We start from the raw sequence: 71,740 nt of genomic DNA on the forward strand, positions 1-71,740 counted from the left end.
ATGTGAGAGTCTCAGGCTGAAGGCATGCTGCCAATCATTGGGCCTGTAGGTTGTACACAGGCCTGTACAGCATTTCTAGCCCTCCCTCTAAGAGGAACATCACTCATTACCATTTCTTTTTTTCTTTTTCCCAAACTTTAAACTTTGTATTTTGTATTGGAGTATAGTTGATAAACAGTGTTGTGATAGTTTCAGGTGAACAGTGAAGGGACTCAGCCATACATGTACATGTATCTGTTCTTCCCCAAACCCCTCTCCCACCCAGGCTGGCACAGAAGCTTGAGTAGAGTTGCATGTGCTACACAATAGGTTCTTATTGGTTATCCATTTTGAATATAGCAATGTGTGCATGTCCTTCCCAAACTCCCTGACTATCTCTTTAGCTGTCAACAACCATAAGTTCGTTTCCTAAGTCGGATTCATCACCATTTCTTTGGTTAGGATCATCACCAAAGAAAAAAATGTTTATCATCTCTTATGGTTGTCACCCTGCTTATTTAACTTATATGCAGAGTACATCATGAGAAACGCTGGGCTGGAAGAAGCACAAGCTGGAATCAAGATTGCAGGGAGAAATATCAATAACCTCAGATATGCAGATGACACCACCCTTATGGCAGAAAGTGAAGAGGAACTAAAGAGCTTCTTGGTGAAAGTGAAAGAGGAGAGTGAAAAAGTTGGCTTAAAGCTCAACATTCAGAAAACTAAGGTCATGGCATCCAGTCCCATCACTTCATGGCAAATAGATAGGGAAACAGTGGAAACAGTGTCAGACGTTATTTTTCGGGGCTCCAAAATCACTGCAGATGGGGACTGCAGCCATGAAATTAAAAGACGCTTACTCCTTGGAAGGAAAGTTATGACCAACCTAGATAGCATATTGAAAAGCAGAGACATTACTTTGCCAACAAAGGTCCGTCTAGTCAAGGCTATGGTTTTTCCAGTGGTCATGTATGGATGTGAGAGTTGGACTGTGAAGAAAGCTGCGTGCCAAAGAATTGATGCTTTTGAACTGTGGTGTTGGAGAAGACTCTTGAGAATCCCTTAGAGTGCAAGGAGATCCAACCAGTCCATCCTAAAGGAGATCAGTCCTGGGTGTTCATTGAAAGGACTGATGTTGAAGCTGAAACTCCAATACTTCGGCCACCTGATGCGAAGAGTTGACTCATTGGAAAATACCCTGATGCTGGGAGGGATTAGGGGCAGGAGGAGAAGGGGATGACAGAGGATGAGATGGCTGGATGTCATTACTGACTCGATGGACACGAGTTTGGGTAAACTCTTAGAGTTGGTGATGGACAGGGAGGCCTGGTGTGCTGTGATTCATGGGGTTGCAAAGAGTCAAACACGACTGAGTGACTGAACTGAACTGAGGGTTAGTTCTCTGGTAGTCTAGGGTCTTGGAGTCAGTACTCCCACTCCAAAGTCTCAGGGCTGGATCTTGGTCAGGAATGATGTTCCACAAGTGGTTTGTTATGGCATTAAGTGAGATTAAAACAAATATTCAAAAACGAGAAACCAAAGGTGAACCCCAGACAAATGGCAGTTACAAAATCAGACAAGTAATAATTAAAATAATGGAATATACACATATACATATACGCCCATGAGCAAGGTCAAAACAGTCCAACAAAAAAAGAAGTAGAGTAGATTGACCTGGCAAACAAAGGAAATCAAAAATCATATTTACCAGTTAGTAATAAAAACTAACTGAAGCACAACCTGGAAAACAAAATTAAAGCAAGGTGCCACGTGGGGAAAAAAACAATGAAGACAAAATTAACAAATATGTTGAGAGGAAAAGAAAGAAAGAAAATAAAGAAAGAATAGATATGCAAAATTAAATAGAGGCAGATGAAGATTTATATACATTAAAGATTAACTGCAAGGGGAAAAGAACTGTAGGAAAGGCAAACAAAGAATAAATGTAGAAAAAGTTTAATAGGTTTAAAAAATTATAAATTAAAATTATAAAAAATGAAATAAAAAAACAGGAAGAAGAAAGAAAAGGGAAAAAAAAAAGGAAAACTTCACAGAAGTGCAAAAGCCCAACGTAGAGGCAGAAGTTTATAGCAACAATAAAAAGTGTGACTGAATATACATATATACATATACACCCATAAGCAAAATCAAATAAGTCCAACAAAAGTAAAGTACAATAGATTGACCTGGATAACAAAGGAAACCAAAAAGTATATCTATCAGAACAAAACTAACTAAAGCACAAACTGGAAAATCAAAGTAAAGCAAGATGCCAATTGGGGAATAAAGCAATGAAAATAAAACTAATAAATATGTGAGAAGACAGGAAAGAAAGAAAGAATGGATATACAATGTCAAATAGAGGTAGATAAAGAAGATTTACATACATTAAAGATTAACTGCAAGGGGAAAAGAACAGGAGGAAAAGTAAACAAAGGAATAACTGTAGAAAAAATAATAGGTTTGAAAACTTAAAATTAAAAAAAAGAGAGAGAAAAAAAGGAAAACTCCACAGATCTGCAAAAGCCCAATGTAGAGAGAGCAGTTTATAACAATGATAAAAAATGTGACTGAGGAAAAAAAAAGCTAAAATCTTAATTAGATTTCATAATGCCAATAAAACCAACAACTACAACAGAGGGGGAAAAAGAAGGGGGAAAAAATCCGGAAGAATCTACAGAACAAGTCAAAACACAAGAATAATAAATGTTTTTCTTGAGTGACTGCTGTCAGAGCCGTTTCCCTCTCTGGGAGTCACAGTCCACCTCGCCTCCCTAGGATGCCCTCCAGCACTGTGCGGATCTCTGGACCTGCTGTGAGGGCGGCTCATATTGTAATCTGGTCCTACTCCTGTATTCTTCTGGTCCTACTCCTCAATTCTTGCCTCCAATGTCCACAGTTATCAGAACTAGCGCTATCAGAACTTCTTTTGTGGGAGCTTTCAATGACCTTTTATATATTCCATAGATACAGAGTCTGCCTAGTTGATCGTGTGGATTTAATCCGCAGCTTGTACAGCTGGTGAGAAGGTTTTGGGTCTTCTTCCTTAGCCACACTGCTCCTGAGTTTCAATTGTGGTTTTATTTCTACCTCTACATGTGGGTCGTCCATTGGAGTTTCCTCCTGAGGCTGCCCTGGAGGGCTTGGGTTTGCCCCTGTGAGGGCCAAGTGAGGAGGTGGTGCAGCTGCTTGGGTCACAGGGGTTCTCGCATCACCAGGTACTCCAGGGGGTTGGTGGCTAGGGCAGCAGGGAATACAGTGCTCTGGAAGGGTATGGCAACAAGTAATGTCCAATACCCTCCAGTATTCTTGCCTGGACAACATTTCTCCCTGACAGAGAAGCCTGGCGGGCCACAGTCCACAGGGTCACAGAGCTGGACATGACCCAAGCAATCCTGTGTGCATAGAAGCAAGACGTTTTTTTGCCTGTGGCAGCTCTGCCCCAGTGAGAGTTGAGCATGAAGGTGGCGCAGCTGCTTGGCTTGCAGGGACCCTGGCAGCGCCAAGTGTGCAGGGACATGGACTGCCTCTGCCGCAAGAGTTATGGCCCTATCATAGTCTTTTTTCGAGCCTTTTGTAGCTGGCGATCTTTCTCCATAGCTCTGCCTGTTCAGGCACTTAGAAGGCTCCCTTGCCTGGGGTCCCTCTCTGTTGTTTGGTGCATCAGGCACATAGAGGCACCCCCCTCCCCCAATCTGCGGTCTTACTCTGTAGATCGGTACATCAGTCACTTAAAGGAGTACCCTGGGTGGTGTCCTACTCTGTGGTTCTGTGCATCAGGCATTTGATGGGCCAGCCTCTCTACTGTTCAGCTGCTGATGGCAGGTGTGGGGAGAGAGAGGCTATGGTGATGGCCCCACCCTCTATGCATGACTTGGCAGTATTGTTTCAGGAAGGCGGACCCCTTCCAGGGCCCGAAACTGGGCTCTTGACTAACACTCGGAAATGAATTGTCCGAGGAGACACATGTGCTGACAAAGCAAGAGATTTTATTGGGAAAGGGCAACCGAGTGGAGAGCAGTAGGGTAAGGGAACCCAGGAGAACTGCTCTGCCACGTGGCTTGCAGTCTCCTGTTTTATGGTGATGGGATTAGTTTCTGGGTGGTCTTTGGCCAATCATTCCAATTCAGAGTCTTTCCTGGTGGCGCATGCATCGCTCAGCTAAGATGGATGCTAGTGAGAGGGATTCCGGGAAGTGGACTGACATGCGGTGTCTCCTTTCGACCTTTCCCGAACTCTTCCACTTGGTAGTGGCTTATTAGTTCCGTATTCCTTATCAGGATTTCCTGTCATAAAACAACTCATGCAAATGGTTACTATGGTGCCTGGCCAGGGTGGGTGGTCTCAATCAGTCTGCTTCCCCTAACAACTCCCCTCTGAGAGACTTCGTACTCAAGATACTTCTTGGGAATTGGGGCGGAGGTCTCTTTCTTCTGTAACTTCTTCCTGCTGTGCATGGGCATAGGCCTGCCTAGCAGAGCAGAAGTCTCTCTCCCTATATCCAACACTTGAGTTTTCTGAGTCGTGTCAGGCTTGGATGCCACCATTCTCAAAACAATGTCTGCTGGAAGCTAGTAACTGGCAACCTGACTTTTTATAAAACTAGGCAACTGGCTACCTGGCTACAAGTCTCCTCGAAGTTCCAGGTCCAGACTGGGTTTCAGGCCTATTCTTCTAAAAAGAAATGAGATTTATTTTGTCTACTAAATTCCAGTTATCACTCCTCCAACTACTTCTAATTGGGTCTGTTACACCAAAACAGCAGACCAAGGGATTGAGATTTTAATCATACAAGACTCAGATCTAGAACTTGGAACTCAGAAATACTTCCAATTTAGTGTCTACACTCCAAGCTGAGGCAGTCCTATGCCCCATTTTGACAGGAAGTTATCACAGTCATAGTTGCCTAGTTCCCTAAATTAAAACTGAGTAGAACTCTGTGGGGCTCTGGAGTAGAGATCAGTTCTGTATTCTCCATTTCTTGTCTGTAGCATATAGGCTTCATTTCAGCCTCCTTGACCTTCCCTGAGTTCCAAAGGGTGGATTCAAACAATTGCTAATCAGGGAAGGTAGGGGATACAGAAACAGGAGAAACAATCAAAGGTTGGTAGAGCCTCCAGACAGAGTCCTGGTTCCTACTCAAAGAAATATGCATAACAGTGTCTTTGAGCCCCCACCCAGGTGGAGGATGGTAACTTCAGACTGAACACAAGATTCCTGGAGCACAGCTCTGTTGCCTCACCACCAACCAATCAAAAAGGGTCACAAACACTGCAACCCTCACCCCAAATGTTGCCTTCTGTTTCCGGGACCAGAGATGACCATCCTTTTAGGTCTCCTGCTTGGCCCTTGTCTATTTCATCTCTGAGAGGGGCCAACAGTTTCAAACTAAATTGCTGTTACTACAAGGGTGGAAGCTGATTTCAGATGTGGAACACCCCAACTTAGATCAGGCAGAGAGAGAGACTTCTGCTCTGCTAGGCAGGCCTACACCCATGCACAGCAGGAAGAAGTTACAGAAGAAAGAGACCTCCGCCCCAATTCCCAAGAAGTATCTTGAGTACGAAGTCTCTCAGAGGGGAGTTGTTAGGGGAAGCAGACTGATTGAGACCACCCACCCTGGCCAGGCACCATAGTAACTATTTGCATGAGTTGTTTTATGACAGGAAATCCTGATAAGGAATACGGAACTAATAAAGCCACCACCAACTGGAAGAGTTTGGGAAAGGTCAAAAGGAGACACCGCGTGTCCGTCCACTTCCCGGAATCCCTCTCGCTAGCATCCATCTTGGCTGAGCGATGCATGCGTCACCAGGAAAGACCCTGAATTAGAATGATTGGCCAAAGACCACCCAGAAACTAATCTCATCACCATAAAACCTGAGACTGTGAGCCACGCGGCAGAGCAGTTCTCCTGGGTTCCTTAACCCTACTGCTTTCCACCTGGGTGCCCTTTCCCAATAAAATCTCTTGCTTTGTCAGCACATGTGTCTCCTTGGACAATTCATTTCTGAGTGTTAGACAAGAGCCCAGTTTCGGGCCCTGGAAGGGGTCCCCCTTCCTGCAACAATTTGATAATAATATACTGAGATTTTACCCAGACCAAGTCATGTGATAAATTCCAGAAGAAAGCAGGTAGATTTGAAAACAGAGGGGAATAACACTAATGCTTTATTCTTGTCAAGATCAGGGGTTTACAAACCATTGCCCATGACCTGTTTTTTATGGCCAGTGAGCTGAGCATGGGTTTACATATTTAAAGGTTGGGAATTCTCTGTGGTCCAGTGGTTAGGACTTCAAGTTTTCACTGTCAAGGGCCCGGGTTGGAGAACTAAGATCCTGCAAGCCATGTGGCATGGCCAGGGAGGCAGAAGTGATTACCATTATTTCTAAATTATTTTCTAAGTTTAGTAAAACTAAGATCAATATTCCACAAAATCACCATTGTTCAACTTCATTAATAATCAAAGAAATGTAGATGACAACTTTGCATGTTTAAAAAAATTGAAATTGACAAAAACATGATAAATCATAGTTTCTAGTAGTGAACTCAGCGCATCATTCCAATCCCAGTTTTCCCCCTTTCTTCTTCTTTTTTTTTTTTTTTTAAGATTATGTCTTTATTTTAATCAACATAGAGAATTAATTCCTTGGCTGTAATACATCATCTGGATTCAGTTGTATTCTATTTTCTTCTTTTTTTTTTTTTAATTTTATTTTATTTTTAAACTTTACATAACTGTATTAGTTTTGCCAAATATCAAAATGAATCCGCCACAGGTATACATGTGTTCCCCATCCCAAACCCCCCTCCCTCCTCCCTCCCCATTCCATCCCTCTGGGTCATCCCAGTGCACCAGCCCCAAGCATCCAGTATCGTGCATCGAACATGGACTGGCAACTCGTTTCATACATGATATTTTACATGTTTCAATGCCATTCTCCCAAATCTTCCCACCCTCTCCCTCTCTCACAGAGTCCATAAGACTGTTCTATACATCAGTGTCTCTTTTGCTGTCTCATACACAGGGTTATTGTTACCATCTTTCTAAATTCCATATATATGTGTTAGTATACTGTATTGGTGTTTTTCTTTCTGGCTTACTTCACTCTGTATAATAGGCTCCAGTCCCCCTTTCTTCTAATGTCAGTACAAAATATTAAAATTCTCAGACTCCTTAGTATCTAGAGTTGCCATGATACAAGTGCTAGTGAGTAGAAGTCTAAATGTTCTTTGTTTATCTTTTATTCTTCTTTATCCCTGGAAACAGATAGGATGATTGGAGAGACAGTAGCCATTCTGTGATCAGGAGGCTGAAAAAAAAATTATGTGCAATAGAAGGTGAAGTAGGACTATCAAAGAAGTCAAGTACCCTCTTAAAGTAGTTGAGTCTCACACTAGTCCTTCGTTGCATACCCCTAGAATTTTTATTTTGTGATAAATAAATCCACTGAATTATTTAAGCTGCTGTGATAGGTTTTTCTATTATTTGCAGCCAAATATAATCCTTGACAAGAGGTTCACGAAATGAACTCTTAGGAATGCCCTGGTGGTCTAGTGGTTAGGACATCATGCTTCCACTGCAGGGGGCATGGGTTCTATCCCTGGGGTTCTATCCCTGGTTAAGGAACTAGGATCCCTCAAGCCACACGGTGAAGTAAAAAAGAAAACAAACAAACAATGGACTCTTTTAGGACAGATTGGTAGTTGCCAGAGGAGGAGTGGGGTGGGAGAGTGAAACAGATGAAGGGGATTAAGATGTACATTTTTAATTTTTACAGTTATAAAAAAGTAGCAGTTCCTCAGCCGGGTCTCTCACCACCGCCATGAGGACAGCATGGCAGGAGCTGAGTTGCAGATGGTGCTGGAGCAGCGGCTTACCTCGAATAGCCAAAGCAATCTTGAGAAAGAAGAATGGAACTAGAGGAATCAACCTGCCTGACTTCAGGCTCTACTACAAAGCCACAGTCATCAAGACAGTATGGTACTGGCACAAAGACAGAAATATAGATCAATGGAACAAAATAGAAAGCCTAGAGATAAATCCACGCACCTATGGACACCTTATCTTTGACAAAGGAGTCAAGAATATACAATGGAGAAAAGACAATCTCTTTAACAAGTGATGCTGGGAAAACTGGTCAACCACTTGTAAAAGAATGAAACTAGAACACTTTCTAACACCATACACAAAAACAAACTCAAAATGGATTAAAGATCTAAACATAAGACCAGAAACTATAAAACTCTTATAGGAGAACATAGGCAAAACACTCTCCAACATACATCACAGTAGGATCCTCTATGATCCACCTCCCAGAATATTGGAAATAAAAGCAAAAATAAACAAATGGGATCTAATTAAAATTAAAAGCTGCACAACAAAAGAAACTATAAGCAAGGTGAAAAGGCAGCCTTCAGAATGGGAGAAAATAATAGCAAATGAAGCAACTGACAAAGAACTAATCTCAAGAATATACAAGCAACTCCTGCAGCTCAATTCCAGAAAAATAAATGACCCAATCAAAAAATGGGCCAAAGAACTAAACAGACATTTCTCCAAAGAAGATATACAGATGGCTAACAAACACATGAAAAGATGCTCAACATCACTCATTATTAGAGAAATGCAAATCAAAACCACAATGAGGTACCATTTCATGCCAGTCAGAATGGCTGTGATCCAAAAGTCTACAAGCAACAAATGCTGGAGAGGATGTGGAGAAAAGGGAACCCTCTTCCACTGTTGGTGGGAATGCAAACTAGTACAGCCACTATGGAGAACAGTGTAGAGGTTCCTTAAAAAACTGGAAATAGAACTGCCATACGACCCAGCAATCCCACTCCTGGGCATACACACTGAGGAAACCAGAATTGAAAGAGATCCATGTACCCCAATGTTCATCACAGCACTGTTTATAATAGCCAGGACATGGAAGCAACCTAGATGTTCATCAGCAGACGAATGGACAAGAAAGCTGTGGTACATATACACAATGTAGTATTACTCAGCCATTAAAAAGAATGCATTTGAATCAGTTCTAATGAGGTGGATGAAACTGGAGCCTATTATACAGAGTGAAGTAAGCCAGAAAAAACAACACCAATACAGTATACTAACGCATATATATGGAATTTAGAAAGATGGTAATGACAACCCTGTATGCGAGACAGCAAAAGAGACACAGATGTATAGAACAGTATTTTGGACTCTGTGTGTGTGTGTGTGGGGATGATTTGGGAGAATGGCATTAAAACATGTATAATATCATATAAGAAACAAATCGCCAGTCCAGGTTCGATGCAGGATACAGGAGGCTTGGGGCTGGTGCACTGGGATGACCCGGAGCGATGGTATGGGGAGGGAGGTGGGAGGGGGGTTCAGGATGGGAACACATGTACACCCGTGGTGGATGCATGTTGGTGTATGGCAAAACCAATATAATATTGTAAAGTAAAAAAAAAAAAAAAAAAAAAAAAAAAATTACAGAATTTTCAACACTCTCTACAATAAAAAGCAAATGCCACATAAAAACCAATGTGGAAGAGAGAAAAAAAAAAAAGTAAGTAATGGGAATATAATGTATTTAGTCATTAATTAATGTAGGGTATTAAGAAGAGATGGCAAGAATACACAGAAGAGTTGTACAAAAAAGATCTTCACAACCCAGATAATCACAATGGTGTGATCACTGACCTAGAGCCAGACATCCTGGAATGTGAAGTCAAGTGGGCCCTAGAAAGCATCACTACGAACAAAGCTAGTGGAGGTGATGGAATTCCATTTGAGCTATTCCAAATCCTGAAAGATGATGCTGTGAAAGTGCTGCACTCAATATGACAGCAAATTTGGAAAACTCAGCAGTGGCCACAGGAGTGGAAAAGGCCAGTTTTCATTCCAATCCCAAAGAAAGGCAATGCCAAAGAATGTTCAAACTACTGCACAATTGCACTCATCCCACACGCTAGTAAAGTAATGCTCAAAATTCTCCAATCCAGGCTTCAGCAATATGTGAACCGTGAACTTCCTGATGTTCAAACTGGTTTTAGAAAGGGCAGAGGAACCAGAGATCCAATTGCCAACATTCACTGGATCATGGAAAAAGCAACAGAGTTCCAGAAAAACATCTATTTCTGCTTTATTGACTGTGCCAAAGCCTTTGACTGTGTGGATCACAATCAACTGTGGAAAATTCTGAAAGAGATGGGAATACCAGACCACCTGATCTGCCTCTTGAGAAATTTGTATGCAGGTCAGGAAGCAACAGTTAGAACTGGACATGGAACAACAGACTGGTTCCAAATAGGAAAAGGAGTTCGTCAAGGCTGTATATTGTCACCCTGTTTATTTAACTTCTATGCAGAGTACATCATGAGAAACGCTGGGCTGGAAGAAGCACAAGGTGGAATCAAGACTGCCAGGAGAAATATCAATAACCTCAGATATGCAGATGACACCACCCTTATGGCAGAAAGTGAAGAGGAACTAAAAAGCCTCTTGATGAAAGTCAAAGTGGAGAGTGAAAAAGTTAGCTTAACGCTCAACATTCAGAAAACGAAGATCATGGCATCCGGTCCCACCACTTCATGGGAAATAGATGGGGAAACAGTGGAAACAGCGTCAGACTTTATTTTGGGGGGCTCCAAAATCACTGCAGATGGTGACTGCAGCCATGAAATTAAAAGACGCTTACTCCTTGGAAGGAAAGTTATGAGCAACCTAGATAGCATATGCAAAAGCAGAGACATTACTTTGCCAACAAAGGTTCGTCTATTCAAGGCTATGGTTTTTCCTGTGGTCATGTATGGATGTGAGAGTTGGACTGTGAAGAAGGCTGAGTGCTGAAGAATCGATGCTTTTGAACTGTGGTGTTGGAGAAGACTCTTGAGAGTCCCTTGGACTGCAAGGAGATCTAACCAGTCCATTCTGAAGCAGACCAGCCCTGGGATTTCTTTGGAAGGAATGATGCTAAAGCTGAAACTCCAGTACTTTGGCCACCTCATGGGAAGAGTTGACTCATTGGAAAAGCCTCTGATGCTGGGAGGGACTGGGGGCAGGAGGAGAAGGGGACGAGAGAGGATGAGATGGCTGGATAGCATCACTGACTCAATGGACGTGAGTCTGAGTGAACTCCGGGAGTTGGTGATGGACAGGGAGGCCTGGCGTGCTGGGATTCATGGGGTCGCAAAGAGTCAGACACTACTGAGCGACGGAACTGAACTGAACTGAACTGAAGAGTTTTGAAAAATCTACTTCAATTCTGTTTTACTCAATTATTAAAAAGAGATTTTGGGACACTTTTGCTGAATAATCACTATACTATGCTGCTGCTAAGTCACTTCAGTCTTGTCCGACTCTCTGCAACCCCATAGACGGCAGCCCACCAGGCTCCCCTGTCCCTGGGATTCTCCAGGCAAGAACACTGGAGTGGGTTGCCATTCCCTTCTCCAATGCATGAAAGTGAAAATTGAAAGTGAAATTGCTCAGTCATGTCCGACTCTTAGCGACCCCATGGACTTCGGCCTACCAGGCTCCTCCGTCCATGGGATTTTCTAGGCAAGAGTACTGGAGTGGGGTGCCACTCCCACTATACTGTGAATTGTGGTAAACTCTGAAACAGGTGAAAACAATATGTTCATTGACTGGTAGAGTACAGTGGGATGGAGGGTGAAGTCAAGGGAATGGCAGGGAGATACATACCTGTAAGCAAATTATTCAAACACTATGAGTACACTTTTTCTACACAATCTAAGAGATTAATGCATTAAAAACATTATTAGTTTAAGTTTTAGGACACACCATGTATAAAGATGTAATTTTTTGACATCAGCAAAAGAAAGGGGTGGGGGCAGAGCTATAAAGAAAGAGTTGTATAATACTGAAGTTAAGCTGTTAAAAATCAAATATGGCATTATAACTTTAGCAGGTTACATGTAATCTTCATGTTGAGCACAAATTAAATAGTATAGAATATACACAAAAGAAAATGAGAAAAGGATTTAAATGTTTCCCTACAAAAAAATTACCAACTGAACACAAAAGAAGATAGTAATGCAGGTGATGGGAAAGGAAAATCTTTTTTTTTTTTTTTTTAGTTGGAGGAGAGTTGCTTTACAATGTTGTGTTGGTTTCTGCTGTACAACAATGGAGAAATGAAAGCCTGTAAGGTATATAGAAAACAGAAAAAAATGAAAGAAGTAAATCCCCTCTTGTCAGCAATTACTTTAAATATTAATGAATTAAATTTTTGAATAAAAAGACAGAGATGGCAGAATGAATTAAAAAATCATGATCAGGACTTCCCTGGTGGTCTAGTGGTTAAGAATCTGCCTGCCAATGCAGGGGACATAGGTTCAATCCCTGGTACAGGAAGATACTACATTCCATGGAGCAACTAAGCCTGTGTGCCACATCCGCTGAAGCCCACACACCTAGAGCCTGTGCTCCACAAGAGAAGCCACCACAATGAGAAGCCCGTACACCACACGTAGAAAGTAGCCCTTGCTTGCCGCAACTAGAGAAAGCCTGTGCGCAGCAGAAAAGACCCAGCACAGCTGAATGTTAAAAAAAAGTCATGATCCAACTCTATGATATCTCCAAGAGACTCATTTTAGATCTGAAGATGCAAAAAGATTGAAAGTGAATAAAAGTGAAAGGCAGGAAAAAGATATTCCATGCAAATATTAATACTAATATCAGACAAAATAGATTAAAAAAAGTAGCAAGAGACAAAGGACATTATACATTTATAAAGTTCAGTACAGAAAAGTGATACAGCAATTATAAACATTTATACAACTAATAACATACCATTATAATATATAAAGCAAAGATGGACATAACTGAGAGAAAGTTCTACAATAGGCATGCAGCCCCAAAGGGAAAGAGGTGGGAAACTTAAAAACAACCAAAACAGCCCCTGAATTCTCCTTCCAAAGAGCATAGGAACTTTCCCTTATCTCTCCCTATTCCCTGTTAAGCTGGGATCCTTTCCTTGTTTTATAAGGTCCCTGGGGATTGCTGCTGGGTCTTTTAGGAGGAAAACCCAGCGGTGCCTCTGACCACATATTTTGCCCCATGGAGATGAAGACAGGTTTTCTCAGGACTAGACCAGGCTCAACACAGAATCATAACTTAGGACTTGTCATAAAGTTAATTTACTTCTATGGGAAACAAGAAAAAGTTGTTACAAAATATTAAAAAAATTTCCCATTAAAAATTAAAAAGCAAAAATAGAACATATGTTATCAGTGTTATTTTACATGAAAGGTATTTTAACAACACCAAAATAGAAAGGCCACAGTCACAGAGTAAATGTAGTTTTTTAGCTTGAATATATCTAGTTCCATAGAAAACCTATATTTTTGTTCTTATATTTTTTATGTTGTATGCCTAACACTGTCATGACCTGTCCCAATCTTCAGATGGCGATTTGTGAATCTTTGGTTTAGTACAAACGCCTCTCATGATCAAAAAGTGTGACATTATTCATACTCTGGAGACAGCGAGCTCTTTAAGAACAAATTTTTATCTCCCTTTTCCAGTGACAAACTCAATTACTTCCTTGTATATAATTTCATGATAAGCTTTTATTATGTACTTGATTTCATTGCATTTCAAATATTTATTTATCTTGTATGCAATTCTTAAGAAAAAGTTGGTTGTTTCCCTTGTTTGCTAAGCTAACATTTTCTGTTTTGAGGACATGAAGGAAATGAATAACTAAACAAGTCCGGGTGAACTAACATAAAAAAAGAGTTCTCAGATGTATAGGAGTAAGAATTAAAAGAGTTGCAAGGATAGACCGTAACTAGGCCTAAAACCTGGGTCTGCCACCAGAATGTAGTAACTAAAAAACAAGCTTTCAGTACCCCCAGCACACTGTTGTATTCCATAAGACTGAAATGCTACTGTAGGGTAAAACCAAGATGGGGTTTTAAGTGAGCAGTGGGTATGGTGACAATTTTTTAAAGGAGTGTAGTTTTAATTTGAAATTTTAATGCAAGTTGTTTCTTTGGATATATAAATTAAGATGTAAAAAATCAGATTTCCTATTCTTGAAAAACACTAAAATATGTTATTATACCCCAAATATTGGTATTTTGGAACTTGAGAGAACAGTAATTCAGAAACATACTCATCTAAATGCAATTAAAAAGGTATTGCTTTATTCTCCCAAATTTTACTAGTAAAATTTTAGAAGTTTGATATGTAGTGCAGGAATAATATTGCTCAGCTCCCTGAGTTGCTAGGTTGTGTTTTTGCCACTACTTACTATATTGTGCATGAGATACTAAATAGTATATACTTGTTCTTGACTAAAGCGGACAGAGACAAAGATTTGGGGAGTGGTATGTATCTATCTGGAGGAAGACATGGCAACCAACTCCAGTATTCTTACCTGGAAAATTCGGTGGACAGAGGAGCCCCCAGGCTATAGTCTATGAGTCACAAAGGGTCGGACACGACTGGTCGGACACACATATAGGGCTTGTGTGTGTGTGTCCTGATAGAAGATGATTTATCAAGGAAATTTTCCCACACCATTTGCCTGTTGAAGACCCAGAATTAGTTATTCCTTTCACTCCTGCTTGCAAAATGGCCACCTTTCCTCCCAGACCCTCCCCTTTGTGATACACAACCAAGGCAGCCGACTCTCGCAGTGCTGACGTTGTTTCCCTGAGGTCTTCCTTTAACGCCCCAGTGCAGTCTGTACATCTCACACCTCCTGAGATACCACAGGCAACACATTTAGAATTTTCCCTAAAACAGAACACAGAACACCATCCTTCCAACCTCGAAGATTAGTTTCCTCATCAGACATAAAAATACCACCAAGCCAGGGCCCCATATTTGCGTTATTTCCTGAGGCTGGAAAAAGGATGATGTGGACGTGTGCCCTGCCTGGTAAAGGCTTCAGGGTAAAAGTGACCCTATGTGCTTACATTATTTGGCTAGAACAAGTCCCATGGCCCACTTAACTTCACAGAGAAGAGGTGCAGTCTTTCCTGGGCCTCCAGAAAGAAGAGACTTAATCACAGTGAACAACCCAAGTGACTACCTGAGAAATTGCCTGATTAAGTGGTATTAGTGGTCATTTCCCTATGGCTGTAGCAAACAGCAGAGATGTATGGGAGACAGGTCAGTCCTCTCTCCATCTCTCTCTCCCACCCTGTCCTCTCTGAAAACAAATTCAGATGGTTGTGATGTAGTAGCGTGCACGGGTAAGTGTAAGTTATTAATAACATTCCAGGCCTTGGATTAGATAGTGGTTTGTATGTGTGTAAGGCATTTGCCTTCCTCTGCACTGAACAAGCATGATGGCTCCTGTACCTTGGACAGCAAAGAGATATGCTGCTGGAGGCCCAGGAAGGACAGGAAGTAATGTCCTGAGCACCAGCAACTGATTCCCCAGAGCAGCCCCAGCAGCAGAGGTGGCGGAAATGAGGTATCACGGGGTCAGTGGTCAGCCAGAGTCTGGGCAGTGGACAGTGCTGAGAGGAGTTGGGCTGGCATGGGTGTGGAATGGAGATGTAGAACATTGTAAGCAGGTGTACCCTGGGGATTATGGGCTTCAAATGTGGGCAAGAAATCTCCTAATAATGGGAGGGAATGAAAGCCAGAGAAATTTCAGTTTACTATGGATGCTAGTTGAGCTGAGTGGATCTCCCAGGCTGGTGGACCCTAGAAAGTTACACTGCTACACTGAAAAGAGTTAATGAGAACTGCACTGTGGTTATATATGAGATATCTCTATTAATAAAACACAAACTTATCTGTGGGAAAGAGCCTTCATGTATGTGAAGTGAAGTCGCTCCGTCGTGTCTGACTCTTTGCAACCCCATGGACTGTAGCCTACCAGGCTCTTCAGTCCATGGAATTTTCCAGGCAAGAGTCCTGGAGTGGGTTGCCATTTCCTTCTCCAGGGGATCTTCCCAACCCTGGGATGGAACCTGGGTCTCCTGCACTGCAGGCAGACGCTTTACCATCTGAGGCACCACAGGATAGCGGCTCATGTATGCAACTTACCCTCAATTTGCCCAGAAAAAGTGTTGTGTAAGTTTGTGTGTGAATATAGAGAGAGGGTACACATGATAAAGGAAATAGGGTGAAACACAAACAGCAGGTGCATCTAGGTAAAGGCTATATTTGTGTTTATGAACTGTTTTTACTTTTACAATATTCTGTACATTTTCAATTATTTATAACCCGAAATAAATAAAAGAATGACATGACAGTGTGACATCACATAATTCAGTTCAGTTCAGTCGCTCAGTCGTGTCCGACTCTTGGTGACCCCTTGAATCGCAGCACGCCAGGCCTCCCTGTCCATCACCAACTCCCGGAGTTCACTCAGACTCATGTCCATCGAGTCAGTGATGCCATCCACCAACTCATCCTCTCTCGTCCCCTTCTCCTCCTGCCCCTAATCCCTCCCAGCATCAGAGTCTTTTCCAGTGAGTCAATTCTTCGCATGAGGTGGCCAAAGTACTGGAGTTTCAGCTTTAGCATCATTCCTTCCAAAGAAATCTCAGGGCTGGTCTCTTTCAGAATGGACTGGTTGGATCTCCTTGCAGTCCAAGGGACTCTCAAGGGTCTTCTCCAACACCACAGTTCAAAAGCATCAATTCTTCGGCGCTCAGCCTTCTTCACAGTCCAACTCTCACATTCATACATGACCACAGGAAGAACCATAGCCTTGACTAGACAGACCTTACTTGGCAAAGTAATGTCTCTGCTTTTGAATATGCTATCTAGGTTGCTAATAACTTTTCTTCCAAGGAGTAAGCGTCTTTTAATTTCATGGCTGCAGTCACCATCTGCAGTGATTTTGGAGCCCAGAAAAATAAAGTCTGACACTGTTTCCACTGTTTCCCCATCTATTTCCCATGAAGTGATGGGACCAGATGCCACAATCTTCATTTTCTGAATGTTGAGCAACTTTTGTTAAGCCAACTTTTTCACTCTCCACTTTGACTTTCATCAAGAGGCTTTTGAGTTCCTCTTCACTTTCTGCCATAAGGGTGGTGTCATCTGCATATTTGAGGTTACTGATATTTCTCCCGGCAATCTTGATCCCAGCTTGTGCTTCTTCCAGCCCAGCGTTTCTCATGATGTACTCTGCATAGAAGTTAAATAAGCAGGGTGACAATATACAGCCTTGACGAACTCCTTTTCCTATTTGGAACCAGTCTGTTGTTCCATGTCCAGTTCTAACTGTTGCTTCCTGACCTGCATACAAATTTCTCAAGAGGCAGGTCAGGTGGCCTGGTATTCCCATCTCTTTCAGAATTTTCCACAGTTGATTGTGATCCACACAGTCAAAGGCTTTGGCATAGTCAATAAAGCAGAAATAGATGCTTTTCTGGAACTCTCTTGCTTTTTCCATGATCCAGTGGATGTTGGCAATTGGATCTCTTGTTCCTCTGCCTTTTCTAAAACCAGCTTGAACATCAGGAAGTTCACAGTTCACATATTGCTGAAGCCTGGCTTGGAGAATTTTGAGTATTACTTTACTAGTGTGTGAGATGAGTGCAATTGTGTGGTAGTTTGAGCATTCTTTGGCATTGCCTTTCTTTGGGATTGGAATGAAAACTGACCTCTTCCAGTCCTGTGGCCACTGCTGAGTTTTCCAAATTTGCTGGCATATTGAGTGCAGCAGTTTCACAGCATCATCTTTCAGGATTTGGAATAGCTCCGCTGGAATTCCATCACCTCCACTAGCTTTGTTCATAGAGATGCTTTCCAAGGCCCACTTGACTTCACATTCCAGGACGTCTGGCTGTAGGTCAGTTATCACACCATCGTGATTATCTGGGTTGTGAAGATCTTTTTTGTACAGTTCTTTTGTGTATTCTTGTCATCTGTTCTTAATATCTTCTGCTTCTGTTAGGTCCATACCATTTCTGTCCTTTAGTGAGTCCATCTTTGCATGAAATGTTCCCTTGGTATCTCTAATTTTCCTGAGGAGATCTCTAGTCTTTCCTATTCTGTTGTTTTCCTCTGTTTCTTTGCATTGATTGCTGAGGAAGGCTTTCTTATTTCTTCTTGCTATTCTTTGGAACTCTGCATTCAGATGCTTATCTTTCTTTTTCTCCTTTGCTTTTCGCTTCTCTTGTTTTCACAGCTATTTGTAAGGCCTCCCCAGACAGCCATTTTGCTTTTTTGCATTTGTTTTCCATGGGGATGGTCTTGATCCCTGTCTCCTCTACAATGTCACGAACCTCAGTCCATAGTTCATCAGGCACTCTATCTATCACATCTAGGCCCTTAAATCTATTTCTCACTTCCACTGTATAGTCATAAGGGATTTGATTTAGGTCATACCTGAATGGTCTAGTGGTTTTCCCTACTTTCTTCAATTTAAGTCTGAATTTGGCAATAAGGAGTTCATGATCTGAGCCACAGTCAGCTCCTGGTCTTGTTTTTGTTGACTGTATAGAGCTTCTCCATCTTTGGCTGCAAGGAATATAATCAATCTGATTTCGGTGTTGACCATCTGGTGATGTCCATGTGTAGAGTTTTCTCTTGTATTGTTGGAAGAGGGTGTTTGCTATGACCAGTGCATTTTCTTGGCAAAACTCTATTAGTCTTTGCCCTGCTTCATTCTGTATTCCGAGGCCAAATTTGCCTGTTACTTCAGGTGTTTCTTGACTTCCTACTTTTGCATTCCAGTCCCCTATAATGAAAAGGACATCTTTTTTGGGTGTTAGTTCTAAAAGGTCTTGTAGGTCTTCATAGAACGGTTCAACTTCAGCTTCTTCAGCGTTACTGGTTGGGGCATAGACTTGAATTACTGTGATATTGAATGGTTTGCCTTGGAAATGAACAGAGAACATTCTGTTCTTTCCTGAAAGTAATCAACCCTGAATGTTCATTGGAAGGACTGATGCTGAAGCCGAAGCTCCAATACTTTGGCCTCGTGATGCAAACTCCTTGGAAAAGACTCTGATGCTGGGAAGGATTGATGGTTGGAGGAGAAGGGGACAACAGAGGATGAGATGGTTGGATGGCATCACTAACTTGATGGACTTGAGTTTGAGTAAACCTGGGAGTTGGTGATGGACAAGGAGGCATGGCATGCTGCAGTCCATGGAGTTGCAAAGAGACGGGCACGATTGAGAGAGTGAACTGAACTGAACTAATGATGGTAGCTGTAGGTTTGTCATGCTGCTGCTGCTGCTAAGTCGCCTCAGTCGTGTCCGACTCTGTGCGAGCCCATAGATGGCAGCCCACCAGGCTCCCCCGTCCCTGGGATTCTCCAGGCAAGAACACTGGAGTGGGTTGCCATTTCCTTCTCCAGTGCGTGAAAGCAAAAAGTGAAAGTGAAGTCGCTCAGTCGTGTCCAACTCTTAGCGACCCCATGTACTGGCAGCCCACCAGGCTCCTCCATCAATGGGATTTTCCAGGCAAGCGTGCTTGAGTGGGGTGCCAGGTTTGTCATATATGGCCTTTATTATGTTGAGCTATGTACCCTCTAGGCCCACTTTCTGGAGAGTTTTTTTTTTTTTTTTTATCATAAATGGGTGCTTAGTTTTGTTGACAACCTTTTCTGCATCTATTGAGATGATCATGTGGTATTATTCAAATTGTTGATATGGTGTATCACATTGACTGGTTTGTGGTTGTTGAAAGTTCCTTGCATTCCTGGGATGAATCCCACTTGATCATGGTGTATGATCTTTTTAATGTATTGTTGGATACAGATTGCTAGTATTTTGTTGAGTATTTTTACATCTATCTTCATCAGTGATATTAGCCTGTAATTTTATTTATTTGTGGTATCTTTGTCTGGTTTTGGTATCAGGGTGATGGTGGAGTCATGAAATGAATTGGGAAGTTTTCCTTTCTCTGCAACTTTTTGGATCAGTTTTAGAGGGATAAAGGTTTGATAACTCTTCCCTAAATGTTCGATAAAATTCACCCATGAAGCTGTCAGGTCGTAGACTTTTGTTTGTTGGGAAGTTTTCAATCACGATTTCAATTTCAGTGCTTGGTCTGTTCATATATTTTCTGTTTCTTACTGGTTCAGTCTTGGGAGACTGTACCCTTTTAAGAACTTGTCCATTTCTTCCAGATTGTCCATTTTATTGGCATACAGTTGTTCACAGTAGTCTGTTATTCTTGGTATTTCTATGGAGTCAGTTGTAACTTAACCATTTTCATTTCTAATTTAACTGATCTGAGTCCTCTCCCTTTTTTTCTTGATGAGTCTGGCTAAAGGTTTATCAGTCTTGTTTATCTTTTCAGAGAAGCGGCTTTGAGTTTCATCAATCTTTGCAATTGTTTTCTTTGTCTCTATTTCATTTATTTCTACTTTGTTATTTATGATTTCCTTCCTTCTACTAATTTTAGGTTTTGTTTGTTCTTCTTTCTCTAGTTGTTTTAGGTGTGAGGTTAAGTTGTTTATTTCAAATTTTTCTTGAGGTAAGATTGTATTGCTATTAACTTCCTTGTTCGAACTGCTTTTGCTGCATCCTATAAGTTTTGGACCATTTAGCTTTTGTTTTAATTTGTCTCTAGGCATATTTTTATTCCTTCAGTGACCCAGTGGTTGTTTAGTAGCATGCTGTTTAGCCACCACAAGTTCATATTTCTCAGGGTTTTTTCTTGTGTTTTATTTCTAATCTCATAGTGCTGTCATCAGAAAAGATGCTTGAGACGATTTTGATTCTCTTAAATTTACCAAGGCTCACCTTGTGGCTCTATAAATATCAATTAAGCTCAACTTAGGAACCAGAGATTAAATAGCTAACATCTGCTGGGTCATAGAAAAAGCAAGAGAATTACAGAAAACATGTACTTCTGCTTTGTTGACTGTGCTAAAGCCTTTGCTGTGTGGATGAAAACAAACTGTGGAAAATTCTTAAAGAGATGGAAATACCAGACCACCTTACCTGCCTCCTGAGAAATCTGTTTGCAGGTTAAGATGCAACTGTTAGAACCAGACATGGAACAATGGACTTGTTCAAAATTGGGAAAGGTGTGCATCATGGCTGTATATTGTTACCCTGCTTATTTAACTTATATGCAGAGTACCTCATGTGAAATGCCGGGCTGGATGAAGTGCAAGCTGGTATCAAGACTGCTGGAAGACATATCAATAACCTCAGATATGCAGATGACATCATTCTTAAGGCAGAAAGCAAAGAGAAACTAAAGAGCTTCTGGATGAAAGTAAAAGAGGAGAGTTAAAAAGCTGGCTTTAAACTCAACATTCTAAAAACAAAGGTCATGGCATCCAATCCATCTCTTCTTGGCAAATAGATAGGGAAGCAAAATAAACCATGACAGACTTTATTTTCTTGGGCTCCAAAGTCACTGCAGATGGTGACTGCAGCCATGAAATTAAAAGAGTCTTGCACCTTAGAAAAAAAGCTATAACCAACATAGACAGCATATTAGTAAGCAGAGACATTACTTTGCAGATGAAGGTCCATCTAGTCAAGGCTATGGTTTTTCCAGTAGTCATGTGAGAGTTGGACCACAAAGAAAGCTGAGTACTTAAGAACTGATGCTTTTGAACTGAGTGTTGGAGAAGAAGACTTTTGGGAGTCCCTTGGACTGCAAGGGGATCCAACCAGTCAATCCTAAAGGAAATCAATCCTGAATATTCATTGAAAGGACTGATGCTGAAGCTGAAGTTCCTATACTTTGGCCACTTGATGCAAAGAACTGAATCATTGGAAAAGACCCCGATTCTGGGAAAGATTGAAGGCAGGAGGAGAAGGGGACGACAGAGGATGAGATGTTTGCATGTCATCACTGACTCAATGGATGTGAGTTTGAGCAATCTCTGGGAAATGGTGAAGGACAGGGAAGCCTGGCTTGCTGCAGTCCATGGGGTCTTAAAGAGTTGGACAGGACTGAGTGACTGAAGAACAACAATGAACATGACAATAAAAAGAGAGCAGGGATGGTATAGTATTATCAGATAAATTAGACTTAAAAATTTGTAAGAGGCAAAGTATATTATATATTAACAATGGTTCAATATGGCAAGAAGATACAGCAATTATAAACATTTATGCAACTAATAACAGACCTTCAAAATATATAAAGCAAAGATGGACATCGCTGAAAGAAGAGATAGTGTATAATAAGCATGTAACCCCAAGGGGAAAGGGGTGGGAGACTCTTCACAAAACTGTAACAGCCCCTGAATTCTTCTTCTAAGGAGTGAAGGAGCTTTCCCTTATCTTTCTCTCCTTCCATGAGCTTCTTGGAATGAAGTGTTCCCTGCCATGTTGAGAACTTTGGCTTGTTTTGTAAATTCCCTAGGGTTGCTTCTGTGTCTTTTAGGAGGACAGCTTAGTTGTGCTCCTGCTCAAATACTTGCTCAATAGAGATGAAGACTTTGGCTTTCTTAGGGCTAGATTAGGCTCAGCACAGAATCATAAACTTACCACTTACATAAAATTAATTGACTTCATGGGAAACAATATAAATTTACCGAATTTGTCAGTTAAAGACTAAGAAGCTAAAATTGAACATCTATGATCCATATCATTTTACATGAAAGACATTAAAAAATTATATTGGAGTATAGTTGATCTACATTGTTGTGTTAGTTTAGGGGTACAGCAAAGTGGAAAGAATTTTAACACTAACAAAATAGAAAGGCCATAACCACAGAATAAATATACCTCTTTAGCTTCAATATATCTAGTTCTTGGGAAAAGAATTTTGTATGTTGTATGTCAACCAGTTGAAGTATCACTACCTGCCACAATCTTTAGATGACATTTTGTGAATATTTGATTCAATTTAAATTCCCCTTATAATCTAAATATTTGATATTGTTCATACACTGGAGTCAGTGATTTCTTTGAGAAAAAAGATTTACCTCCCTTTCCCCGTGACAGAATCTACCACTTCCTCCAATATATTTTCATAATTTTGAAGCAAGCCTTTATTATATAATTGATAACATTGCAATCAAATATTTATTTTTCTCTTATAGCAATTCCCAGGAAAGGGTTGATGGCTTCCCATGTCTATAGGAGAAGGCAATGGCACCCCACTCCAGTTCTCTTGTCTTGAAAATCCCATGGACAGAAGAGCCTGGTAGGCTGCAGTCCATGAGGTCACTAAAAGTCGGACAGGACTGAGCAACTTCACTTTTACTTTTCACTTTATGCATTGGAGAAGGAAATGGCAACCCACTCCAGTATTCTTGCCTGGAGAATCCGAGGGATGGGGGAGCCTGGTGGGCTGCCATCTATGGGGTCGCACAGAGTCGGACACGAGTGAAGCGACTTAGCAGAAGCAGCAGCATGTCTATAAGCTAATATTTTATATTTTGAGAATGTCAAGGAAATGAATTACTCAATAGATCTAGATTAATTCCAAAAGAAAAAGACTGAGGCATCTGGGAGTAAGAGTATTTAGCAACTGCAAGAATAGACTCCATGTAGGTCTAAAACCTGGGTCTGCCACCAGGATGTTGTGACTACAAAACAAGATTTCAGTACCCCACTGTGGCTGTTGTTCAGTCACTAAGTCGTGTCTGACTCTTTGCAACCCCGTGGACAACAGCAAGCCATGCTTCCCTGTCCCTCACTATCTCCCAGAATTTGGTCAAACTCATGTCCATCGGGTTGGTGATGCTATCCAGCCATCTCATCCTCTGCTGCCCTCTTCTGCCTTTAATCTTTCCCAGCATCAGGGTCTTTTCCAATGAGTCCATTGTTTCCATCAAGTGGCCAAGGTACTGGACCTGCACGTTCAGCATCAGCCCTTCCAATGAACATTCAGGGTTGATTTCCTTCAGGATTGACTGGTGATCTCTGTGCTGTCCTAGGGACTCTCAAAAGTCTTTTCTAGCACCACAATTCAAAAGCGTCAATTCTTTGGCTCTCAGCCTTCTTTACAAAAGAAGCTTTCAGTATCCCAGTAGACTGTGATATTCTGTAAGGTTGAAATGCTAATGTACTTCCTGGGATAAAATCAGGATGGGCTTTTAAGTGAGAATAGATATGGTGACATTTTTTTAAAGGAGTGTAGAATTATTCATTTGAAAATTTAATGCAAAGTGATCCTCAAGATATATACTGTTACATAAATTCAGATTTCATAGTTTTTAAAAAGACAGTAACACATGTTATTACTGTACACATGTATACATGTTATTACCCCAAATATTAGGATTTTGGATATCAGGCACACTTTATTTCAGAATGTCAGTTACAGACACAATCCTTCCTTCTCTGGCTGAGGTTTTCGAACTTTCTAAGGTGTCATCTAGTAGTTACATATCCTTTTGGTAGAGGTCACTGCATATGCCTTTGGCCACATATTCTCAATTGTCTCATGTTAGAAACAGTATTCAGCAGAGGATGACACCATGCGTTGATGGCCAAAGAATGAACATCTGGAAGGTGACTCAATCCAAATACATTGCTTTATTACCTCAAATTTTACTAATCAAATTTTAGAAGTTTGCTATCATGCAGCAGCAACGTTTCTCAGCTGTTGGGTTGGGTCTGTGTAACTAGTGAGCTTGTTTTACTTGGAATATGCTGTGCTGGTCACTCAGTCGTGTCTGACTCTTTGTGTCACCGTGAGTTGTAGGTGTCACAGACTTCTCTGTCCAGGCGGATTCTCCAGGCGAGAATCCTGGAGTGGGTTTCCAAACCCTCCTCCAGGGGATCTTTCCAACTCAGGGATCGAACCCAGGTCTCCCACATAGCAGACAGATTCTTTTCTGTCTGAGCCACCAGGGAAGCCCTGTACATGGGATGCAAAATAGCAAAATACTTGCTCTTTACTGAGGTGCATATGGGAAAATGTTTTGGCAGCTATTATGTGTGTGCATGTGTGTGTGCCCTTGTTGAAGATGATTTATGAAGGAAATTTTCCACACTGTTTGCCTGCTGAAGACCCAGAATTCATTATTCCTTTCATTTCTCCTTGCAAAACAGACCAGTTTTTCTCCCAGACCCCCCTCTCCTTTGTCATACAGAACCAAGACAGCTGACACGCGGCGCTGACATTGTTTCCCTGAGGTCTTCCTTTAATGCCCTGGTGCAGTCTGTACATCACACACCTCCTGAGATACCACAGGCAACACATTTAGAATTTCCCCTAAAACAGAGCACAGAACGCCATCCTTCCAACCTCGAAGATTAGTTTCCTCATCAGACATAAACATACCACCAAGCCAGGGCCCCGTATTTTATGGGATCATTTCCTGAGGCTGGAAAAAGGATGGTGTGGACTTGTGCCCTGCCTGGTAAAGGCTTCAGCCTGAAACTGACCCTTTCTGCTCACATTTCTTGGCTAGGAAAGTCCCATGGGCCACTTAACTTCACAGAGGAGAGGTGCAGTCTTTCCTGGGCCTCCAAAAAGAAAGGAGTTAATCACAGTGAACAACCCAAGTGACTACCTGAGAAATTGCCTGATTAAGTGGTATTAGTGGTCATTTCCCTATGGCTGTAGCAAACAGCAGAGATGTATGGGAGACAGGTCAGTCCTCTCTCCATCTCTCTCTGCAACCCTGTCCTCTTTGAAAACAAGTTCAGATGGTTGTGATTAGTAGTGTGCACGGGTAAGTGTAAGTTATTAATAACATTCCAGGCCTTGGATTAGATAGCGGTTTGTATGTGCGTAAGGCATTTGCCTTCCTCTGCACTGAACAAGCATGGTGGCTCCTGTACCTTGGACAGCAAAGAGATATGCTGCTGGAGGCCCAGGAAGGACAGGAAGTAATGTCCTGAGCACCAGCAACTGATCCCCCAGAGCAGCCCCAGCAGCAGAGGTGGCGGAAATGAGGTATCGCAGGGTCAGTGGTCAGCCAGAGTCTGGGCAGTGGACAGTGCTGAGAGGAGTTGGGCTGGCGTGGGTGTGGAATGGCGATGTAGAACATTGTAAGCAGGTGTACCCTGGGGATTATGGGCTTCAAATGTGGGCAAGAAATCTCCTACTAATGGGAGGAATGAAAACCAGAGAAATTTCAGTTTACTATGGATGCTAGTTGAGCTGAGTGGATCTCCCAGGCTGGTGGACCCTAGAAAGGTACACTGCTACACTGAAGAGTTAATGATAAGTTGTAGTGTGGTTATATATGAGATATCTGTATTAATAAAATACAAAATTATCTGTGGGAAAGAGCCTTCATGTATGTAACTTACCCTCCTTTTGCCCAGAAAAAGTGTTGTGTACGTTTGTGTGTGAATATAGAGAGAGGGTACACATGATAAAGGAAATAGGGCGAAACACAAACAGTAGGTGGATCTAGGTAAAGGCTATATTTGTGTTTATGAACTGTTTTTATTTTTACAATATTCTGTAAATTTTCAATTATTTCTAACCCCAAATAAATACAAGAATGACATGACAGTGTGACATCACATAATTAGGAGTTGGAAAAAGGCCACAGCAGGACAGGAGAGTATCCATCAGCTTCTCCAGGGGGTGGGGGTGTCAGGGAGGGCTTCATGGCGAAGTTTCAGGAGAGACTGGAAGGATGATGACTTGACAGAGGTGTGTGAGGCCTGGGGCATCTGACTGAGGTGGGAGCAGGAAAGGCTGCAGGGGAGAACCGTGAGGCCCCGTCCATCCCCAGAGTCTGTTATGGAAGGGAGCCCTGTGTGAGTGTCACCTGTGTGCCCAAGAGTGCTGCCTCCTGCCCCTCCAGGCAGCCACACATTCCTTCTCATTGCCTGGGCCTGAGGCTCTGCTGCTGCTAAGTCGCTTCAGTCATGTCCGACTCTGTGCGACCCCAGAGATAAGGGCGCATCAGGCTCCCCCGTCCCTGGGGGGAGGTTCTCCAGGCAAGAACACTGGAGTGGGTTGCCATTTCCTTCTCCAAGTGAAGAGTGAAAGTGAAGTCGCTCAGTCATGTCCGACTCCTGGCGACCACATGGACTGCAGCCCACCAGGCTCCTCTGTCCATGGGTTTTCCAGGCAAGAGTACTGGAGTGGGGTGCCATTGCCTTCTCCAGGGCCTGAGGCTCAGGAAGCTTCAAAGAAAGAATGCTCGAGGGTGGGGCCTGCAGCCCAAAGTAAGGCTGGGATGGGCGGGGCCCATATGCTCAGCACTTTAAGTACCTCAGACCTCCCTGCAGAGGCAGGAGCTCTGAGACTCCTCCTAGTTGGTTGCTCTCAGCTCCTGTCATCTGTGAGGAAGGAAGCAGAGAGCTAGCTCCCTGTGCTGAGTCTGAGACAGGATCCCAGTGTGTGGGGAGCCACAATGCCAGCTCAGGTCTGGTCTTGGCCTTAAGGATGGGGAGTTTCAGAGAAAGGAGACTGTGGCCCCTTAAGGATTTGTAGGGTTGAATGGGGTGGTGTCTGTTCCAGGAGGTTCCAGAGTGCCCAGAATCCCATCACTTTCCCTTTGAGTTTTCCTTACTCAGAGAGTTCAAAGAGAAAGGATGGAAGGGAGAGAAAGGATGAACCAGCCAATGACTGTGTGCATCTCCTTTCCGCTTAGGGGACAGGAGTCAGGTTTTCCTTCCTGCTGTTCCTCGCTGTGGCCACCAGAGGGCGGAGTGCAGGTAAGTCACTCAGGAGCAGCAGTTTTATCAGCTCAGATGTGCAGTGGAGAGGAGAGAGTAGAACCAGGTTGGATGCTGAAGTCTTGGACTAGAGGGAGAGTCATGGAGATGCAGAGAAGCCACACTTTGCAGCCAAATTGAGCTGTGGCCAGAGTGTTGATTGCTGGTCTCTCTGGCTGTTTGGTCTGAAGCTAAGGCCTGTCCTGGGGCTCCATCTGTGCCTCTGTGTGGCTGAGGGGGCTCAGGGGAGCCATGGTGGTGAAGACTGGGCTTCCTTCTAGCAGCTCCTGCTCCTATGGCCTTGGCCTTGGGGTTCCCAGAGGGTGCTTGGTGGTCAGAGCTGTGTCCAGGGAGCATCCTTCCCTAGTCTTCATCCTCACAATTCCATTTACCACAGTAGGCATAATGAGAGTTTTTGTGTTTAATTGGTTGTGGAGAAGAATGCAAGTGTTGAGTATGTACTAGATTGTGGTCAGCTAGTCTTAGCAGAGAGAATCCTGACCTCTGGGGCCTCACAGCCTAGTGATGAGCCTGTGAAGTGGGAAGGGGCTAGGAGCCAATGGCCAGGAAGGCTGGTGTGAGCGGCATGAGACTGAGAATTAACCTCACATCCTCTAGCAGGGACGCTTGCTGTTGAGAAGTTTTGGGAGGAGGAAACCTGTGCTCCTTACCTGTCTTTCCTTCCAAGAAGCTGCAAGGAAATCAAAGAAAGTTGCCATAAAGCAGCTGGTGAGTAATAACCCAACTCAGCATCCTTTCCTTTTAACCACTTTTTAGCTAAACAGATCTTGGTCATGGAGATCAAGAGGGGGTGTGCCTACCGCTCCTGTCTGCTTTGACTCCAGCTTCCAGCCTAGGAGATTTCTATTGGGAATTTTGAGGCTTTTGGGTCCAGCCTAGTTGTCGGAGACATGATCTTCTGAACACAGGGAGAATGTGGTGTTTCTGGTGAGTCTTAGCATGATGGCTGTAGCTCCAGTGAGTGTAAGATTCTTCCCTGCTTGTAAGCTAAGAAGTTAGTTCTGCCCTAGTGTCATAGATTCTGGTAGAAAACATGAGCCTCCAGAGGCAGAGACATAGAGCTTTATTACTCACAATTACAGAAGTAGCCAGAGCATCAGCCTTTTCCTGTGCTGGTGTTCTGGGTCCCATCCCATCCTAGTGATGTGAAAAGGGCCAGGAGATATCTGCCCATGTAGTTTGTTTGCCAAGTGGCTCATAAATTGGGTTCGTCAAGCAAATGTAAGCCTTTTCGGATAAGACAGTTTATTTTCTCTGGGGCTGAGTACAAGGAAGAACTGTGCAGTTAGGGAATCTGAATCTCATATAATGGGCAGTGACCATGCCTGCCCTTACCTCTGAGTTGCAGAGGCCACATCCTGATGTAGACTTGAGATGTGGTCAGGTGTGATTTCTGGCCTCTTCTGGCCATAAGAAGGCTCTATCCCGAGGGAGATACCATCTCTGTCTCCTAGGATGTTCGCTCTACAAAGTCTTTGAAAAGGTAGCATGGAACAAAGGCAGTCAGTGTCCACAGAGAATTGTCCTCAACAAGCGGATATGTGTGGGAGCCTTCAGGATACATTTCTGACTTCCCAGAGTCTTTCTGGTTGTGAGTCTGAGATGGACCCTGTGCTCTCAGACAGGGGGTCTCTGGCTGGTTCCCTCTGCAGATGGCCTGTATCACCTCCGTACTGAATATGGTGTCGTCTACCAGACCTTCTGTGACATGACCTCTGGGGGTGGCGGCTGGACCCTGGTGGCCAGCGTCCATGAGAACAACATGCGTGGGAAATGCACGGTGGGCGATCGCTGGTCCAGTCAGCAGGGCAACAGGGCTGACTACCCAGAGGGTGACGGCAACTGGGCCAATTACAACACGTTTGGGTCTGCAGAGGCTGCCACCAGCGATGACTACAAGGTACTGAGCACCCAGGTGGGAAGGGTGGGAGTTGAGTGTGGCTGGAGCAGAGCATGTGGAAGGGAGGATGGGAGATGGGGATGTGGAGGTGGGGCTGGAGAAGATGAAAGACAGAAGTCCATGTCTTGAATGACAAATTCCTCTCACCAAGGTTGTTTGTGTGGTGGGGTCTCGTTGTCTGCTGGAGGGAGGTGGGGTTCTGTGCACTGCTGGGCACCTGTTCCCTGGAGACCTGAGCTCTCAGCTCCACTGTTGACTATGTCTATGGGTCTTTGGCTGGTGGCACCTCCTGGGCTGGTCAGGCTGAGTGTGCGTCCCTCTGCAGAACCCTGGTTACTACGACATCCAGGCCCAGGACCTGGGCATCTGGCACGTGCCCAACAAGTCCCCCCTGCAGCACTGGAGGAACAGCTCCCTGCTGAGATACCACACCAACACTGGCTTCTTCCAGAGACTGGGGCACAATCTGTTTGGACTCTACCAGGTACCTGGTGCTGCTGGCTGGGGGTGGGGGCACTACCTTCGGTGAGCAGAGAGTCAGGTGTTTGGGATGGGGAGTAAGTCTGCTCTGTCCATATCACTAAGGGCCTCTGCTTGGCTTTCTACTACCTCTGGGTCACTATGAACTAGTGTGCCGCCTCTTTCAGAGGAACTGCGAGCCAGGCAGGGGAAGAAGCCTAGGGGAGAGGATTGGGGGCAGGTAGAGAGTGAAAAGGATAGGGGTCTTGAGGCTGGTTAGGGTCCTAGCTATGGGTGGCAAGGGGGAAATACACCAGTATTATTCATACTGATTCCTGAATAATGCCACATGAGGGTATAAAGCCTTTACTGCCCAGAATGGCAGTATCTCTGTTGTCTTCCACAATCTATATTTTGGGTCCCTGCAGAAATACCCAGTGAAATACGGAGCAGGGAATTGCTGGACTGACAACGGCCCAGCCATTCCTGTCGACTATGACTTTGGTGATGCTGAGAAAACTGCATCTTATTACTCACCATATGGTCAGCGTGAGTATCTGCTTCCAAAGCCCAGTTGTCAACCCTTCTCTGCACTCTCCGGGAAAGTGTAAATAAGAAAAGTTAATGATCCTTCAGTTCAGTTCAGTTCAGTCACTCAGTCGTGTCCGACTCCTTGCGACCCCATGAATTGCAGCATGCCAGGCCTCCCTGTGTATCACCAACTCCCGGAGTTCACTCAAACTCACATCCATCGAGTCTGTGATGCCATCCAGCCATCTCATCCTCTGTTGTCCCCTTCTCCTCCTGCCCCCAATCCCTCCCAGCATCAGGGTCTTTTCCAATGAGTCAACTCTTCGCATGAGGTGGCCAAAGTACTGGAGTTTCAGCTTTAGCATCATTCCTTCCAAAGAACACCCAGAACTGATCTCCTGTAACCCTAATGATTCTTAGCATTTATTAAACATGTTCAACATGCCAAGCTGTTTTCTAGGAATGTGACATGGACTTTTGTTATGTAACCATCATGAAAAAACTATATGCTCAGGCTTCTTAACTAATAACCCTGTTGGATTCTTTTCCCCCCTTAGTTTATTTATTTCTTATTTCCCCTTAGTTTGTTTATTTATTTTAAACCAATACCATATTGTGTTGGTTTCTGCCATACATCAACATGAATCAACCATAGGTATACATATGTCCCCTCCCTCTTGAACCTCCCACCCCATTCTACCCCTCTAGGATGTCACAGAGCCCTGGTTTGAGTTTCCTGAGTCACTCCAAGAATCTAACAGTAGTTTAGAGCTAATTAATGTGCACAGGTGAGAAGAACTTGCAAAGTAATGAGAAATATTTGTTTTTGTTATGATGGATACCTATTATTGTAAGAAGACCTTTTAAGCAAGATAAAGCCACAGAACTTGTCTTTGGTGGGAAAATAAGAGTCATTTTACTTTAAAGTCATGGTAATTGGATGAGAAGTGTGCCAGCAGAGACCGATGGCTGCTTCTGATCATTGCTTATTCCTGCTGAACCTCTGGAGGTCCTCTTGCTGATCTGTCAGTGGATCTCATTTCTCTTATGAGCCTTAGACAGACAAGTGACTTTTGTGAGCCTGAGCCTTGGTCTTCTTGCCCCAGATGGAGGGAGGGTCTCTTTGCTTTTTCAAGGCCAGGATGCAGGAGCCATCGTCGAAAAGTGCTGGGCTCTTTGCCCACAGATTGGCTGTAAGCTGACCTGTTGATTTAGGGAATTCCTGGGCTGGTCAAAGGGAAGCTATTTCCAGTTTGTCCTTTGAATCCTTGGCCTTTTCTCTGCCTCTTCTTTTCCAGGAGAATTTGTTGCAGGATTTGTCCAGTTCAGGGTGTTTAACAATGAGAGGGCAGCCCATGCCCTGTGTGCTGGGATGAGAGTCACTGGCTGTAACACTGAGCACGTGAGTTTCGGGAAGATCACCCGCTTGTCCGGGCGACTGTATGTGTGTGTATGTTTGTGTGTGTGTGTGTGTACCTGTCTGGGGTGCTTGATGTGGCTTGCATTTTTACTCTTTTCTGGCATTTTGTAGACATAATTTTTAAATTGTCGCTATTATTTTTTAATTGAGATTCAATTGCTCTATAACATTATATTAGTTTCTGGTATACAGCATAGTGATTCTATATTTTTATATATTATGAAATGATCACTGTAACAAGTCTAGCGAACACCCAGCACTACTCACAGTTGCAAATTCTTTTTTCTTGTGACGAGAAGTTTGAACATCTACTTTCTGAGTAACTTTTCAATGTACAATAGTCTTATGACTAGTGCCACCATACCGTACCTTACACCCCAGGACTTATGTTATGCATGAAAGTCTGGAACATCACCGATGGTCCAGTGATTAGGACTCTGGAACTCCACTGCTGTTGTTGTTGCTCAGTGGCTATGTCATGTCCCTCTCTTTGTGACCCCATGAACTGCAGCATGCCAGGCTTCCCTGTCTTTCACTGTGTCTCAGAGTTTGCTCAAGTTCATGTCCATTGAGTCAGTGGTGCCATCCAACCATCTCATCCTCTGTTGACCCCTTCTCCTCTCGCCCTCAATCTTTACCAGCATCAGGGTCTTTCCCAATGAGTCAGATCTTTGCATTAGATGGCCAAAGTATTGGAGCTTCAGCTTCAGCACCAATCCTTTCAATGAAAATTCAGGGTTGATTGCCTTTAGGACTGAGTGCTTTGCTCTCCTTACTGTCCAGGGGACTTTCAACAGTCTTCTCCAGCATCACAGTTCAAAAGCATCAATTCTTTGCTTCTCAGCCTTCTTTATAGTACAACTCTCACATCCATAAATGACTACTGGGAAAAGCACAGCTTTGGCTACAGGGACCTTTGTCGGCAAAGTGAGCCTCTGCTTTGTAACACACTGTCTAGGTTTGTCATAGGTTTTCTTCCAAGGAGCAAGTGTCTTTTAATATTGTGGCTGCCGTCCCTGTTTGTAGTGATTATGGAGTCCAAGAAAATGAAATTCGATGCTGTTTCCACATTTTCCCCATCTATTTGCCATCAAGTGGTAGGATCAGATGCCATGGTCTTTGTTTTCTGAATGTTGAGTTTTAAGCCAGTTTTTTCACTCTCCTCTTTCCCCTTCATCAAGAGGCTCTTTAGTTCCTCTTCACTTTCTGCCATTAAAGTCGTATCATCTGTATATCTGAGGTTGTTGACATTTCTTCTGGCAATATTGATTTCAGCTTGTGCTTTATCTAGGCTTGCATTTTGCATGAGGTACTCTGTGTATAACTTAAATAAGCAGGGTGAAAACATACAGCCCTGATGTACCTCTTTCCCAATTTTGAACCAGTCCATTGTTCCATGTCCAGTTCTAACTGTGGCTTTTTGCCCTGCATACAGGTTTCTCAGGAGGCAGGTAAGGTCGTCTGGTATTCCCATTTCATTAAGAATATTTCACACTTTGTTGTGATCCACAGAGTCAAATGCTTTAGCATAGTCAATGAAGCAGCATAGATTTTTTTTTTTTTTTTAAATTGCCTTGCTTTGTATGATCCAGCGTATGTTGGCAATTTGATCTCTGGTTCTTCTGCCTTCTCTAAACCCAGCTTGTACATCTCTGGAAGTCCTCAGTTCTCATACTGCTGAAGCCTAACTTGAAGGATTTTGAGCATATCTTGCTGGCATGCGAAATGAATGTAATTGTATGGTAATTTGACATTCTCTGGCACTGCCTTTCTTTGGGATTCCAATGAAAACTCACCTTTTCAGTCCTGTGGCCACTGCTGAATTTTCCAAATTTGCTGGCGTAATGAGTGCAGCATTTTAACAGTATCATCTTTTAGGATATGAAATAGGTCAATAGGAATTCCATCACCTCCAACTTTGTCTGTAGTGATGCTTCCTAAGGCCCCTAAGGCTTTCTTATCTCTCCTTGCTATTCTTTGGAACTTTGCATTCAAATGGGTATATCCGTGGTCCACTGGAGAAGGGAATGGCAAACCACTTCAGTATTCTTGCCTTGAGAACCCCATGAACAGTATGAAAAGGCAAAATGATAGGATACTGAAAGAGAAACTCCCCAGGTCAGTAGGTGCCCAATATGCTACTGGAGATCAGTGGAGAAATAACTCCAGAAAGAATGAAGGGATGGAGCCAAAGCAAAAACAATACCCAGCTGTGGATGTGACTGCTGATAGAAGCAAGGTCCAATGCTGTAAAGAGCAATATTGCATAGGAATCTGGAATGTCAGGTCCATGAATCAAGGCAAATTGGAAGTGGTCAAACAAGAGATGGCAAGAGTGAATGTCAACATTCTAGGAATCAGCAAACTGAAATGGACTGGAATGGGTGAATTAAACTCAGATGACCATTATATCTACTACTGTGGGCAGGAATCCCTCAGAAGAAATGGAGTGGCCATCATGGTCAACAAAAGAGTCCTAAATGCAGTACTTGGATGCAATCTCAAAAACGACAGAGTGATTTCTGTTCGTTTCCAAGGCAAACCGTTCAATATCACAGTAATCCAAGTCTGTGCCCCAACCAGTAACACTGAAGAAGCTGAAGTTGAATGGTTCTATAAAGACCTACAAGACCTTTTAGAACTAACACCAGAAAAAGATATCCTTTTCATTATAGGGGACTGGAATGCAAAAGTAGGAAGTCAAGAAACACCTGGATTAACAGGCAAATTTGGCCTTGGAATAGAGAATGAAGCAGGGCAAAGACTGATAGAGTTTTGCCAAGAAAATGCACTGGTCATAACAAACACCCTCTTCCAACAACACAAGAGAAGACTCTACACATGGACATCACCAGATGGTCAACACCGAAATCAGATTGATTATATTCTTTGCATCTAAAGATGGAGAAGCTCTATACAGTCAGCAAAAACAAGACCAGGAGCTGACTGTGGCTCAGACCATGAACTCCTTATTGCCAAATTCAGACTTAAATTGAAGAAAAAAGTAGGGAAAACCACTAGACCATTCAGGTATGACCTAAATCAAATCCCTTATGATTATACAGTGGAAGTGAGAAATAGATTTAAGGGCCTAGATCTGATAGATAGAGTGCCTGATGAACTATGGGATGAGGTTCGTGACATTGTAGAGGAGACAGGGATCAAGACCATTCCCATAGAAAACAAATGCAAAAAAGCAAAATGGCTGTCTGGGGAGGCCTTACAAATAGCTGTGAAAACAAGAGAAGCGAAAAGCAAAGGAGAAAAGGAAAGATATAAACATCTGAATGCAGAGTTCCAAAGAATAGCAAGGAGAGATTAGAAAGCCTCCTTCAGAGATCAATGCAAAGAAATAGAGGAAAACAACAGAATGGGAAAAACTAGGGATCTCTTCAAGAAAATCAGAGATACCAAAGGAACATTTCATGCAAAGATGAGCTCGATAAAGGACAGAAATGGTATGGACCTAACAGAAGCAGAAGATATTAAGAAGAGATGGCAAGAATAAACAGAAGAACTGTACAAAAAAGATCTTCACAACCCAGATAATCACGATGGTGTGATCACTGACCTAGAGCCAGACATCCTGGAATGTGAAGTCAAGTGGGCCTTAGAAAGCATCACTACGAACAAAGCTAGTGGAGGTGATGGAGTTCCAGTGGAGCTATTCCAAATCCTGAAAGATGATGCTGTGAAAGTGCTGCACTCAATATGCCAGCAAATTTGGAAAACTCAGCAGTGGCCACAGGACTGGAAGAGGTCAGTTTTCATTCCAATCCCAAAGAAAGGCAATGCCAAAGAATGCTCAAACTACTGCACAATTGCACTCATCTCACATGCTAGTAAAGTAATGCTCAAAATTCTCCAAGCCAGGCTTCAGCAATATGTGAACTGTGAACTTCCTGATGTTCAAGCTGGTTTTAGAAAAGGCAGAGGAACCAGAGATCAAATTGCCAACATCCGCTGGATCATGGAAAAAGCAAGAGAGTTCCAGAAAAACATCTATTTCTGCTTTATTGACTATGCCAAAGCCTTTGACTGTGTGGATCACAATAAACTGTGGAAAATTCTGAAAGAGATGGGAATACCAGACCACCTGACCTGCCTCTTGAGAAATTTGTATGCAGGTCAGGAAGCAACAGTTAGAACTGGACATGGAACAACAGACTGGTTCCAAATAGGAAAAGGAGTTCGTCAAGGCTGTATATTGTCACCCTGCTTATTTAACTTCTATGCAGAGTACATCATGAGAAACGCTGGACTGGAAGAAACACAAACTGGAATCAAGATTGCCGGGAGAAATCTCAATAACCTCAGATATGCAGATGACACCACCCTTATGGCCGAAAGTGAAGAGGAACTAAAAAGCCTCTAGATGAAAGTGAAAGTGGAGAGTGAAAAAGTTGGCTTGAAGCTCAACATTCAGAAAACGAAGATCATGGCATCTGGTCCCCCCACTTCATGGGAAATAGATGGGGAAACAGTGGAAACAATGTCAGACTTTATTTTTCTGGGGTCCAAAATCACTGCAGATGGTGATTGCAGCCAGGAAATTAAAAGACTCTTACTCCTTGGAAGGAAAGTTATGAGCAACCTAGATAACATATTCAAAAGCAGAGACATTACTTTGCCAACAAAGGTTTGTCTAGTCAAGGGTATGGTTTTTCCTGTGGTCATGTATGGAAGTGAGAGTTGGACTGTGAAGAAGGCTGAGCACCGAAGAATTGATGCTTTTTAACTGTGGTGTTGGAGAAGACTCTAGAGAGTCCCTTGGACTGCAAAGAGATCCAACCAGTCCATTCTGAAGGAGATCAGCCCTGGGATTTCTTTGGAAGGAATGATGCTAAAGCTGAAACTCCAGTACTTTGGCCACCTCATGCGAAGAGTTGACTCATTGGAAAAGCCTCTGATGCTGGGAGGGATTGGGTGCAGGAAGAGAAGGGGACGACAGAGGATGAGATGGCTGGATGGCATCACTGACTGGATGGACGTGAGTCTGAGTGAACTCCGGGAGTTGGTGATGGACAGGGAGGCCTGGCCTGCTGCGATTCATGGGGTCGCAAAGAGTTGGACATGACGGAGCGACTGATCTGAACTCATCTTCCTTTTCTCCTTTGCCTTTTGCTTCTCTTCTTTTCTCAGCTATTTGGAAGGTCTCCTCAGTCAACCATTTTGCCTTTGCATTTCTTTTTCTTTGGGATGGTTTTGGTCACCACTTCTGGTAGAGGTTAAGAACCTCCATCCATAGTTCTTCAGGTACTCTATGAGATCTAATTCCTTGAATTTGTTTGTCACTTCTGCTGTATAATCATAAAGGATTTGATTTAGGTCATACCTGAATGGCCTAGTGGTTTTCCCTCCTTCTTCAATTTGAGCCTGAATTTTGCAATAAGGAGCTCATGATCTGATCATGATCAACTCCAGGTCCTGTTTTTGCTGAGTGTATAGAGCTTCTCCACCTTTGGCTGCAAAGAATATAATCAATCTTATTTTGGTACTGACCATTGGGTGATGTCCACGTGCAGAGTTGTCTCTTGTGTTGTTGGAAGAGAGTGTTTGCTATGATGAGTGCACTCCCTTGGGAAAACTCTGTTAGTCTTTGCCTGCTTCATTTTGTACTCCAAAGCCAAACTTGCCTATTATTGCAGGTATCTCTTGACTTCCTACATTTGCATTCTAGTCCCCATGATGAAAAAGACATCTTTTTTTGGTTTTAGTTTTAGGAAGTCTTGTAGGTCTTCATAGACTCATTCAACTTCAGCTTCTTCTTAGTGGGTGGGAGATAGACTTGGATTGCCATATGCTGAATGATTTGCCTTGGAAATGAAATGAGATCATTCTGTCATTTTTGAGACTGCACCTAAGTACTGCATTTCAGACTCTTCTGTTTACTCTGAGGTCTACTCCATTTCTTCTAAGGGATTCTTACCCACAGTAGTAGATAAAATGGAATGGTCATCTAAATTAAATTCTCCTATTCCCATCCATTTTAGTTCACTGATTCCTAAAATGTCCATGTTCACTCTTGTCATCTCCTGTTTGACCACATGGACCTAACATTTCAGCTTCCTATGCAATATTGTTCTTTACAGCATTGAGCTTTGCCTTCACCACCAGGTACAACCACAACTGGGCATCATTTCTGCTTTGGCAGCCTCTTCATTCTTTCTGGAGCTATTTCTCCATCTTCTCAATAGTATATTGGCCAGCTACTGACCTGGGGCGGGGGGAGGGAGGGTTCATCTTTCAGTGTTATGTCTTTTTGCCTTTTCATACTGCTCATGGTGTTCTCAAGGCAAGAATACTGAAGTGGTTTGCCACTCCCTTCTCCAGTGGACCACGTTTTTCAGGCCCTAATTAGCAGGGACGTGTGTTTTAGCCGCTCAGTGTTTCTGGATGACATGCTTAGTGCCCTGGCCATCCTACTGCTAGTCCACATTGAACGTTTCAACCTTCACGGGCCATCAGACGTCGGTCAGTACGTGGCTGGGGGTTGAGGCAAAGGCTCTGCTGAAGTGGTTGGGAAGTGGGTCCGGACAAGGCTGGAGCTGATGCTGGAGGACTCCTAGAAGCAGAGGGCACTTTCCTTCACCTCTGCCGCTGGCCACCCTGGAGCCGATCCGCCACCCTGGAGCCAAGAGTCCATCGTGGAGCTGATCCGCTGCCTGCATCTTCATATTTATATTCCTGATGCTTTGAAGATCAATTTCCCACTGTAGGGGGCCCAGCTGGATCTCTAGTTGGGGAACTGAGATCTGTAATATGCTTGGCATGAACAAAAAAAAAAGAACTGAAAGTTTATTTCTTTTGGCCACTGGACATAATTTACTGTATTGAAGTTCAATTTATGTATATTCTCATATATGATTAGCATTTTTATGTTGTGTTTAAGAAATATTTCTGTTTGTTGAGGTCACAAAGACATTCTCAAATAGTCTTAGTAAATTCTAGAAGCTTTAGGTTTTTGTTGTTTTTCCAGTCTTGTAGGGGAGAACACCATAGGCGCATTGGCTGGAGACTGTCTTTAATGGGTATTTTGTGACTGGAAGGGCAAGAAGAAGAGGGTGTCAGAAATATAGTGGGGAGAACATTCACTTAGGCCCTTTTCATTTCACGCCTGTCAGTCTAAGAAATGTGACCCTGAAGGACGTCTTCATTTCCCCCCTCAAATATGTTTGCCCATTTGTCAGTCAAAGTGAGACAACTGTGTCCTCATGAAAGAGCCCTTAGGTTACGATTCTGAGGATAAAGCAGGTGTGGGCCCTGGGAGTGGGGTGGGACGTGTCGCCCCCTACGTTGGCTTCCATGGAGCCTTATTGTGTTCATTAGTGCTCATTTGCATGTACCCTTGCAAGCACTTATTCCATAAAAATACACGATAGAGCACCCACAAAGTGCTCGATATTAGACATGCACAGCGGACAGTCATTTTAAGGAAATCAGACTGAATGGGATGGAGACATAAGTGCACGGTTGCAATGTGGTGTCACCTGTGATAGCAACATAAACGAGGGGCCTGGGGAACAAAATGTAGGAGCTTCTACCTCTAATGATGGCACGTAGCTGATTCTCCGAGTTGGGGACATTTTTGTTGAATCTCAAAAGCTGTGTGTAGAGTTCAGCAGGTAACAAGGGCAGAAAGATGCCTGTCTAGCATGAGTGACTAACATTTTCAGAATCACTGGTGTTTGAGAGACCATGGAGGTGTTGAAGGGCCCTTGAGCTGTTGTTTGCTTTTGGAGCATCTCGTGCATTTAGGTAGAAGCAGGAGCAGAAGCTGGAAATACCTACCGGAAGCAGGGTAAGCAGGGACTTTTCCATTCTGTCCAGGATGTAGATTTCATGTTGTAGCAGATGTGACTCTTCAGAGGATTTTGAACAGAGGAGTGACCTGATCAGCTCTGATGTTTCTATAATGATGTTTAGCCAGGTGGAGGCCATGGATCCAAGAGCAGGGAAATTAGGGGCAGGGAGGTAATGAGGCAGTTGTAAAGATGCAGATGTGAAATGCTGAGGACCCGAGCCAGGGTGTTGAAGGCCAATAAGAGAGAGAATTAGTTTTATTTTGCTCAACTGGAGTGTTAGATCTAGAGATATGTAGATGGAGACATGCGGCTGCAGTTGCCTATGGGGTTTCAAGCTCAGAAAATATGGACCTGACTTCCGAGATTTAGGAGTTTCTTGACAATGTATGATTATGCTGATACTAGCAAAAGTCATGGGAGAAGATGAGCATCATCAGGAGACTGTGCTGTGGCCAGAACCGTGGGGAATAGCATTTGTGGGAATCAGTTGGATATAGCATTTGTGGGAATCAGTTGAGGGAAAAGGGTGCGGTAAAAGGCCTGAGAATAAAGATGAAGGAAGGTAGAAAGGAATTCAGGAAAGAACATGATTTCAGAGTCCACTAGAGGGAGGATTTCTGGCAGCGGAGTGGTCAAGGTCAAGGAGGAGGAGGACCAAAGATTCCAGGGGATTTAAAGATTAAGATCTCCGTGGTATCCACAGCCAACCCCTCACTGTGTCTTCTCCCTGCCCCCCAGCACTGCATCGGTGGAGGAGGATTCTTCCCAGAGGGCAATCCCGTGCAGTGTGGGGATTTCTCTTCCTTTGACTGGGATGGATACGGAACTCACCGGGGTTACAGCTCCAGCCGGGAGATCACTGAGGCAGCTGTGCTCCTGTTCTACCGCTGAGACCTGAGTGTATGAGACGTGGCACCCAGCTCCTAAGCCCAGAAACTCAGAGATGGAAAAATGTTTCCATTTTCTCCAACAAGGCAAGGAGAATAAATTACATCATTTGTGACTCTTCAGTTTTTTTGAATTCTTTTTACAAATTGACTGACACCTGGAAGATGTATTAAAATAATGCCTCTTATTCTGGTAACTTTTGATTTACTTTCTGAGTTGGGAACTTCTAGTCTCAGGTCCCAGAACACAAGTTTGCCCCTCTTTCTAGGCAAATCCTGAGTAAGACTGAGCAGCAAGGGAAAGTTTTTCTCATTAATTTTTCCTACCATATTGTTATTGGCTAGTCAAATCAAGCTCTCAAAGGAAACATAATGAAGAGAAGATGACTATTTAGATTCTGTAGGAAAAAGTTGGGTAGTTGAGACTACCCATTTCCTTTATTTCTGTAGCGTTGACAGTTAAGACATTGTCCCTAAAAGGATTCTAGTATGCATTGCAATGTGTGTGTGTTGGGGAGGGTTGTCTCAGCTCCAAGAAATGCACCAATAACTAGGTGGAGGTCCTACAATTCAACTCAATGTTGACCCAATCTACTATGAGAAATCCTCCATCCCACATGTGAATGGCTCAGTCCTATACATCTGCCCCTTGAATCCCCCACTTCAACACCAGTTGGAAGTCTGGAAGGACCAGCTATATATTTGAGGGTCCAGTGAATCCCTTCTTTGGTTCAACTAATTTGTTAGAGTGGCTCACAGAACTCAGAAACTACTGGTGATTGATTTATTATAAAAAGATAAAAATTGGGAACTGCCCTATGTAAGAGATGCTTAGTGCACAGTATGGGGACAGTGTAAGGAGATTCCATGCCCTCTCAGCCTATCACCAACCCCGATTGTCCCATCTGTTCTCCAATCCAGAAACCCTCTGAACCCACTTCTTTGGGTTTCTTTTCTTTTTTAACAAAGGCTTCATTACATAGGCATGATTGATTTAATCATTTACCAGGGCAATTGTTTCCATCTCCAGCCCTTCTTCCCTCCAGGAGGGTCAGGGTTTGTAGTACTGATAGTTCTAACCCTTAAATCGTGTGGTTAGTCACCTGGCAACCAGCCTACCTCCTTAGGTGTGATCCAAAATTTACTGCATTCACATAACACAAGAAACCTTTTTTTTTCTGTTTTTTGCTTTTTTGCTCTGATCACTTAAGACATCCAAGAGTTTTAGGAACTCAGTGCCAGAAAGAGGATGAAAACAAAATTGATACTTAGTGTAAAGCAGTATCACACTCCCTAGGATGTGAATGGCAGGATCTGGGCTCCCGTCTTCAGTTGCTTACTCAAAAACCGAGCCACGCATTGAATTAGGTCTCAGTGCATCATCTGTACAATGCGAATTCGATGACAACAGTTCTGGCTATGAGCAGAGTGCAAACATTTTATTCTATTTTGTTCAAAAGGCAAATCTGATCATAACTTTCCTCACCTCCCATCTCTGTACTCTTTCTCCATTGCTCCTTGTGGATTAGAGCAGTGATTGTCAAATAGGGTGGGAGATGGAGGAGAAGCAGGTGCTGTTGTCTCTCAGGAGGACTGCCAGATTTGGCAAATAAAAACATAGGAGACTCACCTACACTTTATTTCAGATAAAGAATGAAGAATGTTTTTAGTATAAATGTGTCTCTCACAATATTTACCTGGAGACCCTACCCCCAGCGAACACCTGGGAACATTTGGAGACATTTTCATGCCTGGGAGGTGATGTTGTGGGGCTGGAGTGCCACTGGATAGAGGCCATGGCTTCTGGGAAACACCATCCATTGCACAGGACCCCTCCCTCAAATGGAGAGTGATGTGATCTGAAATGTCAGTAGTGTGTTTGAGAAACCCTGGACACAGGACTTGCTTTATTTGTAGAGTATTGACATTCTGAGTTTCTGAACATTTGTAGCTGAGGGCAAAAAGAAAGATTTAAGAAAATGTGTTTAATTTAAACATTTCACAAAAATCTATTTCATTATTGGGCCCAAGTATTTAATAATTTTATGCATTCAAGTTGATGAAATGGAAATTCATATTCTAAGAGAAGTCAAGAATTTTTAAGCTTAAAAATTTCTTCACCCCTTGGCCTCCTTGGTCTCCTCTACTGTGCCTTGTGTATCTGCCTTATGCATCCACCAAGCCTCTGTATTGGCAGAAATACTTGCTCAGTCATCAAGAGCACCATTCTCCTAGCACCAAGGCAACTCCTTAATAGGCAACATTGCTTCTTGAACTCATAAGAGGTCACCATGGCCCATCATTTTGTACTTAGAGATCAGGATTTTGCAAACTCTCTAATCGTTTAATGTACAGCCATCTATCTCATAAACCTAGATAGGACTTCCCTGGTGGGCCAGTGGTAAAGAACCTGCCTGCCAGTGCAGAGGACATGGGTTTGATCCCTGCGCCAGGAAGATTTCACTTGCTGTGGGGCAATTAAGCCGCGTGCCATGACTACTGAGCCCAAGCTCTGGAGCCTGGGAGCTGTACCTTCTGAGCCCGAGTGCCACCACTACTGAAGCCTGCATCTCCAGAGCCGAGGCTGCCCAACCCGAGCGGCCACCACAGTGAGAAGCCTGCGCACCACCACCAGAGAGCAGCCCCCACTCGCTGTGGCTGGAGAAGGCCTGCGAGCAGCAGCCAGGGCGCAGCACAGCCAGAACACGTAATAAATGAAAAGAGAAAACCTACATAACTAGGTGTGGGCCTCTAACTGGTAGAACAGTCCTTGGAGCTTTTTGAGAGGCTGTTCCTGGGTTACCATCCTCAGTTTAATTTGAATAAAACTCCATTTCTTTCATAGATCATCATATTAATTTCTTCATTGACTGAATAATACATAGGTGACTGGAACACTGCAGCCTTGGCAACTAGATAGATAATTTCTATTTAGCTAGATAGCCAGTTTACTTAAAATTGTCCACACTTCTAAAATACAGTTCTTTTGTAGATTATCCTTTGTTTTGGTGACTGGGGATCAGGAGAGGGAGAACGAAGCCTACTGGTCACAGGGGAATTGTATCAAGACCCATCTTCTGATAGCTCGTCCTAGAGGTTTCTACATTTAGATAAACCTCCCACCCCAGAGAAACTCCAAGTTTATGGCCTCCAACAGTAACACTCTTCCTGTTTACCAGAAGACACGTCAGCTTCACACCAGACACACTGTCTAAATGAAGCTCATTCCATTTGAACCAGAATTGTTGACTTTTGCAAAAACAGAAGTAATGGGATCCAACTGACATTTAGCTGGAATACCCAAATGAGTGCAGCTGATGCCTAATATCCAAGCAACATTCACTTGACTATCAAGATCTTCGTATTCTTTTTGTTAAACTGATCCTCCAAATTCTGTCCCCTGAATCACTCCCTAGCATGCAGCTGGAAGTTCCCAGTCCTGTAATGCACTGCCAAGTTATTCCTTGTCAGGTTGGATTTGGCACTGTACCAGGTCATGGGCTGGAACCCAGCAAGCCAGCCCTCACAGTCAAAACAGCCCTCACCGTCAAAGAGAGCTGAACCATAGATTGCAGGTTGGATTGTCCATTACCAACTCCCGGAGTTCACTCAGACTCATGTCCATTGAGTCAGTGATGGCATCCAGCCATCTTATCCTCTGTCGTCCCCTTCTCCTCCTGCCCCCAATCCCTCCCAGCATCAGGGTCTTTTCCAATGAGTCAACTCTTCGCATGAGGTGGCCAAAGTACTGGAGTTTCAGCTTTAGCATCAGTCCTTCCAAAGAACACCCAGGACTGATCTCCTTTAGAATGGACTGGTTGGATCTCCTTGCAGTCCAAGGGACTATAAAGAGTCTTCTCCAACGCCACAGTTCAAAACCTTCAATTCTTAGATATGATGGTCATCTGAGTTAAATGCACCCATTCCAGTCCATTTTAGTTCACTGATTCCTAGAATGTCAACATTCACTCTTGCCATCTCCTGTTTGACCACTTCCAATTTACCTTGATTCATGGACCTAACATTCCAGGAGTTGGTGATGGACAGGGAAGCCTGGCGTGCTGCGATTCATGGGGTTGCAAAGAGTCGGACATGACTGAGCAACTGAACTGAACTGAACTGAACTGATAGGTGCATGAGCTTATTTCTGGGTTTTCTATCCTGTTCCATTGACCTATATTTCTATTTTTGTGCCAGTACCATCCTGTTTTGATGACTGTAGCTTTGTAGTGTAGTCTGAAATCAGGGAGCTTGATTCCTACAGTTCCATTTTTCTTTTTTCAAGATTTCTTTGGCTATTTGGGGTCTCATGTGTTTCCATATAACTTTTGAGACTTTTTTTGGTTCTAGTTCTGTGAAGACTGCCATTGGTAATTTGATAGGGGTTGCTTTGAATCTGTAGATTTCCTTGAGTAGCATAGTCATTTTGTGAATATTGATTCTTCCAATCCATGATCATACTGTATCTTTCCATCTGTTTATGTCTTTTTTGACCTTTTTCATCAGCATCTTATAGTTTTCGAAACACAGGTTTTTGTCTCCTTAGGTAGGTTTATTCCTAGGTATTTTATTCTTTTTGATGCAATGATAAATGAAGTTGCTTCTTGAATTTCTCTTTTTGATCTTTTGCTGTTAGTGTATAAAAATACAATAGATTTCTGTGTGTTATTTTGTAGCCTGCAACTTTACCAAATTCACTGATGAGCTCTAGTAGTTTTCTGATAGCATCTTTTGGATCTTCTATGTAGAGTATCATGTCCTCTGCAAAAATTGACAGTTCGACTTCTTCTTTTCCATTTTGGATTCCCTTTACTTCTTTTTCTTCTCTGATCGCTATAGCTAGACATCGAAAACTGTGCTGAATAAAAATGGTGAGAAGGGACATCCTTGTCCTGTCTTGTCTTGTTCCTGGTCTCAGAGGGAATGCTTTCAGCTTTTCCCCACTGAGTATAATGCTAGCTCTAATTCAAGAAAATTAGAGATAGCAAGGGAACATTTCATGCAAAGTTGGGCAGAAGAACAGAAATGCGAAGGACAGAAATTGTATGGACCTAACAGAAGCAGAAGATATTAAGAAGCGGAGGCAAGAATACACAGAAGAAGTATACAGAAAAGATCTTCACGACCCAGATAACCACGATGGTGTGATCGCTCACTTACACCTGACATCCTGGAATGTGAAATCAAGTGGGCCTTAGGAAGCATCACTATGAACAAAGCTAGTGGAGGTGACGGAATTCCAGCTGAGCTATTTCAAATCCTAAAAGACGATGCTGTGGAACTGCTGACTTAATATGCCAGCAAATTTGGAAAACTCAGCAGTGGCCACAGGACTAGAAAAGGGCAGTTTTCATTCCAATCCTAAAGAAAGGCAATGCCAAAGAATGCTCAAACTACCGCCCAATTGCCCCCATCTCACATGCTAGTAAAGTAATGCTTAAAATTCTCCAAGCCAGGCTTCAACAATACGTGAACCATGAACTTCCAGATGTTCAAGATGGATTTAGAAAAGGCAGAGGAACCAGAGATCAAATTGCCAGTATCTGTTGGATCATTGATAAAGCAAGAGAATTCCAGAGAAATATCTATTTCTGCTTTATTGACTATGCCAAAGCCTTTGACTGGTTGTTGTTGAATCACGCAAAGACGCCAGGATTCTTGGCCCCCAGAGGAGAAGAATTCAATCCGGGGCCAGAGACGAGGCTTGATTGCTCAGAGCTTTTGTGGAATAAAGTTTTATTAAAGTATAAAGGAGATAGAGAAAGCTTCTGACATAGTCATCAGAAGGGGGCAGAAAGAGTACCCCCCTGCTAGTCTTCAGCTGGATGTTATATAGTCATTAGCAGTCTGTTAATGAAAGAAAGGAATGTCTTAAATTTCAGAATGGCACCAGGCCCCTCACCCATAAGACGCATTTTGGGATAATCTTAGCACCCAATGGTTCATCCTGGGCCATAAAATGATTAACTTGAATCTTGAAGAAGGCCAGATCACCATACAAATAGTTTCATTTACATAGATTAGGGGAACAATATCTGAATATAACATACTGGTTTGTCAAGTAGGTTCTGAGCCAAGAGGCAAAACCGACTTGAAGACAGAATTTGGGGTAAATGCGTAGTACATTAGCATAGCTTAAGACAAACATTTCCATAAGAAAAAGGCATTGGTTAACTCAAGGTTTGAGAATAGTTAACTTCAGGTGAAACCAGGTGTCATTATGGCAACACAGTATTTTAAGAGAAACCTCCTTTTAAATTTGTATAGAGAAGGAAAAAGTATCGCTAGTTTGTTTCCTCCTGCCTCTTAAGAGAGATAAAAATGTCTGACACTTGCAGGCTATTTCCTCTGTTTGGAGACCCCTGGCCTTCCTGCCTGTTACCCTCTCATGTGGATCATAATAAACTGTGGAAAATTTTGAAAGAGATGGGAATACCAGGCCACCTGACCTGCCTCTTGAGAAATCTGTATGCAGGCCAGGATTCAACAGTTAGAACTGGACATGGAACAACAGACTGGTTCCAAATAGGGAAAGGAGTACATCAAGGCTGCATATTGGCACCCTGCTTATTTAACTTATATGCAGAATACATCATGAGAAATGCTGAGCTGGATGAAGCACAAGCTAGAATCAAGATTGCTGGGAGAAATATCAATAACCCTAGACATGGCAGATGACATCACTCATGGTAGAAAGTGAAGAAGAACCAAAGAGCCTCTTGATGAAAGTGAAAGAGGAGAGTGAAAAAGTTGGCTTAAAGCTCAACATTCAGAAAACGAAGATCATGGCATCCGGTCCCATTGCTTCATGGTAAATAGATGCAGAAACAGTGGAAACAGTGTCAGACTTTATTTTTTGGGCTCCAAAGTCACTGCAGATGGTGACTGCAGCCATGAAGTTAAAAGACGCTTACTCCTTGTAAGAAAAGTTATTGTTGTAACCACATGTTCTGGGAAAAAAACTCACTCAGAACGACAATGCAGATAGTGGAGTGCAGTTTATTACACCGGCGGGCCGATGGCAGTCTCCTCTTAGCCAAGGACCCCGACCAACATTTGTGAAAATCTTTTATACCCGATGTGTTCGTGTCTGAACCCACCACTCCAAATTCCTTGAGACTTACATAAACCAAGGAAAATACAATCCCAATAACCCCATCATTCACGTGCTATGTGTTCATGTGCTCAAACAGTCAAACAATTAGCCAATAATCGATAAACCCGAGGTTACACTCTGATAGGTACAGAAAAATTTATGGCCTATTTGGAGGAAGGGATGATTCGTGTATGTTTTCTCTTAGGCGATGAGTAACCTAGATATGATCTTCATGGTTCCCCTGTCTGGAGGGGTATCTTATCCTTCTGTGGTTGTTTTCATAGGCACTAAACACAGAGTTCAGAGTCCATTGGAAAGGTGGCCGAGCATGATCAGCATGAAGAGGCCTAAGATGGAGTACAGGCCCTGTGAATTCCTTCTTCATTATGACCAACCTAGATAGCATATTCGGAGAAGGCGATGGCACCCCACTCCAGTACTCTTGCCTGGAAAATCCTATGGACGGAGGAGCCTGGTGGGCTGCAGTCCATGGGGTTTCGAAGAGTTGGACGCGACTGAGTGACTTCCCTTTCACCTTTCACTTTCATGCATTGGAGAAGGAAATGGCAACCCACTCCAGTGTTCTTGCCTGGAGAATCCCAGGGACTGGGGAGCCTGGTCGGCTGCCGTCTATGGGGTCACACAGAGTCGGACACAACTGAAGTGACTTAGCAGCAGCAGCAGCAGATAGCATATTAAAAAGCAGAGATGTTACTTTGCCAGCAAAGGTCCATCTAGTCACGGCTATGGTTTTTCCCGTAGTCATATATGGATGTGAGATTTGGACTATAAAGAAAGCTGAGCACTGAAGAATTAATGCTTTTGAACTGTGGTGTTGGAGAAGACTCTTGAGAGTCCCTTGGACTGCAAGGAGATCCAACCAGTCCATTCTAAAGGAGATCAGTCCTGAATATTCATTGGAAGGACTGATGCTGAAGCTGAAGCTCCAATACTTTGGCCACCTGATGCGAACTGACTCCTTGGAAAAGACCCTGATGCTGGGAAAGATTGAAGATTGGAGGAGAAGGGGATGACAGAGGATGAGATGGCTGGATGGCATCAGTGACTCAATGGACATGAGTTTGAGTAAACTCTGGGAGTTGGTGATGGACAGGGAGGCTTGGCGTGCTGCAGTCCATGGGGTTGCAAAGAGTTGGGCACGACTGAGGAACTGAACTGAATTGATGATGCTAGCTGTAGGTTTGTCATATACGACCTTTATTATGTTGAGCTGTGTACCCCCTAGGCCCACTTTCTGGAGAGTTTTTTTTAATCATAAATGGGTGCTGAGTTTTGTCGACAGCCTTTTCTGCATCTATTGAGATGATCATGTGGTATTTTTCAAATTGTTGATATGGTGTATCACATTGACTGATTTGTGGTTGTTGAAATTTTCTTGCATCCCTGGGATGAATCCCACTTGATCATGGTGTATGATCTTTTTAATGTATTGTTGGCTATACATTATTATTGCTATAAAATACTAGCAATAATAGATTGCTAGTATTTTCTTGAGGATTTTTACTTCTATCTTCATCAGTGATATTAGCCTGTAAGTTTCTTTTTTTTGTGGTATCTTTGTCTGGTTTTGGTATCATGGTGATGGTGGCCTCATGAAATAAATTGGGACATTTTCCTTTCTCTGCAACTTTTTGGAACAGTTTCAGAGGGATAAAGGTTTGATAACTCTTCCCTAAATGTTTGATAAAATTCACCCATAAAGCCATCAGGTCCTAGACTTTTGTTTTTTGGGAAGTTTTCAACCACGGTTTCAATTTCAGTGCTTGGTCTGTTCATATATTTTCTATTTCTTACTGGTTCAGTCTTGGGAGACTGTACCCTTCTAAGAACTTGTCCATTTCTACAGGTTGTCCATTTTATTGCCATATAGTTGTTCACAGTAGTCTCTTATTCTTGGTATTTCTATGAAGTCAGTTGTAACTTAACCATTTTCATTTCTAATTTTACTGATCTGAGTCCTCTCCCTTTTTTTCTTGATGAGTCTGGCTAAGGGTTTATCAGTCTTGTTTATCTTTTCAGAGAACCAGCTTTTAGTTTCGTTGATCTTTGCAATTGTTTTCTTTGTCTCTATTTCATTTATTTCTATTCCGATATTTACGATTTCCTTCCTTCTACTAATTTTAGGTTTTGTTTGTTCTTCTTTCTCTAGTTGTTTTAGGTGTGAGGATAAGTTGTTTATTTCAAATGTTTCTTGAGGTAAGATTGTATTGCTATAAACTTCTTTCTTCAAGCTGCTTTTGCTGCATCCTGTAAGTTTTGGGCCATTTAGCTTTTGTTTTAATTTGTCTCTAGGCATTTTTTTATTCCTTCAGTGATCCAGTGGTTGTTTAGTAGCATGCCGTTTAGCCACCACAAGTTTGTATTTCTCAGGGTTTTTTCTTGTGGTTTATTTCTAATCTCATAGTGCTATCATCAGAAAAGATGCTTGAGACGATTTTGATTCTTTTAAATTTACCAAGGCTCACCTTGTGGCTCTATAAATATCAATTACGTTCAACTTAGGAACCAGAGATTAAATAGCTAACATCCGTTGGATCATAGAAAAAGCAAGAGAATTACAGAAAACATGTACTTCTGCTTTGTTGACTATGCTAAAGCCTTTGCTGTGTGGATGAAACAAACTGTGGAAAATTCTTAAAGAGATGGGAATACCAGACCACCTTACCTGCCTCTTGAGAAATCTGTTTGCAGGTTAAGATGCAACTGTTAGAACTGGACATGGAAAAATGGGCTTGTTCAAAATTGGGAAAGGTGTGCATCACGGCTGTATATTGTTATCCTGCTTATTTTACTTATATGCAGAGTACATCATGCAAAATGCTGGGCTGGATAAAGTGCAAGCTGGTATCAAGACTGCTGGAAGAAATATCAATAACCTCAGATATACAGATGACATCACTCTTATGGCAGAAAGCAAAGAGAAACTAAAGAGCTTCTGGATGAAAGTAAAAGAGGAGAGTGAAAAAGCTGGCTTTAAACTCAACATACTAAAAACAAAGATCATGGCATCCATTCCATCACTTCTTGGCAAATAGATGGGGAAACAAAAGAAACCATGACAGACTTTATTTTCTTGGGCTCCAAAATCATTACAGATGGTGGCTGAAGCCATGAAATTAAAAGATGCTTGCACCTTAGAAAAAAAGCTATAGTTTACCTAGACAGCATATTAAAAAGCAGAGACATTACTTTTCAGATGAAGGTCCATCTAATCAAGGCTATGGTTTTTCCAGTAGTCATGTATGGATGTGAGAGTTGGACCATAAAGAAAGCTGATAACTTAAGAATTGATGCATTGAACTGTAGTGTTGGAGAAGACTCTTGGGAGTCCCTTGGACTGCAAGGGGATCCAACCAGTCAATCCTAAAGGAAATCAATCCTGAATATTCATTGAAAGGACTGATGCTGAAGCTGAGGTTCCTATACTTTGGCCACCTGATGCAAAGAACTGACTCATTGGAAAAGACCCTGATGCTGGGAAAGATTGAAGGCAGGAGGAGAAGGGAATGACAGAGGGCAAGATGTTTGCATGTCATCACTGACTCAATGGACATGAGTTTGAGCAATCTCTGGGAAATGGTGAAGGACAGGGAAGCCTGGCTTGCTGTAGTCCATGGGTTCTTAAAGAGTTGGACAGGCCTGAATGACTGAAGAACAACAATGAACATGACAATAAAAAGAGAGCAGGGATGGTATAGTATTATCAGATAAATTAGACTTAAAAATTTGTAAGAGGCAAAGTACATTATATATTAACAATGGTTCAATATGGCAAGAAGATAGAGCAATTATAAACATTTATGCAACTAAAAACAGACCTTCAAAATATGTAAAGTAAAGATGGACATCACTGAAAGAAGAGATAGTGTATAATAAGCACATAACCCCAAAGGGAAAGGGGTGGGAGACTTTTTTGCAAAACTGTAACAGCCCCTGAATTCTCCTTCTAAGGAGTGAAGGAGCTTTCCCCTATCTTTCTCTTCTTCCATGAGCTTCTTGGAATGAAGTGTTCCCTGCCAAGTTGAGAACTTTGGCTTGTTTTGTAAATTCCCTAGGGTTGCTTCTGTGTCTTTTAGGAGGACAGCTTAGTTGTGCTCCTGCTCAAATACTTGCTCAATAGAGATGAAGACTTTGGTTTTCTCAGGGCTAGATTAGGCTCAGCACAGAATCATAAACTTACTACTTACATAAAATTCATTTACTTCATGGGAAACAATATAAAGTTACCGAATTTGTCAGTTAAAGACTAAGAAGCTAAAGCTGAACATCTGTAATCCATATCATTTTACATGAAAGACATAGAAAATATTACTCTGGAGTATAGTTGATCTCCATTGTTGTGTTAGTTTAGGTGTACAGCAAAGTGGAAAGAATTTTAACACTAACAAAATAGAAAGGCCATGCTGCTGCTAAGTCGCTTCAGTCGTGTCCGACTCTGCACGACCCCATAAACGGGAACCTGCTGGGAGCCGGCATATTGCATATTGAGTGAGGATCTGTAATAGCTCAACTGGAATTCTATCACTGCCGGGAGCCAGCGTGAGACACTCCGCCCATGACAAAGGTCATGAGGAAGGAGGCTCGGCATACGCAAAGGTGGGATCGAGCCTCAGGAGTCCTCCTGGAAATTCTCGAGCATCTACCCCCAAAACCAAAGTCTGTCTACTTTCTGCTTTGTGCTTTCACCTACACCTCTGACTTTACGGGGGGCTGTCCCCCACTACCTCTCTCTGAAAAAAGAGTTAGCTCACAGCTCCAGTTAATAATTCCTGGATGTGACAGTGTTTCAACCTACAAACTCCTTTGGAAATCCTCTAGCCTGCCTGAATTGGTTTTTCCGGCCACATGTGATTGTTCAGAGCCTCCCAACTGTGAGAGGCAGGAGATGTTCTAAACTGCCTAAACACAGATTCCTTTGAGTAGTTAAAAGATTGATTAGAAAATGTATTGGTGAAGGGTTTTTCACTTGTTGGGCCAATGTTTGCTGCTAAGTCTCCATACTCCTTACCTACTGTGTCCTTGGCAGTGTATTGATTGATATAATGGGTGTATAGAAATGTAAAATGCCGCTTTGTCCAATGCTTTTTGGAAGGCTGGCGCCTGACTTTGGAATAATCACCTTTAGAGAAAGATAAGTTTCTTAAAATGTTAACAGGCCTCCTGGCCAGAAGATGATGTCAATCACCTGAACTTTTGCATATGATAAGTTTGCAGGAAGAAAGCCTGGCTTGCTGCATGACTCTACCCCTTCCCCCATTATCCTCTATGCATACCTTAAGGCATAAAAACTACTTTGGAAAATAAAGTGCGGGCCTTGTTCACTGAAACTTGGTCTCCCCATGTCATTCTTCCCTTTAACTTCCGGCTGAGCGTCCATCTGGAGCGTGGATGTCCTCTGCGACCATTTATTTGCCTGGGCTTCTAAGACCCACTCGAGAAGGTGTCTAAGGTGGGGCACCTTCCGCTATTCGAGAGGGCGCCTGCGGCCTCCGTGGTCAGAGCTAACCTGGTGTCACGGGTTATATTGATTTTCCGCGTAAACCAAGCCACTCAGCTTCTTTTCTCCACTGAATTTTCCTACTGAGCTATCCTTATTTCAGCCGCTTTTCTCCACTGAATTTCCTCACTGAGCTATCCTTATTCTATTACTCTTTGTATCCTTAATTAAAGTGTAATTAAGCAGTTATTCCCTGACCCTCGCCTAGCCGTCTCTCCTTCGAATACCCTGGATCAGCCGGGGCTGGTCCCCGGCAGGTGGCGCCCGAGACAGGGACTTCGAAGGTAAGCTCCGCAAAGCAATTAGGGTCATCAGCCCTTTTGCTCCCCGTTCTCGGAACAACTGGGTCATCAGCTCTCTTGTTCCCCCACGGAGCAGTTTGGGTCATCAGCTCTACTGCTCCCCCCTCGAAACAGTTTGGGTCATCAGCCTTCTGTTTCCCCCCCGGGACAAATTGGGTCACCAGCCCTATTGTCCTTCCAATGTTCGGGACGGCTAGGACCCCACTCAAGGGTGCCGCGGACCCCCCTGTAGGATAGACAGGGCTGAGGAGTGGGAAGTGTTGAAAGTGTTGAAGACTTAGAGAAAACGGTTTCTGAAGTTAAAAGGCCAAAGAAAAGCCTGATCTTTTAAAAGCTAAAAGCTTTATCTTCTATTATACTTAATTTTCTGACATGGGTAACACTGAAACTAAAAATGACAACTCTTTATACAACTAATCTTGAAACTGTTAAAGAGGCTACTGTTAATTTAGATACTTGGGTGAAGGTAAAAAACAACTAAAAACTTATCCTATAAATATGATTAAAAATGTTCTGGACCCTCCTCATGAGGCTGTGCGATAGCCTATGGGAGAAGCTATAGCGGTGGATGGTAGTGGGTCTCCACCTTCTGCGCAGATCATATTTTCTGCCATTGACAAAGGAAAGGAGGGACACTGTGCTCTACCTCCCGAGGAAAGAGAGGGCTTACAGGACGCTGCGGCCGGGCGCCCTGGCAAGCCCCCTCCCCCTCTACACAAACCTTTAAAAATTTATCCAACAATTTCTGATTTAAGGAGACTACCCCACCTCTGCTTGCACCTCCCAGGGCCTAGGAATTCCCCAGTTTACATCCAAAGCCTCCCAGAGCATTGCCTAAAGCTGAAAAAGATTAAAAAAAAAAAAAAAATTCTTTTAAACAAAGGAGCTTTTAAAGAATACACAATATACAGAACCCGCTCATTGCAGAAAAACCCCTCAGGGGGGGCCTCACCCAAGCAAAAAAAAAGAGTAAAATAAAAAGAGAAAAATAAAAAAAAGAAAAAAAAAAAGTGAAAAAAAAAAAAAGTAAAGAAAATAGAGAAAGATGTAAAGATAAAAAAAGAGCTAAAGAGTGAAAAGGAGAGGAACGGAGAAGGAAGGAATCAGGGAACGCATCAAGATAGAGAAAAGAAGTTAAAAAAAAGAGATACAGAAAAAAAGATAAAAAAAAAAAAAGATTAGGGAAGAAAAGAGGGTAAAGAGAAAGAAACGAAAGAAAGAAGGGTAGCAAAAAAAGAAGGGTGAAAAAAAAAGTGAAAAAGGCAGGAAGAGAGAGAGAAAGACAGTAAGAGACGCTGTGACCAGGTGCCCTGGCGAGCTCCCTCCCGCTCTGCACAAACCTTTAAAAAACAAAAAACTTATCCACCACTTTATGATTTAAGGCCATCGCCGCCGCCTCCTTTTGCGCTTTTCAGGGCCCAAGAGTTCCCCACTTTGCCCCCAAAGCCTCTCAAAGTGTTACCTAAGCCTGAGGAAGAAAAAAAGTTTTTTAAACAGTGGAGCTTTTAAAACAAGACTGCATGCACAATATGCAGAGCGTGCTCCTTGGAGAAAACCCCCTCAGGGGGGTCTCACCCAGGCTAAGAGAAAAACGTAAGGGGATTTAGCAACAATATTAACCCTTGACTAGCTGGTTACTCCAATTCCAATGGGAGTGGCTGGCCCCCTGCCTGAGGGCATTGTAGGACTTGTGCTAGGGCGTAGCTCGCTTTCTTGTCAAGAAATTTCGGTGGTGCATGGTGTAGTAGATTCTGATTATATTGGAGAAATTAAAGTTTTGATCTCGCAGCCTACTAAAACTGCAAATTAATAAAAGTCAAAAAATAACACAGTTTTTGCTTTTACCTTATCAGACAGGAAAAAATTTGACTTCTCAAGCTAAGAGCCACAGAGCGTTTAGATCTAGTGATCTAGCCTTTTGGGTGCAGGAAATTACAGCTCCAAGGCCTTTAAAAAATCTTTTAATTCAAAAAAGTAAAATCTCAGGGCTATTAGAAGCAAGAACAGACGTCTCTTAACATTTCTGGGAAAGACTGACCCAGCTCCTGGCCAACACATACTACTGAAAATGAGTTGGTAGGATTAGAAAAAGCGGAGTGGGAATGCTGTAGAAAAAAAGGTGAGGGAGCGTTTAAAACCTTGAAGAGTAGTGAGTTCCCCGTTGCTAGAAGTATTCAAACAAAGATTAGATGGTTGCTTGTCATCTAAAAAGCTTTAGACCAGATTTAGGTTACAAAACAATAACTGGAGAAGCTTATAAAGATGTTGTGCAACACCTCTTTACTTGCTTCTCATATTTAGGTGCCAAAAGTTTTAAAAATTGATAATGCCCATTTGAAGCTGCAGAGAGATTGTTTACTAACTTTAAATGATTTCCAAAAATTATTAGGGGTTATTAGGGGACAGTAATTGGATACGCCCACATTTAAAACTGACTACTGCAGATTTAAAGCCTTTGATTACTTAAAAAGCAATCCTAATTCCAGTTCTAAGAGAAAGTTGACTAAATGAGACAGTCAGCTCTTGTTAAAGTAGATGAGACTTTAAATGATCAGTTAATTAGGATTAATATTAGCAAAAGAGATTAAATTATTCTTGCCACAAAACATACACCTACAAGGCGCTTGTGACAAAAAGGCCCATTGGTTCCATCTATCAGTGACCCCAAGAAAAATAGTTTTATCTTTTCCCAGCTTGGTGACGCAATTAATTATAAAAGGAGGAAAAAAGAAGTGTAGAACTTTTTAGAAAACAAGTAGCAAATATAATAATTTCACTCAATAAGGATCAACTGCAAGTCTTTTACAAAATAGTGATGATTGGCAAGTTGCCCTGATAGATTTCAGGAGTCAAATTTTGTTTCATTTGCCCTCAAGCCCCCACAGTAGTTAAAAGTTCAAAAATGTTAGATTAGAAGTTTGAGGATACCTGTGAAACTTTCCAACCCTATGTAGTTCCTATGCTCCCCTTTACCCTATGGGGGAGGGACGTGCTGTCTCAAATAGGAGATACTCAGAAAAGGAGTTTTCTCAATTTCTTAGTTATCAACAAGAGGTACAATTAACAAGACTTTATATGTTGTTATAAATACATAATAAATATATTTACATAATTACAGTTTGCCTAATTAAGTATGGGTATAAATAAAATATAATAAAGGTATACCTAATTCTATTTATAGATCTATACTTGATTAATTTGTATATAAATATGTATACTATATATGCATATTATATATATACTGTATAATTGAATATATATTGCAGTAATATAATGTGTGAGTGGCTGATATTAATTGGTATGGATTGATGTACTGTGATATATGTTCTATATACCGTATAATTATATTATATATGTGTGACATGTATTATTGCAGTGCATTGGTTTGTGTTGGTTGGTATTAGCTGTGTACGTGTTGTATTACTGTAGTATATATATTAATTAATATATTAATTATAACGATTAATTCAAGTATATTGATTTATATATATGTCAATAAGTTTATACTTGTTGCCATATATAAATACATATATAAATACATTTTACATTTAGGTATATCTGTATACTAAAATGAGATAAGGAGGTTATACATTTATTATTTAAATTTATACAGAGACTTAAATTAAACATTAGACCTAAATTAACATATCTCTAAATTTATGTTGTTAAAATGTAAATTTTAAAAATTAAAAAATTAAATTAACAATTGCTTGACAATTCCTTTGCCATAAAACCCCCATAGGTGTAATTGGGGAAGCCAGACAAAAAATTGGTTTTCTGGCAAAACGGCCCCCTAGAGTGGGTCCATCTTCCCGCTCAAACTAAAAAAGTAGTGGCTTCTTATCTAGGATTGATAGCTACTTTAACATTAAAGGAAAAAAGCGGAACATTGAATTATTTGGTAAAGAGCCATCAGAAATTGTAATTCCATATAATAAAGAACAACTTGATGTGCTTCTAATGTTTGATGAAAATTGGCAGATTGCTATAGGAAACTATTTTGGTCAAAATTTTTGCATCATTTACCTTCGCATGTTTTGCTGAATTTTATATCCAGACATCCAGTTAATTTTCCTGTCAGATATAAACAGTCTCCTATTCCAAATGCTCAGATAGCCTTTACTGATGGGTCAGCAAATGGTAAAGCCTTCATAGTTACTAAAAATCACCAAAAAGTTTTAAAAACACAAAAAACTTCAGCTAAAAGAGCTGAAATAACAGCAGTCATAGAGGCTTTTGCTATGTTTGCAGATGAGGAATTTAATCTTTACTCTGATTCTCAGTATGCGGTCAGGCTGTTTACACACATTGAGACTGCGGTCCTGCCTGAAAATAAAACTACCATATTTCATTTGTTAACTAAATTACAACAACAAATTTGGACAAGGAATAAAATATTTTTCATTGGACACATTCGGGCTCATTCCAGATTGCCCGGCCCTTTAAATGCCTTTAATGATTTGGCTGACTTGTTAACCAGAAATACAGTGGCTACTGTGATTGAGGAGGCCAGAGCCTCTCACTCACTTCATCATCAATACGCTACTGCCTTAAGATATCAATTCCAAATTCCCAGAGAGACTGCTCGAGAGATTGTGCATTCTTACTTACACTGCCCTACTGTTTATAATAGTCTACCTATGGGAGTTAATCCTCATGGTCTCAAACCTAACGTACTCTGACAAATAGATGTAACTCATGTTTCTTCATTTGGAAAACTGTCTTTTGTTCATGTAACTGTAAATACCTTTTCTCACGTTATTATTACAACTGCTTGTACCGGAGAGGCAGGTAAAGATGTGATACAACATCTCTTTACTTGTTTTTCATATTTGGGCCTGCCAAAAGTTTTGAAAACTGACAATGCTCCTGCTTACACTTCTAAGTCTTTTCAAAAATTTTGTATAAAGTTTCAAATTAAACATAATACAGGCATCCCTTATTACCCACAGGGACAAGCCATTGTTGAAAGAGCGCATCAAACATTAAAAATCCAAATTCAAAAACTAAAAGAAGGGGAGTTTAAGTATAGTTCTCCCCATCAAATCTTGCAACATGCTCTTTTCGTAATAAATATTCTAAATACTGATTTCAGCCGGAACTACTGCAATGCTTCCTCATTGGTGCCTGGAGCAATTAAATGCAAAACCATTAGTCAAATGGAAGGCCCTCTCAGGACAATGGAAGGGTCCTGACCCATTATTAACTATCGGTCGAGGATGTGCTTATATTTTTCCACAGGATACAGATTCTCCAATTTAGACAGGCTGATTCGCCATGTTGCAGGCCCCCAGACATCCAGTTCACCCATTGCTTCGATCACAAAAGAGGAGCCCGCCAGAAGGGGAGGCAAGATAAACATCGAGATCCCAGCAGGACCGACGGGGCTGCTGCAGCGTGAACTCCAACCAGAAAATAATTCTACTTATTCTGTTTTGGCTTGTCTACCCTCTTCTTATGTTTTTCTCTTTACCAATGATTCTGGAAAACTTAATGTACATGTGACTTTAAACTGGTGGACCCAATGTAGTGACCTGTGAACAATGTATGCTCTCATCTTGTTTAAACCCTCAATATAATGTTTGCTCCTTTGTAGTGTTACAACGTCCACCTTATCTTATAATGTAACCACTTATTGATATAACTATAGTCTTGCTGTATTACAACAACTTCAGGATTTAATGCGATTGCGACGATTTGTGGGCTTACTTATTTTAGGAATATCAGCTTTAATAACCACAATTACTTCTGTTACTGCGGCAGCAATATCATTGAGTCAACAAGTGCATACTGCCCAATATGTTGATACCATGTCTAAAAATGTCTCTTTAACTCTAGCAACACAGGAAGTTATAGATAGAAAATTGGAGATGAGAGTAGATGCCTTAGAAGAGGCAATAATGCATATTGGGACTGAGTTACAGGCGTTAAAAGTGAAAATGGCTCTGTCTTGCCACGCTGATTACCGGTGGATATGCGTGACATCTTTAAAGGTAAACGAGACAGATTATGAATGGGAAAAAATCAAAAATCATCTCTCAGGTGTTTGGAACAGCTCTGACATTGGCCTGGACTTAGGGAAACTTCATAATCAAATACAGACCCTGAAACACTCTTGACTGGATTTTACCGCAGCTAATGACTTTTTTCACACCTTTTCTAACTTTCATTTCAGGAAAAAACATTCTGTCTAATATCCTTGGATATATCACTGCTGGTGCTTTAATTTTGCTTCTCATATTCATTCTTCCTTGTATTGTCAGGATTCTTCGGCAGAACATTCAGAAGCTCGCGACTGAGCTACATCTGGCTGTTTTAAGAAATAAAAAAGGGGGAGATGCTGGGAGCCGGCATATTGCATATTGAGTGAGGATCTGTAATAGCTCAACTGGAATTCTATCACTGCCGGGAGCCAGCGTGAGACACTCCGCCCATGACAAAGGTCATGAGGAAGGAGGCTCGGCATACGCAAAGGCGGGATCGAGCCTCAGGAGTCCCCCTGGAAATTCTCGAGCATCTACCCCCAAAACCAAAGTCTGCCTACTTTCTGCTTTGTGCTTTCACCTACACCTCTGACTTTACGGGGGGCTGTCCCCCACTACCTCTCTCTGAAAAAAGAGTTAGCTCACAGCTCCAGTTAATAATTCCTGGATGTGACAGTGTTTCAACCTACAAACTCCTTTGGAAATCCTCTAGCCTGCCTGAATTGGTTTTTCCGGCCACATGTGATTGTTCAGAGCCTCCCAACTGTGAGAGGCAGGAGATGTTCTAAACTGCCTAAACACAGATTCCTTTGAGTAGTTAAAAGATTGATTAGAAAATGTATTGGTGAAGGGTTTTTCACTTGTTGGGCCAATGTTTGCTGCTAAGTCTCCATACTCCTTACCTACTGTGTCCTTGGCAGTGTATTGATTGATATAATGGGTGTATAGAAATGTAAAATGCCGCTTTGTCCAATGCTTTTTGGAAGGCTGGCGCCTGACTTTGGAATAATCACCTTTAGAGAAAGATAAGTTTCTTAAAATGTTAACAGGCCTCCTGGCCAGAAGATGATGTCAATCACCTGAACTTTTGCATATGATAAGTTTGCAGGAAGAAAGCCTGGCTTGCTGCATGACTCTACCCCTTCCCCCATTATCCTCTATGCATACCTTAAGGCATAAAAACTACTTTGGAAAATAAAGTGCGGGCCTTGTTCACTGAAACTTGGTCTCCCCATGTCATTCTTCCCTTTAACTTCCGGCTGAGCGTCCATCTGGAGCGTGGATGTCCTCTGCGACCATTTATTTGCCTGGGCTTCTAAGACCCACTCGAGAAGGTGTCTAAGGTGGGGCACCTTCCGCTATTCGAGAGGGCGCCTGCGGCCTCCGTGGTCAGAGCTAACCTGGTGTCACGGGTTATATTGATTTTCCGCGTAAACCAAGCCACTCAGCTTCTTTTCTCCACTGAATTTTCCTACTGAGCTATCCTTATTTCAGCCGCTTTTCTCCACTGAATTTCCTCACTGAGCTATCCTTATTCTATTACTCTTTGTATCCTTAATTAAAGTGTAATTAAGCAGTTATTCCCTGACCCTCGCCTAGCCGTCTCTCCTTCGAATACCCTGGATCAGCCGGGGCTGGTCCCCGGCAGGAACCCACCAGGATCCCCCATCCCCAGGATTCTCCAGGCAAGAACACTGGAGTGGGTTGCCATTTCCTTCTCCAATGCATGAAAGTGAAAAGTGAAAATGAAGTTGCTCAGTCGTGTCCGACTCTCAGCGACCCCACAGACTGCAGCCTACCAGGCTCCTCTGTCCATGGGATTTTCCAGGCAAGAGTACTGGAGTTGGGTGCCATTGCCTTCTCCATAACCATGGAATAAATATACTTCTTTAGCTTCAATATATCTAGTTCTTGGGAAAAGAATTTTGTATATTGTATGTCAACCAATTGAAGTATCACTACCTGCCACAATCTTTAGATGACATTTTGTGAATATTGGATTCAGTTTAAATTCCCCTTATAATCTAAATATTTGATATTGTTCATACACTGGAGTCAATGATTTCTTTGAGAAAAAAGATTTATCTCCCTTTCCCTATTGCAGAATCAACCACTTCCTGAAATATATTTTCATAATTTTGAGGCAAGACTTTATTATATAATTGATAACATTGCAATCAAATATTTGTTTTTCTCTTATAGCAATTCCCAGGAAAGGGTTGATGGCTTCCCATGTCTATAAGCTAATATTTTATATTTTGAGAATGTCAAGGAAATGAATTACTCAGTAGATCCAGATTAATTACAAAAGAAAAAGACTGAGGCATCTGGGAGTAAGAGTATTTAGCAACTGCAAGAATAGACTCCATGTAGGTCTAAAACCTGGGTCTGCCACCAGGACGTTGTGACTACAAAACAAGCTTTCAGTTCCCCACTGCGGCTGTTGTTCAGTCACTAAGTCGTGTCTGACTCTTTGCAACCCCATGGACAACAGCAAGCCATGCTTCCCTGTCCCTCACTATCTCCCAGAATTTGCTCAAATTCATGTCCATCGGGTTGGGGATGCTATCCAACCATCTCATCCTCTCCTGCCCTCTTCTTCTGCCTTTAATCTTTCCCAGCATCAGGGTCTTTTCCAATGAGTCCACTGTTCCCATCAAGTGGCCAAGGTATTGGACCTGCACATTCAGCATCAGCCCTTCCAATGAACATTCAGGGTTGATTTCCTTCAGGATTGACTGGTGATCTCCGTGCTGTCCTAGGGACTCTCAAAAGTCTTTTCTAGCACCACAATTCAAAAGGGTCAATTCTTTGGCTCTCAGCCTTCTTTACAAAACAAGCTTTCAGTATCCCAGTACACTGTGATATTCTGTAAGGTTGAAATGCTAGTGTACTTACTGGGATAAAATCAGGATGGGCTTTTAAGTGAGAATAGATATGGTGACATTTTTTAAAGGAGTGTAGAATTAATCAGTTTGAAAAATTAATGCAAAGTGATCCTCAAGATATATACTGTTACATAAATTCAGATTTCATAGTTTTTAAAAAGACAGTAATACATATTATTATACCACAAATATTATGATTTTGGATATTAAGCACAGTCTATTTCAGAATGTCAGCACATGGCCAAACCTGTACTATAGACACAACCCTTCCTTCTTTGCCTGAGGTTTTAGGACTTTCTAAGGTGTCATCTAGTAGTTACATATCCTTTTGGTAGAGGTCACTGCATATGCCTTTGGCCACGTGTTCTCAGTTTGTCTCATGTTAGAAATAGTATTCAGTGGAGGATGATACCATGCGTTGATGGCCAAAGAATGAACATCTGGAAGGTGACTCAACCCTAATGTATGGCTTCATTTCCTCAAATTTAACTAGGCAAATTTTAGAAGTTTGCTATCACGCAGCAGCAACGTTTCTCAGCTGTTGGGTTAGGTCTGTGTAACTAGTGAGCTTGTTTTACTTGGAATATGCTGTGCTGGTCACTCAGTCGTGTCTGACTCCTTGTGACACCGTGAGTTGTAGGTGTCACAGACTTCTCTGTCCAGGGGGTTCTCCAGGCGAGAATACTGGAGTGGGTTTCCAAACCCTCCTCCAGGGGATCTTTCCAACCTAGGGATCGAACCCAGGTCTCCCACATAGCAGACAGATTCTTTTCTGTCTGAGCCACCAGGGAAGCCCTGTACATGGGATGCAAAATAGCAAAATACTTGCTCTTTACTGAGGTGCATATGGGAAAATGTTTTGGGAGCTATTATGTGTGTGCATGTGTGTTTGCCCTTGTTGAAGATGATTTATGAAGGAAAATTTCCACACGGTTTGCCTGCTGAAGACCCAGAATTCGTTATTTCCTTCATTTCTCCTTGCAAAACAGACCAGTTTTTCTCCCAGACCCCCCTCTCCTTTGTCATACAGAACCAAGACAGCTGACACGCGGTGCTGACGTTGTTTCCCTGAGGTCTTCTTTTAACGCCCTGGTGCAGTCTGTACATCACATCTTCTGAGACACCACAGCAAAACATTTAACGTTTCCCCTAAAACAGAGCACAGAACACCATCCTTCCAACCTCGAAGATTAGTTTCCTCATCAGACATAAACATACCACCAAGCCAGGGCCCCGTATTTTATGGGATCATTTCCTGAGGCTGGAAAAAGGATGGTGTGGACTTGTGCCCTGCCTGGTAAAGGCTTAAGCGTGAAAGTGACCCTTTCTGCTCACATTTCTTGGCTAGGACAAGTCCCATGGGCCACTTAACTTCACAGAGGAGAGGTGCAGTCTTTCCTGAGCCTCCAAAAAGAAGGGAGTTAATCACAGTGAACAACCCAAAAGACTACCTGAGAAATTGCCTGATTAAATGGTATTAGTGGTCATTTCCCTATGGCTGTAGCAAACAGCAGAGATGTATGGGAGACAGGTCAGTCCTCTCTCCATCTCTCTCTGCAACCCTGTCCTCTTTGAAAACAAGTTCAGATGGTTGTGATTAGTAGTGTGCACGGGTAAGTGTAAGTTATTAATAACATTCCAGGCCTTGGATTAGATAGCGGTTTGTATGTGCGTAAGGCATTTGCCTTCCTCTGCACTGAACAAGCATGGTGGCTCCTGTACCTTGGACAGCAAAGAGATATGTTGCTGGAGGCCCAGGAAGGACAGGAAGTAATGTCCTGAGCACCAGCAACTGATCCCCCAGAGCAGCCCCAGCAGCAGAGGTGGCGGAAATGAGGTATCGCAGGGTCAGTGGTCAGCCAGAGTCTGGGCAGTGGACAGTGGTGAGAGGAGTTGGGCTGGCGTGGGTGTGGAACTGAGATGTAGAACATTGTAAGCAGGTGTACCCTGGGGATTATGGGCTTCAAATTATTCCCTCCTAATAATGGGAGGGAATGAAAGCCAGAGAAATTTCAGTTTACTATGGCTGCTAGTTGAGCTGAGTGGAACTCCCAGGCTGGTGGACCCTAGAAAGTTATACTGCTACACTGAAAAGTGTTAATGATAATTGCAGTGTGGGTTATATATGAGATATCTCTATTAATAAAATACAAACTTATCTATGGGTAAGAGCCTTCATGCATGTAACTTACCCTCCTTTTGCCCAGAAAAAGTGTTGTGTAAGTTTGTGTGTGAATATAGAGAGAGGGTACACATGATAAAGGAAATAGGGTGAAACACAAACAGTAGGTGGATCTAGGTAAAGGCTATATTTGTGTTTATGAACTGTTTTTATTTTTACAATATTCTGTAAATTTTCAATTATTTCTAACCCCAAATAAATACAAGAATGACATGACAGTGTGACATCACATAATTAGGGCTTGGAAAAAGGCCATAGCAGGACAGGAGAGTATCCATCAGCTTCTCCAGGGGGTGGGGGTGTCAGGGAGGGCTTCATGGCGAAGTTTCAGGAGAGACTGGAAGGATGATGACTTGACAGAGGTGTGTGAGATCTGGAGCATCTGACTGAGGTGGGAGCAGGAAAGGCTGCAGGGGAGAACCGTGAGGCCCGTCCATCCCCAGAGTCTGTTATGGAAGGGAGCCCTGTGTGAGTGTCACCTGTGTGCCCAAGAGTGCTGCCTCCTGCCCCTCCAGCCAGCCACACATTCCTTCTCATTGCCTGGGCCTGAGGCTCAGGAAGCTTCAAAGGAAGAATGCTCGAGGGCGGGGCCTGCAGCCCAAAGTAGGCTGGGATGGGCGGGGCCCATATGCTCAGCACTTTATGTACCTCAGACATCCCTGCAGAGGCAGCAGCTCTGAGACTCCTCCTGGTTGGGCGCTCTCAGCTCCTGGCATCTGTGAGGAAGGAAGCAGAGAGCTAGCTCCCTGTGCTGAGTCTGAGACAGGATTCCAGTGTGTGGGGAGCCACAATGCCAGCTCAGGTCTGGTCTTGGCCTTAAGGATGGGGAGTTTCAGAGAAAGGAGACTGTGGCCCCTTAAGGATTTGTAGGGTTGAATGGGGGTGGGGTCTGTTCCAGGAGGTTCCAGAGCACCCAGAATCCCATCACTTTCCGTTTGAGTTTTCCTTACTCAGAGAGTTCAAAGAGAAAGGATGGAAGGGAGAGAAAGGATGAACCAGCCAATGACTGTGTGCATTTCCTTTCTACTTAGGGGACAGGAGTCAGGTTTTCCTTCCTGCTGTTCCTCTCTGTGGCCACCAGAGGGCCGAGTACAGGTAAGTCACTCAGGAGCAGCAGTTTCATCAGCTCAGATGTGCAGTGGAGAGGAGAGAGTAGAACCAGGTTGGATGCTGAAGTCCTGGACTAGAGGGGGAGTCATGGAGATGCAGAGAAGCCACACTTTGCAGGCAAATTGAGCTGTGGCTAGAGTGTTGATTGCTGGTCTCTTTGGATGTTTGGTCTGAAGCTAAGGCCTGTCCTGGGGCTCCATCTGTGCCTCTGTGTGGCTGAGGGGGCTCAGGGGAGCCATGATGGTGAAGACTGGGCTTCCTTCTAGCTGCTCCTGCTCCTATGGCCTTGGCCTTGGGGTTCCCAGAGGGTGCTTGGTGGTCAGGGCTGTGTCCAGGGAACATCCTTCTCTAGTCCTCATCCTCACAATTCCATTTATCACAGTAGGCATAATGAGAGTTTTTGTGTTTAATTGGTTGTGGAGAAGAATGCAAGTGTTGAGTATGTACTAGATTGTGGTCAGCTAGTCTTAGCGGAGAGAATCCTGACCTCTGGGGCCTCACAGCCTAGTGATGAGCCTGTGAAGTGGGAAGGGGCTAGGAGCCAATGGCCAGGAAGCCTGGTGTGAGTGGCATGAGACTGAGAATTATCCTCACATCCTCTAGCAGGGACGCTTGCTGTTGAGAAGGTTTGGGAGGAGGAAACCTGTGCTCCTTACCTGTCTTTCCTTCCAAGAAGCTGCAAGGAAATCAAAGAAAGTTGCCATAAAGCAGCTGGTGAGTAATAATCCAACTCAGCATCCTTTCCTTTTAACCACTTTTTAGCTAAACAGATCTTGGTCATGGAGATCAAGAGGGGGTGTGCCTACCGCTCCTGTCTGCTCTGACTCCAGCTTCCAGCCTAGGAGATTTCTATTGGGAATTTTGAGGCTTTTGGGTCCAGCCTAGTTGTCGGAGACATGATCTTCTGAACACAGGGAGAATGTGGTGTTTCTGGTGAGTCTTAGCATGATGGCTGTAGCTCCAGTGAGTGTAAGATTCTTCCCTGCTTGTAAGCTAAGAAGTTAGTTCTGCCCTAGTGTCATAGATTCTGGTAGAAAACATGAGCCTCCAGAGGCAGAGACATAGAGCTTTATTACTCACAATTACAGAAGTAGCCAGAGCATCAGCCTTTTCCTGTGCTGGTGTTCTGGGTCCCATCCCATCCCAGTGATGTGAAAAGGGCCAGGAGATATCTGCCCATGTAGTTTGTTTGCCAAGTGGCTTTTAAATTGGGTTCGTCAAGCAAATGTAAGCCTTTTCGGATAAGACAGTTTATTTTCTCTGGGGCTGAGTACAAGGAAGAACTGTGCAGTTAGGGAATCTGAATCTCATATAATGGGCAGTGACCATGCCTGCCCTTACCTCTGAGTTGCAGAGGCCACATCCTGATGTAGACTTGAGATGTGGTCAGGTGTGATTTCTGGCCTCTTCTGGCCATAAGAAGGCTCTATCCCGAGGGAGATACCATCTCTGTCTCCTAGGATGTTCGCTCTACAAAGTCTTTGAAAAGGTAGTGTGGAATAAAGGCAGTCAGTGTCCACAGAGAATTGTCCTCAACAAGCGGATATGTGTGGGAGCCTTCAGGATACATTTCTGACTTCCCAGAGTCTTTCTGGTTGTGAGTCTGAGATGGACCCTGTGCTCTCAGACAGGGGGTCTCTGGCTGGTTCCCTCTGCAGATGGCCTGTATATCCTCCGCACTGAGAATGGTGTCGTCTACCAGACCTTCTGTGACATGACCTCTGGGGGTGGCGGCTGGACCCTGGTGGCCAGCGTCCATGAGAACAACATGCGTGGGAAATGCACGGTGGGCGATTGCTGGTCCAGTCAGCAGGGCAACAGGGCTGACTACCCAGAGGGTGACGGCAACTGGGCCAATTACAACACGTTTGGGTCTGCAGAGGCTGCCACCAGCGATGACTACAAGGTACTGAGCACCCAGGTGGGAAAGGGTGGGAGTTGAGTGTGGCTGGAGCAGAGCATGTGGAAGGGAGGATGGGAGATGGGGATGTGGAGGTGGGGCTGGAGAAGATGAAAGACAGAAGTCCATGTCTTGAATGACAAATTCCTCTCACCAAGGTTGTTTGTGTGGTGGGGTCTCGTTGTCTGCTGGAGGGAGGTGGGGTTCTGTGCACTGCTGGGCACCTGTTCCCTGGAGACCTGAGCTCTCAGCTCCACTGCTGACTATGTCTATGGGTCTTTGGCTGGTGGCACCTCCTGGGCTGGTCATGCTGAGTGTGTGTCCCTCTGCAGAACCCTGGTTACTACGACATCCAGGCCCAGGACCTGGGCATCTGGCACGTGCCCAACAAGTCCCCCCTGCAGCACTGGAGGAACAGCTCCCTGCTGAGATACCACACCAATTCTGGCTTCTTCCAGAGACTGGGGCACAATCTGTTTGGACTCTACCAGGTACCTGGCGCTGCTGGCTGGGGATGGGGGCACTACCTTCGGTGAGCAGAGTCAGGTGTTTGGGATGGGGAGTAAGTCTGCTCTGTCCATGTCACTAAGGGCCTCTGCTTGGCTTTCTACTACCTCTGGGTCACTATGAACTAGTGTGCCGCCTCTTTCAGAGGAACTGTGAGCCAGGCAGGGGAAGAAGCCTAGGGGAGAGGATTGGGGGCGGGTAGAGAGTGAAAAGGATAGGGGTCTTGAGGCTGGTTAGGGTCCTAGCTATGGGTGGCAGGGGGGAAATACACCAGTATTATTCATACTGATTCCTGAATAATGCCACATGAGGGTATAAAGCCTTTACTGCCCAGAATGGCAGTATCTCTGTTGTCTTCCACAATCTGTATTTTGGGTCCCTGCAGAAATACCCAGTGAAATACGGAGCAGGGAATTGCTGGACTGACAACGGCCCAGCCATTCCTGTTGAGTATGACTTTGGTGATGCTGAGAAAGCTGCATCTTATTACTCACCAAATGGTCAGCGTGAGTATCTGCTTCCAAAGCCCAGTTGTCAACCCTTCTCTGCACTCTCCGGGAAAGTGTAAATAAGAAAAGTTAGTGATCGTTCAGTTCAGTTCAGTCGCTCAGTCATGTCTGACTCTTTGCGACCCCATGAATTGCAGCACGCCAGGCCTCCCTGTCCATCATCAACTCCCGGAGTTCACTCAAACTCACGTCCATCGAGTCGGTGATGCCATCCAGCCATCTCATCCTCTGTCGTCCCCTTCTCCTCCTGCCCCCAATCCCTCCCAGCATCAGAGTCTTTTCCAATGAGTCAACTCTTCGCATGAGGTGGCCAAAGTACTGGAGTTTCAGCTTTAGCATCATTCCTACTAAAGAACACCCAGGACTGATCTTTTGTAACCCTAATGATCCTTAGCATTTATTAAATATGTACAATATGCCAAGCTGTTTTCTAGGAATGTGACATGGATTTTTGTTATGTAACCATCATGAAAAAACTATAAGCTCAGGCTTCTTAACTAATAACCCTGTTTAATTCTTTTTCCCCCTTAGTTTATTTATTTCTAATTTCCCCTTAGTTTGTTTATTTATTTTAAACCAATACCATATTGTGTTGGTTTCTGCCATACATCAACATGAATCAACCATAGGTATACATATGTCCCCTCCCTCTTGAACCTCCCACCCCATTCTACCCCTCTAGGATGTCACAGAGTCCTGGTTTGAGTTTCCTGAGTCACTCCAAGAATCTTACAATAGTTAAGAGCTAATTAATGTGCACAGGTGAGAACAACTTGCAAAGTAATGAGAAAAATTTGTTTTTGTTATGATGGATAGCTATTATTGTAAGAAGACCTTTTAAGCATGATAAAGCCACAGAACTTGTCTTTGGTGGGAAAATAAGAGTCATTTTACTTTAAAGTCATGGTAATTGGATGAGAAGTGTGCCAGCAGAGACTGATGGCTGCTTCTGATTATTGCTTATTCCTGCTCTACCTCTGGAGGTCTTCTTGCTGATCTGTCAGTGGATTCTCATTTCTCCTATGAGCCTTAGACAGATAAGTGACTTTTGTGAGCCTGAGCCTTGGTCTTCTTGCCCCAGATGGAGGGAGGGTCTCTTTCCTTTTTGAAGGCCAGGATGCAGGAGCCACTGTCGAAAAGTGCTGGGCCCTTTGCCCACAGATTGGCTGTAAGCTGACCTGTTGATTTAGGGAATTCCTGGGCTGGTCAAAGGGAAGATATTTCCAGTTCGTCCTTTGAATCCTTGGCCTTTTCTCTGCCTCTTCTTTTCCAGAAGAATTTGTTGCAGGATTCGTCCAGTTCAGGGTGTTTAACAATGAGAGGGCAGCCCATGCCCTGTGTGCTGGGATGAGAGTCACTGGCTGTAACACTGAGCACGTGAGTTTGGGGAAGATCCCTGGCTTGTCTGGGCGAGTGTATGTGTGTCTATGTTTGTGTGTGTGTGTGTGTACCTGTCTGGGGTGTTTGATGTGGCTTGCATTTTTACTCTTTTCTGGCATTTTGTAGACATAATATTTAAATTATAGCTATTATTTTTTAATTGAGATTCAATTGCTCTATAACATTATATTCGCTTTTGGTACACAGCATAGTGATTCTATATTTTTATACATTATGAAATGATCACTGTAACAAGTCTAGCGAACACCCAGCACTACTCACAGTTGCGAATTCTTTTTCTTGTGACGAGAAGGTTGAACATCTACTTTCTGAGTAACTTTTCAATGCACAATAGTCTTACGACTAGTGCCACCATACCGTACCTTACACCCCAGGACTTGTGTTATGCATGAAAGTCTGGAACATCACCGATGCTCCAGTGATTAGGACTCTGGAACTCCACTGCTGTTGTTGTTGCTCAGTGGCTACGTCATGTCCCTCTTTGTGACCCCATGAACTGCAGCATGCCAGGCTTCCCTGTCCTTCACTCTCTCTCAGAGTTTGCTCAAGTTCATGTCCATTGAGTCAGTGGTGCCATCCAACCATCTCATCCTCTGTTGACCCTTTCTCCTCTCGCCCTCAATCTTTACCAGCATCAGGGTCTTTCCCAGTGAGTCAGATCTTTGCATTAGGTGGCCAAAGTATTGGAGCTTCAGCTTCAGCACCAATCCTTTCAATGAAAATTCAGAGTTGATTGCCTTTAGGACTGAGTGCTTTGCTCTCCTTACTGTCCAGGGGACTTTCAACAGTCTTCTCCAGCATCACAGTTCAAAAGCACAATTCTTTGCTTCTCAGCCTTCTTTATAGTACAACTCTCACATCCATAAATGACTACTGGGAAAAGCACAGCTTTGACTATAGGGACCTTTGTTGGCAAAGTGAGCCTCTGCTTTGTAACACACTGTCTAGGTTTGTCATAGGTTTTCTTCCAAGGAGCAAGCGTCTTTTTATTTTGTGGCTGCCGTCAAATGTCTGTAGTGATTATGTAGTCCAAGAAAATGAAATCTGACTCTGTTTCCACATTTTCCCCATCTATTTGCCATCAAGTGGTAGGATCAGATGCCATGGTCTTTGTTTTCTGAATGTTGAGTTTTAAGCCAGTTTTTTCACTCTCCTCTTTCCCCTTCATCAAGAGGCTCTTTAGTTCCTCTTCACTTTCTCCCATTAAAGTCGTATCATCTGTATATCTGAGGTTGTTGACATTTCTTCTGGCAATATTGATTCCAGCTTGTGCTTTATCTAGGCTTGCATTTTGCATGATGTACTCTGTGTATAACTTAATAAGCAGGGTGACAACATACAGCTTTGATGTACTCCTTTCCCAATTTTGAACCAGTCCATTGTTCCATGTCCAGTTCTAACTGTGGCTTTTTGCCCTGTATACAGGTTTCTCAGGAGGCAGGTATGGTGGTCTGGTATTCCTATTTTATTAAGAATATTTCACAGTTTGTTGTGATCCACAAAGGCTTTAGCATAGTCAGTGAAGCAGCACAGATTATTTTTTTTTTAAATTGCCTTGCTTTCTATGATCCAGAGTATGTTGGCAATTTGATCTCTGGTTGTTCTGCCTTCTCTAAACCCAGCTTGTACATCTCTGGAAGTTCTCAGTTCTCATACTGTTGAAACCTAACTTGAAGGATTTTGAGCATATCTTGCTGGCATGTGAAATGAATGTAATTGTATGGTAATTTAAACATTCTTTGGCAGTGCCTTTCTTTGGGATTCGAATGAGAACTCACCTTTTCAGTCCTGTGGCCACTGCTGAATTTTCCAAATTTGCTGGCATAATGAGTGCAGCAT

General features: G+C 42.9%; 2 protein-coding genes across 4 annotated transcripts in view; both read left to right on the forward strand.

Moving 5' to 3' along the window:
* The first annotated feature begins 27,053 nt into the window (after window positions 1–27,053).
* Window positions 27,054–40,624, forward strand: LOC129655925 (intelectin-2). 2 transcript variants are annotated; one of them, XM_055586714.1, is made up of 8 exons: window positions 27,054–27,189; window positions 27,418–27,481; window positions 28,100–28,210; window positions 29,155–29,402; window positions 29,728–29,886; window positions 30,290–30,410; window positions 31,691–31,794; window positions 40,356–40,624. In XM_055586714.1, exons 1-8 carry the CDS (start codon window positions 27,178–27,180, stop codon window positions 40,506–40,508), a joined length of 972 nt encoding a protein of 323 aa, XP_055442689.1. In that variant the 5' UTR covers window positions 27,054–27,177; the 3' UTR covers window positions 40,509–40,624. The 2 variants fall into 2 exon arrangements, with proteins under 2 accessions (XP_055442689.1, XP_055442690.1); XM_055586715.1 differs by having other exon boundaries at window positions 28,103–28,210.
* Window positions 40,625–65,127: 24,503 nt separating this feature from the next.
* LOC129655927 (intelectin-2-like) overlaps window positions 65,128–71,740 on the forward strand; it is a 10,503-nt gene continuing 3,890 nt past the window's right edge. Inside the window, exons 1-7 of one of the 2 annotated variants that reach the window (XM_055586717.1) lie at window positions 65,128–65,276; window positions 65,506–65,569; window positions 66,188–66,298; window positions 67,243–67,490; window positions 67,817–67,975; window positions 68,377–68,497; window positions 69,774–69,877. In XM_055586717.1, the coding sequence (XP_055442692.1) occupies window positions 65,265–65,276; window positions 65,506–65,569; window positions 66,188–66,298; window positions 67,243–67,490; window positions 67,817–67,975; window positions 68,377–68,497; window positions 69,774–69,877 (819 nt within the window). In that variant the 5' untranslated portion in view covers window positions 65,128–65,264. The remainder of the gene's footprint in view (window positions 65,277–65,505; window positions 65,570–66,187; window positions 66,299–67,242; window positions 67,491–67,816; window positions 67,976–68,376; window positions 68,498–69,773; window positions 69,878–71,740) is intronic. The other variant, XM_055586718.1, reaches the window with a different exon arrangement.

The sequence above is a fragment of the Bubalus kerabau genome, chromosome 6 (assembly GCF_029407905.1).
Source record: "Bubalus kerabau isolate K-KA32 ecotype Philippines breed swamp buffalo chromosome 6, PCC_UOA_SB_1v2, whole genome shotgun sequence".
In the NCBI taxonomy this organism is placed as follows: Eukaryota; Metazoa; Chordata; class Mammalia; order Artiodactyla; family Bovidae; genus Bubalus; species Bubalus kerabau.

Bases quoted from the DNA above. Each gene is read 5' to 3' on its own strand.
- LOC129655925 (XM_055586714.1), top strand. The intron at 29,887-30,289 runs GTACCTGGTGCT...GGGTCCCTGCAG, and splicing joins ATCTGTTTGGACTCTACCAG to AAATACCCAGTGAAATACGG. The intron at 31,795-40,355 runs GTGAGTTTCGGG...CCTGCCCCCCAG, and splicing joins CTGGCTGTAACACTGAGCAC to CACTGCATCGGTGGAGGAGG.